Source organism: Natrix helvetica (genome assembly GCF_964273705.1).
Source record: "Natrix helvetica genome assembly, chromosome: Z".
In the NCBI taxonomy this organism is placed as follows: domain Eukaryota; kingdom Metazoa; phylum Chordata; class Lepidosauria; order Squamata; family Natricidae; genus Natrix; species Natrix helvetica.
In genome coordinates this window covers 86,828,919-86,889,866 of record NC_138554.1, presented here as the reverse complement: position 1 = coordinate 86,889,866, position 60,948 = coordinate 86,828,919, and the positions used below count along the sequence as shown (strand labels likewise).

The 60,948-nt window shown below is 38.8% G+C and overlaps 1 protein-coding gene and 1 long non-coding RNA gene across 3 annotated transcripts; both read right to left on the bottom strand.

Moving 5' to 3' along the window:
* Positions 1-1,978: 1,978 nt before the first annotated feature.
* Positions 1,979-51,101, bottom strand: PIK3R4 (phosphoinositide-3-kinase regulatory subunit 4). Of its 2 annotated transcripts, none has more exons than XM_081969816.1 (20): positions 51,001-51,101; positions 49,385-50,147; positions 41,747-41,880; positions 41,045-41,627; positions 39,972-40,106; positions 38,175-38,396; positions 36,287-36,460; positions 35,285-35,430; positions 34,491-34,694; positions 33,470-33,671; positions 32,178-32,377; positions 30,131-30,341; positions 25,534-25,699; positions 17,468-17,632; positions 16,553-16,764; positions 15,208-15,339; positions 14,708-14,808; positions 14,209-14,297; positions 3,851-3,959; positions 1,979-2,607 (listed from the first exon to the last, which is right to left on the bottom strand). In XM_081969816.1, exons 2-20 carry the CDS (start codon positions 50,112-50,114, stop codon positions 2,437-2,439), a joined length of 4,086 nt encoding a protein of 1,361 aa, XP_081825942.1. In that variant the 5' UTR covers positions 50,115-50,147; positions 51,001-51,101; the 3' UTR covers positions 1,979-2,436. The 2 variants fall into 2 exon arrangements, with proteins under 2 accessions (XP_081825942.1, XP_081825943.1); XM_081969817.1 differs by having other exon boundaries at positions 41,099-41,627.
* A 1,447-nt stretch (positions 51,102-52,548) lies between these two features.
* LOC309400978 lies at positions 52,549-54,038 on the bottom strand. Its single transcript, XR_014176740.1, has 2 exons — positions 53,544-54,038; positions 52,549-52,655 (listed from the first exon to the last, which is right to left on the bottom strand). It is a non-coding gene; the product is annotated as an uncharacterized lncRNA (long non-coding RNA).
* Positions 54,039-60,948: the final 6,910 nt, after the last annotated feature.

Sequence of the window (60,948 nt, the reverse complement as noted above, 5' to 3'; positions counted from 1 at the left end):
TCTGCCACCATCTGGGGGGGGGGTCTCAGCTGTTTCAGGCATGACACTGTCAGTGACCGATGGTTCGGTAGAAATGGCAGCCGCCATTTTGAATCGGCAAAAAAGGGCGCGAAATTACAAAGGCAAAATGGCGCTTCGCGCCTTTTTAACAGTCCTTGAGCAGATAGAAACTAGGAGACTCGCTGAGGGGCGCGCTGCCATTTCTCAATGAAATAAACGCTTGAGAGGCTTGGGTCGCTCCGCGGGAGTCCGGAATCGTTGGAATTTAATTCTACCGTGGTTGGCCGCTCTACTGCTAACAGGAGCGGCGGAGCGTTTGCCGAGCCTGGCTGTCAAATAAATGGCACGATAGCAGGGAGCTGACACGAAGCTGATAAGGAAAGCAGCAGCAGCAGCTTCACTTTCAAGCGGTTAGTTTTGCAATCCCCCAGGCAATTCAAGCCTCACTTCTTGTTGCCAACAAAGCCCGATAATTATGCAGTCACTGCTCAATAAGCCTTTATGCCCCCAAGGCACAGATCCACAAGGCTTCTGCTCCTGAAAGGGGCTTAAGCTGCTCAGAACGTTTTCAACAAGGTATTAATTCTTTTACTCATGAACAATATTTCAAATATTAGTCCAGAACAAGGTGATGAAGCATCCTCCTCATTAAGTCCTTTTCGGGAGAGGGGGCGGTCTAGAAATTCGAAGAAAAAAAATAAAAAATAAAAATTGAGGGACTGAGTCGGAACTGGGCTTTGCCTAGTGACAGGGGGCGTGGTTTAAATTAACTGTCAGGCTCAGTCCTCACAATGAGTGGATGAAGGTGAACCCAGTCTGGATGCTACCTCCACCACTATGGAGAAAACCAGAGCTTAGAGTTTGTGATAAAAGGCTCACTAGGAAGAAATGGAAAGGATAAGGCAGGAAAAAAAGTGAAGATTGATAGGAGTGAGGAAGAAGGGAAGCATACACACATATATACAGAAGCACATATATTAATATGAATGACTAGCTAATTGGATATTTAGAAATTATGGAGAATATAAATGAGAGGTATGTATTTTGTTCTTTTACATGATAAACTGTTGCTAATTGAATATTATAATGAAAAGATAAATGTTAAAATATTTGGAATATGGATACATATAGAACTTTTAAGAATATGAATATGTGAGTTGCATATTGCTTGTTATGTTATATAGCAGATTAGCGGAATAGTGTTGGTTATGTAATGGTATACATGTGGTTATTTGTATGAAAATAAAAAAAATAAAAACTTTTAAAAAACACTGAAGAAATACATTTCTGCTCTACCATTCTTCATTCATGCTCACAATGTCTCTGAAGAGTTCATTTATTTGTTTAGAAAACTAAAATTCAAATCTTAAAAGACTATTTTTCAGAAATACACTGGCAGTTGCTTAAAGAAGATATAAACTAAAAGTTCTGCTCCAAAAATTAAAATATTTCTTGATACAAGAGTGCTGTCTTTGAAAAAGTTACACTTATGACTGCAACTCATAAACTGATTGAATTAAATGCCAGGAAGTTGGAAAGCACTTCCTCATGGGTTCATCCCTATATCTGAATAATGTTTAAACATGGCTTTGTGTGATTCTTTTCAATAGATTCACATGGTTAAAATTACTTAAGTGTAACTTCACAGCCAAGGACTGAACCCAGATAGCTTCCAGATCCTTGATATATTAAGAATGCTATAGAGAACATGAGATAGAACGTAAGTGCATATAGAGATTACAACAGTCTGTTCCAAGAGGTCTTTTCATGCAGTCTGCTGTTTTTGTACACAGAGCTTTGGGATGAGGTAGCAAATGTTCTATGTCATTGTAATATTTATATAAAAGAAATAAGGTGCAATGTGCAAAGACGACAACAACCCTGAATAGAATCTAGAACTGAGATTTTCATTCAGATTCTAATACTTGGCTATGGAACAGTATTCATATTAAACTTTATTTTAACTCTGACACAGAAAAGTGATCCGAACGCTTTATTTTCAACATTACGCATACAGAGTTTGAATATATAGAAACAAAAGTGCAATAATTTTGTGTTATCACTCTCTCACCTGGCCTGTAAAAAAGTCAGCTTACATAAATATTGTTGATGCAGGTTAATGCATTTTTTCATGTTTACAAACAATTTCTAAAGTCTTTCAAAGAATAGCATGGTTAGAAATTAAATACAATTTCTTCACTTCAATTTCTTTTGCTTGGCAGTTTGAGAAAATGCTACATAAATCATTGTATGTAAATATAATGGCAGGTTCCAAAAGGGCCACTAGTATTAGTGATCACTGTTGACAAGAGAGCCACTATAGTTACTTTCATGAGCACCACTGTCCCCTGTGCTATAGAAACAATTATTCAAGGAAAACTAATCCTATGCTAATTCTTTATTATAATTATTTACATACATAAATCAGCATAAAATTTACTTCCACACTTTGACAATACCATCTCGCGATGCAGTAACTATAAATCCTTGCGTTGTCTGGAAAGTGGCAACATCTGTGATGATGTCATGGTGCCCAACTGGTAAAGATTCAGGACCCCTTCTAGGGGTTTCGTCCGTAGGTCCCATCCTATGCTTGTTTTGAATTTCCTGATGAAGAGAAAACCATGAAATAGACATTATGTTTTAGCATAAGATTTCTCATGTTAAATCAGTTTGTTAATTCTCTGTTTTAAAACTAGGAAATTTGTTTCCTATCCTGTACCACTAAATGTGTTTATTTGTTATCGATTTGGTGAAACCCTTGGTGCTCTCTGATCTTAGCTTGCTGACAAAAGCAGCCAAGGTTTGTAATGCTTTATGCTAATGCTTTAATGAGATGCTCTATCAAAACATTACAACATTATTTTATTGTAAAGTAACATTTACAATTATTAAATTATTTTTAATTTAATTTAAGGTATTGGTTGTCATCTTTAAAGCCCTTCATGGCCTGGGATCAGATTATTTGAATGACCCTCTTTTTCCAATTAGATTTGTTTGAAGTAACTGAATGGGGAGGCAGGGAATACTGCAGGTGGGACCAAAAGAAGGACCTTCTCCATGGTAGCCCCTTCCCTGTGGAATATCATCTTTGCAAAGATTGTCCCCCACTTTGACACTCTTTTGCAAGGCCCTAAAAATGTGGTTCTGCCAATCAGCCTTGGGGATCCCAGAATGATATGGAGCCATCAAGTGGCTTATTTAGTTATTGGTGCTAGGGGCATGGTGGTTTATTGATTTTTTATTTATTTTTGTTAGGATTTTATACTTGAAAGCCACTCAGAGTCACTGAGTGTGAGTTGGGCAGCCACATACATTTTCTTATATAAATTACTTTATAGCATTTTATAGCCAGCTTTTTCACCACCAATCTGGGATAATATGAATACCTCACCCACCCCTCATTTTTTAATCACAGTAACCTTACTAAGTAGTTAGATTCAAGGAAAGTGGCTGATGCAAAAACACCACTGACTTTCATGAGAAGAGAGGTTTAATGTATAGCTGACAATGTAATATAGGACTTTCTTTGGCCTGCTGAAGTGGCAGTTTAATTTAATCCAAAATCATATTCATATCATGTCATGATATGATATGAATATGATAAATGGATATGATTTCTGTTCAAGGTACTTTCTGATTACAAAAACATGTTTAAATTAAAGACTTTGAAGGCTGAATAAAGCATGCAGTGACTGAGCATGGTGGTTAATGTGAGAATTGGGGATAGTGAGTACTCCATCTGGAAACACCTTTTAAGTTCTATGCTAGAGAAATTAAATGGATCTTACAAATAAATATAGCAATGTGTAGAAATTGGATGAGTTGGACAAAACTATAGCTAATGTACCTGAACAACTTCTGTGCCTTCAATTATCTTTCTATAATAGGATACTGATGGAGAGCTAGAACTTCCAGCAACAATATATGATCTCTCAGGGTAAGCTAAGTCCCAGAATCTGCAATAAACAAACAAACAAACAAAACAAAAACAAAAAGCACCTCAAAAGCAGAAATTTGAATAAGCTATTAAGTTCTGCATCTAGTGTCTACTTATTACCTCGTGTTTAAATGTTACTAGTAATCAAATCCCATTATTTAAAATAATGTAAATCATGAATGATATTTAATCATGCATATATTTCTAAGATCAGCAGTTTGATCCTGTTTACTCAAAAGCAAAATATATGTAGAAAAAAACCAAAAGCAAAATACATATTCAAAAACCAAATAACCAAATAAGGTTGATGCATCATGCTCAATAATTGCATCATGCTCAATAATTATTTCTACCCCTTTCTGAGTCTCTTATTATTACTCAGTTTCACACTTTAATTACCAAAAATATGTAAATCTATGTTTCAAAAGACACATATTGTTTTCTGTTTATTTTCCAAATAGCTTTAAAAAAATTAAACTGATTTTTAAAAATACTGCAAAGAACTAGAGCTATCACTAGCTAAAAACTGGTTAATTAGTGAAGGTATAATCAACTGATAAAAATATGGTTTCTCATGAAAATATTTTTTAAGCCATCAGAGAAATACTGCATTCATATCTGCCATATAACTAATGTTTCCAAAAATAATGATTAAAATTGCCACCATTTTTATCCTTTCATTCCACAATGATCAATGCTCAGTTTTATATATACTGTGTTGCAATATTTTCAGGGAAGGCTCATTTTCAGGGGAGTGCTTATTTTAGCTCATGTGCTCAAAATCCCGATTGGGCTTATTATCCAGGGAGGTCTTATTTTCAGGAAAATAGGGTAACGTGGCATAATTTGGGGAAAAAAAGGAAAAGAAAACTGGAATTGCTCCTAGCCTGATTCCAGAACAGCAATTTAAAGAAGAGTAAAACACAGACAACCAATCTCAGTTGCTGTATAAAATGCATTTGTGTATCCTACAAACACATAGGCAACAACTTGGAAACAGAGAACTTGGAAAACGTAGAAACAATATTTTCACTAGAAAGTAGTTACAAATTAATAGTATGTTTGTCAGTGCATTTGAGAAACACACAATCCATGAAGATTGATAGGATTGTTCATTTAATTCAAATTTTAATCTATGCTTGCACCACTTTTCAGCAATGCCAGACTGAGCAATATTTAATTTGCCAGGCTACCATAATTGTCAATAGATAGTCCATGGAATCTCTCTTTAATCTAGAATTCGCAAAAATAGTTATACTGGATCCATTTAATATTGAAAAGCAACTGCTAAATGCTTCTTATCAGGTATTGTGTTATTACCACCTTACATAAAAAATTTCAAAAATAGAGCTTCCGGTGGCACCATCGGCGTTGGAAGACGCTCCCTAGGGAACGCCAGCCCCGTGATTGAGTAATAAACTGCTAGAACAGCATAAATCAGCTATCTAGTGGTTTGAAAACTCCCCCCTCGGAAAAAGAGGGGGGGTGAGCAGACAGGTGAGGGCAGAGCTCCCCGGGGCCCCCAGGAGTGATCCTGGGTTACGAAAGGTGAGAGCTCCCCAGAAGCCCGACATAGTTCCTCATCCAGGACGCTTCTGCTTTTGCAGAAACGAAACGTCACAACCATCCTTGCTGCCAATGTTTAAATTTATATTTGAAAGATACGCAGGCAGAGCGAAGCAGGAGTGAATATAATTGTAAGTACAAACCTTAATTCCGATGTAACATACTTCCCTCTGTGAAGACAAAAGGACTCAAAGATGGCGATTGAATAATAAAGGGTGTGTCAAAAGTGAAACTTAAAAGGGACAGCATTTGTTAACTGCCTGTTAACGATGTTAAAAGATTCAAGAGTTTAAGATCAAAGAAAACAGTATTGGTTAACAAACCTGGGGGAATAGGTGGACTTTTTGGACTTAATAAACTGGCCACTGAAAAGTTTGTTTGAACATTTCGAAATGGCTTCAAAACAAGCAAAATTAAGCGTTTCCAGACACAAAAATTACAATCTTTATTATCCCCAGCAGAAACAAAAACTCTGACACTTGAGGATCTCCAAAATGCATTAAAGGACCAAGCCATTGTTTTGGAGGAAAAGATTTCAAATGCTTTTAAAGATGTGTCTGATGAAAAGCATGGAATTAAGGACTTAATTCAAACCCGTAATCAACAGATTAGGGAAGACATAGTAGATGCATTTAAAGGCTTACTTGGTTATGTAACATCTCTGGATGAGAAGGTGGAAGAAATTAATCAGTCTAACATTAAGTTGGAGAATAAAGTTGAGGAGGCACAAAGCAAAATTGATAAATCGGAGGCAGAAGTAACAATGATACCATATAGAACAATGGAATTTTTGCCGAAGCTTTCGCTCAATTAACTGGTGAACCAAAGGTGGAGTATGCCTGACAGATCGATAAAATTTACCGTGTTAATTCATGGATTGCCAGACAGAGACAACTACCAAGAGATATTGTAATTTATTTTGTCACCAGGAAAACCAGGAATGAAATACTGAAAGCAACTTACAAAAATAAGTTACAAGTGGCAGGACAAGATGTGGTAGTATTGAAGGAAATCCCCCCCAAAATGTTGAGATCCAGAAAGGATTATGCATTTTTAGTGGATGAATTTAAAAGTCGCAGGATTCAATTTAGATGGGAGGCCCCAGTCGGATTGGTGGTGAATTATCAAGGACAAAGATATCATTTTAACTCAGTTTGGAAAGCAAGAGATTTTTATAACAATGTATTAAAGGCTGGATACCCCCCATCCCCAGGACCTAAAGGAAGCAAAGAAGCAGGCGAGAACAGACAACAAGATATTCAGGTACAAGGGGGAGCTGCTCAAGCTCTAGATTTACCTGAGGAGACAGAGGAAATTATGGAACAAAGACAAACTCGAGCATCCACTAAACGCAAAAAGCAAGAATTAAAGATGCAGCAAACCCAGACAATAATCCAAGAAATTACAAACACGAACACAGAAGCTGTGGGTGGAGCAAGACCGAAGGTGAAATCCCAGCAAGATTTCCAGGCAGCTCTTAGAAAGCTAGAGATGACAATTAAATTTCTAACCTGGAATGTTAATGGTTTAAATTCACCACAAAAAAGGAAAAAAATATTTCACTACTTGAAACAATTTAAAAACGATATAATTTGCTTGCAAGAAACTCATATTAGAATACAGGATCAGAAATACTTGATGAATGCAAGATTGCGATCATACTTTTTGGCATCTGCTCCAGAGAAGAAAAATGGTATAGTTATATACTTAAGAAAAGATTTAAAGGCTGAATTAATCGAAGCAGATGCTCAAGGAAGATATATTGCAACTGAATTGTTAATAGAAGGAAAGAAAATACTCTTAACAGAAGTATATGCTCCCAACCAACAACAAGAAAAATTTTATAAATTGCTTCATACTAAATTAACACAATGGGATTATAGATCGTGTATACTATTGGGTGACTGGAACGGAGTATTGGACACTACCAAAAACAAGAAGAGACTATTGCAAAATACTCAAACGCGAACAAAACTACCTAAATCCTTTTTTGAGTTGATGGATGATATGGAACTGAGAGATATTTGGAGAGAACGGAATGTTAACGAATGGGACTTCACATTTTTCTCTGATAGGCATCAATCCTTTTCCAGAATTGACTTTATATTAATTACAAATGATTTATTTTCTAGGGTGAAGAAGACGAAGATATGCTCGAGAACCCTAACAGATCATAATCCGGTTTGGATGGAATTGGGATATAGAGAGGGATCTAGGAGATCTTGGAGGTTAAATGAAAATTTATTTAGATATGAGAGAAATGTTATAGAATGTAAAAAACTATTGAAAGAATATTTTGCTTTTAACATGCATAAGGGGACATCGATGGAAATCGTTTGGGATGCAAGCAAAGCTTACATGAGAGCTGTCTTCATAAATTTGAATAATTTATATAGGCGTAGGCAGGGGGAAAAACAAAGGGAATTAGAAGAAGAAATAAAAAAGAAAGAGCAGGTGTTAATATCTAATCCAGACGACAAGAAGTCCCTTTTTGGGAGAGGGGGCGGTTTAGAAATGTGAATAAATAATAAAATAATAATAAGATAAGAGAAGCAATTACTTTACTGCGAGGACAGTTCAATATGTTGATGTCAGACCAAGTAGCCAGAAATCTGATATATGCTAAACATAATACTTTTTGTAATGCAAATAAACCAGGTAGATGGCTAGCATACATGTTAAGGAAAAAACAAAAATCTCGTACTATAGAGAAAGTAGAATACAAAGGTAAAGAAGTTTATCAACAGGATATGATTAAGAAGGCTTTCTCAGAATACTATACTAGATTGTACGCTGGTGATAAGATACAAGGTTTAGATTTAGATAGATATTTGGAGAAAGAGAAAATACCTATAGTTACAGATGAGCAAAGGGAAAGATTGAATCAACTTGTAACTACAGAGGAAATTCTCCTGGCAATTAAGCAATTAAAAATTGGGAAGGCCCCAGGTACAGATGGATTGACAGCGGTTTATTATAAAAAGTTACAATTAGAAATGGTAGATCCTCTGAAGGAATTATTTAACAAAATTCAAATGGAAGGAAGAGTACCGCCATCTTGGAGAACAGCCTTTATTTCCCTAATTCCAAAAGATGATCAGGATCACACCCAGCCAAAAAACTATAGACCTATTTCATTACTTAATACGGATTATAAATTTTTTGCTAAAATATTAGCAAATAGGTTGATGTCAATTATACAACAAACGATGATCAATCCGGTTTTATACAGGGGAGACAAATGAAAAGTAATGTAAGACAAATTGTTAACATATTGGAATATCTGGGGAAGAACAACCAAGTCCCCGCAGCGCTTTTATTCTTAGACGCGGAGAAAGCATTTGATCGAGTGAATTGGCAATTTCTAATAAAAATAATACAAAACTTGCATTTTGGAGAGTATTTTACACAATCTATCAAGGCAATATACCAGAAACAAACAGCACAAATTATAGTTAACGGTAGTTTAACAGAATCCTTCAAAATTGAAAAAGGAACAAAACGGGTGTCCCGTCTCCATTATTGTTTATCTTAACCTTGAAGTTATTGTTGAATAGAATACGTGGGTCAGATGACCTACAGGGAATTAAGATTAGACATTATGAATATAGACTACGAGCATTCGTGGATGACTTGGTTGTAACTTTAACCCAACCCAGGAAATCAGCTAGAGGTTTAATGAACATAATTAATCAATATGGTCAAGTATCTGGGTTCAAGATAAATCTAGGAAAAACAAAGATGATAGTTAAAAATATGACCACAAATCAAAAAGAAGAACTACAGAGAGCAACAGGATGCGAGATAGTAGAAAAGGTTAAATATTTAGGAGTCTACTTTACAACCTCAAATGGGAAATTATATAAGTATAATTATGAACCATTATGGCATAAAATACAGTTAGAGATGAATAAATGGAAAAAAATACAATTGTCATTGTTGGGAAGGATAGCAGCAGTAAAAATGAATGTTTTGCCTAAGTTTCTATTTCTCTTTCAAAATATACCAATACTTAAAAAAGATGCAAATTTGGAAGAATGGCAGAAAGGTATTAATAACTTTGTCTGGGCGGGGAAGAAATCAAGAGTAAAACTTAAAATAATGCAAGATATAAGGGAAAGAGGAGGTTTGAAAATGTCCAATTTAAAATTATACTATGAAGCAGTAGTTTTATCAACAATTACTGATTGGATTAATCTAACAGAGGATAGAATACTGAATATTGAGGGATATGATTTGGTGTATGGTTGGCACGCTTATTTAATATATGATAAAAAGGTGGACAAGATTTTTAAAAGTCATATATTAAGGAATGCCCTATTGCGTGTCTGGAAAAAAATATCAATATAGGTTAAATGATAAGATACCTATGTGGGTAGTACCCAGACACGCCATAGAGAATATGAGTATAGAACAAAAACAGGATGTAATTACATATAGAGAACTTCTTAATATAGAGAGAGGTGTATTACAGTTAAAGCCTTTGAACGTATTAAGAGAGGAAAGGGTAATTCAAACCTGGTTCCAGTATGGACAGTTACAAGCTAGATAGAAAAAAGATCAGACAATTGGTATCACGCAAAATGAGGATAGTTTGGTAAAACAAATTAGGGACCAGAGTCAAATACATGTAAAAAGGTTGTACAATATACTGATAGAAATAGATTCTGAAACAGAGTTAGTTAAAGACTGTATGATAAAATGGGCACAAAATTTCGAAGAGCCAATAATGATGGAAACATGGGAAAAGATTTGGGTAAGAAATGTAAAATTTACGCAAGCTCAGAATTTGAGAGACTTCCGGTTCCGGCAGCTGACGGCGACGGGCAAGCTTTGCTCGCCCCGCGCTTTCCCGGTGGGCTCCCCACTCCTTGGGGGGCACAGGACGCCCTGTAGAGGCTCCTGCCGGAGGAGCGGCACCGCGGGGGATCCCCTGGATCGGCGGCGGCCGGGGGGACCCCCGCTTTGCTCTAGGCATCGGGGAGTATGATGGGGGACGCTCCGGAGTCTTCGCTGCGAGGCTGACGGAAAGAAAAAGACGAGCTGAAGGACGCAGCTGCAGTGCGGTGAGGCGACAACTCCCCCCTATCCCTTTCATCAACTTAGAAAAATTACCAGCAGTTTAAACTTGAATTTCGGCTTGGCTGGAGAAGCGCGACTAGAGGGAGGGGGATTTCCCCCCCCCTCGGACTGGCGGCTAGAAACAATTCTGCTCTCAGCCCCAAGGGAAGGAGGAGGGGGGAGAGCCAACTAAGGATGCCACGCTCTAATAATGGTGAATTTTCTGAACTTAAAGCTATAATGGAAGGATGATCTGAAAAGTTATTGGGAACTTTGAAAACTTTATTATGCCTCTAAACCCGAAGCTGGCAGGGCAAGATGGCACACTTCCGTTGTCTTCATGAGCTTTGAAATTTGACTCCACCTTTGAAACTTCAGGCTTCCGGTCTTTGTCTCCGTGCTACTCAGACAAATCTCTTGTTGATTGCTACCCTTTGATCTCCCTGGAGTGGAAAACTTTACTCTGCTGCCAGGCTGATTAGAAAAATCCTCTTCTGCCTGGACCTTCTGTCTCCTGGACTCTCCTGGCTGTTTCACCTTTCTGACTGATCACTCCCTGTACTGACTGATTCTCTTATTCTACAAACAATGCCTCCTAAAAAACCACCTCCTGGAAAGCCTGGCTTTGCTGCCTCTGCCCTGACATCTGCAACGTCTAGTCCCAGTACACAATCAACGATAACAGCTTTAATGCAACCTAAATCTACAGAGACTGACTTTCAACAAATGTTTCAACAACTTTTACAGGGACAAGAGGAAATCAAAAAACAACTGAAAGAGATGAAAGAAGAAATCAAAGAGAACCAGGCCCAAATTAATAAAAACTCACAGAGACTGGATCTTTTGGAGGGTGGGACGGCTGAGATGAGGGAGGGGATGGAGGTGATGCAGAAGGGAAACAAAGATCTTGATACCCAGCAGATGAAAACAGAATTTGAGAGAATGTCCTTTTATCTTGGATTTCACAATGTGGTGGAAGCAGATGATGAAGACATAAGGGACATTATGACAAGTATTTTGGCTGAATACATCCACAGAGAGAAACAACAGATGGGGTGGGAAATAGACCTGGTCTATAGAGTTAACTCAGCGTATGCTAGAACACATAATGTCTGGATGGGAGGCAACAGACTTAAGCTCAACCCCTCCAAGACGGAGTGGCTGTGGCTACCGGCCCCCCGGTTCAACCAGTGGATTCCATCGCTGGCCATTGGGGGGCGAGCAACTGGCGCCCCCGTGGAGCGGGCGCGCAATTTGGGCGTCCTCCTAGATGCCCGGCTGTCGATGGATGACCATGTGGCAGCTGTGGCGAGGGGGGCGTTCCACCAGGTTCGCCTGGTGCGCCAATTGCGCCCCCTATTGGACCGGGACGCCCTTCGCACAGTCACTCATGCGCTGGTGACATCCCGTCTGGACTACTGCAACGCTCTCTACATGGGGCTCCCCTTGAGATGCACCCAAAGACTACAGCTGGTCCAGAATGCGGCCGCGCGGGCAATTATGGGGAGTACTAGATACTCCCATGTAACACCTTTCCTGCGCGAGCTGCACTGGCTCCCTGTGGTCTATCGGGTGCGTTTCAAGGTGTTGATTACCATCTTTAAAGCGCTCCATGGCACAGGACCTAGTTACCTGCGGGATCGCATCCTACCCCATACATCCCTGCGACCAATTCGCTCTCACAGAGGGACTCCTCTGGGTGCCGTCCACTAAGCAGTGCCAGCGGGCGACGCCCAGAAGAAGGGCCTTCTCTGTGATGGGCCCAGCCCTCTGGAACGACCTCCCCCCCGACATTAGGACTACCACTGATCTCCGCTCCTTCCGCAAGAAACTCAAGACCCACCTGTTCCAACTAGCTGGCCTGGCTTAACTACAACTCTATTCTCTAATCCTCCTGGCAATTTTTAAATTTTAGGGTAGTTTTTTAAGGTTATTTTAATCCTATTATTATTGTATTATTTTATGGAATGTAATATTGTTGTTATGAGTTTTTATACCTCCTCCATGCAACATGTAATATATATCGTTGATTGTACGCCGCCCCAAGTCCCTTCGAGGAGAGGGAGCGGCTTATAAATCTAATAAAATAAATAAATAAATAAATAAATAAATACCCAGGGAGGTACATATTAAATTTCTCAGAAAAAGTACAAGAGATGAGATTCTGAGTGCACAAAGGGGGCAAGAATTGAAATATCAGGACAGGCATATAACCATTCTAAAACAGATCCCCAAGAAAGTAAGGGAAAAAAGAAAAAGTTACTCGCAGTTAGCGAAGAAACTATACCAGAAGGGGGTGTGGTTTAGATGGCAGATGCCTGAAGGTATGTTAGTATTCTGGGAGGACACAAGAGTTAGAATTAATACACCCATAGAGGCACAGGCCTTTATGGACAAAAACAAAACACTCTTAGAAAAACCAGATGACCCTACACCAGATACACAGGAGACGGGAGGAGACGGAGCTCTGCCAGCGGGGGGAGATGGGGTGACATTGAGAAAACTCAGATCACAAAAATGAACAAGAAAACCTACTTGACATAAGTTGACCGAATTTATTAATTGAATTTACATGCTGACTATATGTAACTATTTAATAAGAATTTTTTTTGCAAATGTATACCTTGAGTATGGAGGGAGGGGACACCTACCGCACATTGCAACCGTCAAAATTTGTATCTACCCACTACCTTTTTCCTTGTAAATTTTTTTTAAAAACCAATAAAACGTTGTTTAAAAAAAAAAGAATTTGAGAGAGAATTTTTATATGTTGTATAGATGGCATTTAGATCCCAAAAAATTATCTTGTATGTATCCGAATTTACAACCTAAATGTTGGAGATGTGATTGTGCTGATTCTACATATTACCATATATGGTGAACTTGCAAAAAAGTCAAAGCATTTTGGATAAAAATATGGTGGGTTATTCAAAATATACTTTAAAAAAGGATAAAGTTCACACACACCCCAGTTGTTTTTGTTAGGTATAATTACAGACTGTACAGTTATAGAGACTAATTTGATTTTGAACTTAACAACGGCAGCAAGATTGTTGGTGGCGCAAGAGGGAAGAATTGCCTACTATTCAAGAATTGACGCTAAAGGTAGTAAATCTAGCAGAGATGGCCAAAATTACAGCATATTTGAAGGACCATTCGGATGAGAAATATAAGTTGGAATGGAGAAGATGGATTGACTATATTCAAAATAAATATAGGACTAGAAAATTTCAATTAGCTTATGAGTGAAGGCACAAAGAACGTTACAATTTACCTAAACTTAGCTTAACAAAAGGGGAATTAAAGCACAAGAGGAGGTAGGATGTTAAAATCAGTTAGCTTATGTTAGTGTATGATTGTTAAATGTTTATACCCTGTATTTTGCTCTGGGAGGTTGGTGGGAGGGAGGGTCGGAGGGTGGGAAGGGGAAGGGGTAATATTTGTAAAATTTATTAAAACCTTTAATAAAAAAATGCAAAATACTTGTGACAAAGATTCAGAGATGTAGAATGGCTTAAAATGTTGCTTCATATTGGATGAAATTTCTCTGCATTTTGTAAGATAGTAAGTAAAATCTGTGTAAAATTTTTAAGTTTCCTCTGCAATTTATGCATTTATCTTATCTTTAATTAATAATTTACCTTATCTTCATGTCTGAACCAGCAGTCAATAATATAGGATTTCCATCTGCTGGACTACAGTATATTCCATGAACACTATGAGATGAAGGCTAATGGACAGAAACATATATATTAAACATATAGACCTTGGGGTTAAAACATTTAAAGAAAGGTTTTCAAATTAGTTTAAATAGCATTGCATGATTAACTCATTACACTTGAAAACACCCATTTGCAGCAGCATATAATGAAATGTGTTAATTAAAATCATATTTTAGATTTAATTATTTAACATTTTTAACAATGCATTAGCAGCATTGAAAAACAGTTTCTCCAAATGAGTTCAAATCGTCTTGTGTAAAAGAGAGGCACCTTAGGATAATGTACAGCAACTCAATGAAATAAAAGGTGTATGTGTTTTGTATGCTTCTCCATTGTTAAAAGCATTAGTATTGATTTAGCTCTTTTAAAACCAGGAATATACATTATGAAATGTTTTGCCCCAAATTCAGAAGCAAACCTGTAATTCTGAAAGAGGAGGAGCACTGCTAGCCCACAATGTGAAGCGTCGATCACCTGTTTCCATATCCCACATGGAGACTTCATTATTGCCTTGAACAGCTATATTAATAATAACAAATAGCAGTTATAACATGACAGCATGGCCTGATTGCACACTGACATTTTTGGTTTCTTCCTACATTATACTGTTGCCACTTATAGACCTTTAGTGAGCCACTATGCCTTCTATTAATCCTCTTTTCTTATTATCCCAGATTCAAAGATAATTTTTGCCACTTACTTGAATTCCAACCAGTCTCATCTCAAACAAATGCTCTCCGTATAAACCCATGACCTATCATCCTCAGCAATTTGTCTATGTTGTTATATTGCAATGTAGTGTAGTGTAGTGTTATGTTATTATGCTATGTTATGCTATGCTATGCTATGCTATTCCAGTTACTTAAAGTAATTATAAAATTTGAAAGCATTTGGATGTTTAAAGAAGATTAACTATACCTGCAATCACCCATGACTGGGAAAGGGGATGCATAAGTAGCCGTCTGATCCGTGCTCTAGAAGGATGGGAATGGCTGGAAATTGGTAACTGGAATCTCATATCCCAACATGCCATGGTCCCACTGCTTGTACCTTGCAAAGAAAAATATATGCAGGTCAATAACATAATGCATTTTAAGCAATGTCTTCCAAGCTCTAGCACTGGTGTCCATATGATGTTTAAAGACACACTTTCTTTTTATTATTTATTTATAGCTGTTTATGTCATTTGCAAAGAAAATTAAACTATGATTAATCCTCAACTTACAATCACAATATGGATAGAAATTTCAGCCATTAATCATGGTGGTTGTGGCAGGAAAAAATGTTCCATGTTCCTGGAAGCAATCCTTGATAATACTGATAGCAAAATGAGGTAAAGATCATATAAACCCAGGATTATATAGACCAATATCACTTATTAATCAGGACGCTAAGATTTTTACAGCAATATTGGCAAATAGACTGAATATATTTATAGAGAATTATATTAAATATAATTATATTTATAACAAATATCTATATTTATTGAGAATTATATTAAACATGACCAATATGGATTTATAAGAGGCCGACAAATGTCAAGATATAGTAATAAACATAGGTTATTAGATAAAGAATCAAAAATTAAAGGCAGGTATATTAGCATTAGATGTACTTAAGGACTTTGATTGGCCTACATTAAAGATATTAATAGAGAAGTTAGGTTTTGGTAAAAAAAAAAATAGAAATGGGATAAACAACTATATTCAGAAAATAAAGTGAATATACCCATCAATGATGGTGTTACAGAGACAGTAACCTTAAGCCAGGGAACGAGATACGGTTTCCCTGTATCCCCAGTTCTATTTGCATTATTGATGGAAGTTTTAGCAAATGCAATTAGGGGAGATTCATTGATTGAAGGGATTGGAGTACATAAGAAAACTAAAATAAATTTATTTGCAGATAATACATTATTAACATTTCAAAATCCCGTAATTTCTATAGAGAGGATATATTTATATCTGAATGAATTTGGGAAATATAGTGGATTACAAATAAACTGGGAAAAATCAGAAATGATGTTATATAACATAGTAAAGAAGAAATGGAGATATTGAAAGGGAAATATAAATTAAAAATAGTACGTAGTTGGCCAATAGTACATAGTTGGCCAATAGTACATATTGGCCAATTTAGAACCAGTCTAAATTGGCCAATATGTAGGGATTATCATCTGCACTCAGCATATGTGGTAAAGGGCAATTTTATTTACACATTAATAAATAATAAAATGATTTCATTAAAAGGAAACAACACTTACCAATGCAGAGCCAGCACTGATGTATATCAACAGCAAATGAGGTTATAAGTCCCAAGCGTAAATCATGTTTTAATGTCCAGGCATTATTACAGGACCTCAGATCCCATCCTACTAAGGAACCATTCACAGTGGCATATGCCAGCACAGACTGGGCTCCTGAATTGAAATGATGCATGTCTACCACACAGCCATCATCTTTTTGATCTAAAAACCTAGATAAAATAAAAAGAGCTAGACATTATTTATTGAAATGTATCATGGCTTACACCATTGAAAAATATTTCCTACAGCTTTTATTTATACAGATAGTCCTTGATCCATGACTATAATGAAGCCTTTCCATTAGAGTCACAAATGGTGATGACTGTTAAGCAAGACAATATTTCTTAGTGACTTCCACATCCTATTTTCTCTAATGCAGTTGTTAAATATATATGTGCATCTTTAAGTGGAGCACAGGGTACATCGGGGATGAGGGAGGCCTAGCGCTGGGCCAAGCCTGCCTGCTTTGGGCTTCCCAAGGCCTCCTCGCATGTCCTGAGACACCCCATACTGCTTTCCGTTCTTTGAGGTTCCCATAGCCTTTGAGTCTGCTTTGTCTGCCCAACCAGGTCCCTGCATGCCTTTTCTCTTCCCACCAGGTCTCAGCAGGCCTTTCCCTTGAAAAATTCTATTATACTTAACCCTATATCCCCTCAAAGTCCTATTGTAGTTTTCCCCAATCTAGATATCCTCCTGAAAATGTTAGCTCCACAGCTCTTGCTGAGTAGTAAAATCCACAAATCTGTTCTACAACATCAGAGTGAATCATGGTAGCCGGTCTTGTATCCTTACTAACTTCATATTTGCAAGGAGTAAGCATAGCAGATAATCAATATGAAACAGATGAAAACTGTACATAAACACTACACATACCTGTTTTGTATTGGATGAATCTTAGGTGATTTGGGGAGTTTTGAAGCTTCAATCCCAAAAAGTTGGATGGACCCGTTATCTGAAGCTATAGCCAAATAGTGAGAACCCTGGCAAAAAGTAAGCGTTGTCACACGTCCCCCAATCCGAGAATATGTTAAAATTGATCTATTATAAGTCATAGGAAAAAAATCCAAAATTACAATGAAATTCTTCATGGTCCATGCTACATGCTACACAGATAAAGTAAAAACATGGTCAGCTACATACATTTATTATGATGTCTGGCATAAAATTCTGGGAATATGCCCTTCTGTGAGGATAATGAGGCTCGGTGTTAAGAGATTATTATTTCCCTCACAAAGCTGTTACTCCCAGAATTTCTAGGTAAAAACCCCAACAAATTGGAATATGTGTCTAATTTGTGTATGCACAATAGTTCTTTGACAGAGAAAAGAGCAATCCTGCGTAGAAAAAAAAGGATTAATGGGTTTTAATTTTTTATTGATTGAAGAGAGAGGCATGTAAAATAAAAAGATAATTGCTTATATTAAATCAGAGCAATGGGCAACATCATTACTATCCACAATTGAATTCTATTTCCTGCTGTAATGGTTGGTGCTGCTTTAAGATAAAAACTGACTTCAAAGGTTTTAAACTAAATTTACATGCGCCTGCTGAAAAAAAAAATAGCATATTTTACATACCTTTGCAGTACTTCTCACAAACATTGAGCTAGTTATGACAGCTTAGAAAAGAACATTCCCCCTCAGTAGGAAGAACCTTTTGGACAAGTTCTTTAATACTGAGCCTTTCAATTGTTTTCAATCAAAGAAAATAACACTAGCTCTATTCAGGTATTACAAAACCTAAAACGCTCAATGTGAAAAAGCAATAGTAAGAAGCCCTGCTCCCTATAATATTGTGTATGTGTTGTTTAAAGATAGGTATCTGTATGCACAGCCTAAATCCGTGATGGCGAACCTATGGCAGGTGTGCAACAGGTTGCACGCAGAGCCGTCACTGCAGGCTGTCACCCCAGCCCAGCTCCATCATGCATGTGTGTGCACCTCCCGCTGGTCAGCTGGTCTTCATGTCTCTGCTGTGCATGCGCAGGGGGAGGTGTGCATACGAGGAGGGGGCTCGCATTGCATTTTGGGGATTCACATGCGTGCATGCATCCCTCGCGCCCCATTTGGGCCTGGAAGGCCTCCTGCATTAACTTGGAAGTCAAAACGGGGCGTGTGGATGCCGCGCGAGACCCAACCCCTCCCCTTGTGCCCAGTTTTGGGCCTAGAATGCCTCCTGCACCAACCTGGAAGCCAATAATGGGTGAGGGGAACATCTGCAGGGGATGGGGCACATGCATGGGGGGATGTATGCACAGGGGGCATTCACATTGCATTTTAGGGTTGCGCGCATGCTTTGGGCACTCGGCACCAAAAAGGTTAGCCATCACTGCCCTATATGTTTGCACTGAGCTCTCTATGAAATCATCTGTGAATTGATTTCCCCATCAGTTTGAAATCTCATGAGAGCCAATATATGTGCAACTGTAATCATAAAGGTCTCCTCAGTCCTTTATAAGCATTCAAGATATAGGGAAAAAGCCATCCTTAAATGATATTCAAGTAGTTCTCGACATGACTGTAATTGAGCATGGAATTATGATTGTTAAATTATGCTGGTTTGTAAGTGGATCTTGGCAGTGGTGAGATTTTCTTTACTACCAGTTCTGTTGGCGTGACTTAGTGGGAGTGATTTGGTGGTCATGTGACTGGGTGGGTGTGACCAATCTGACATCACTCATGTTAAGGGGCACTGTGCCCAACCCCTCTCCTCCCAGTCACTCCTTGTCAACCCTGTCCTCAATGTATCTATAGTTCTGTAAAAATGTTATTCACCTTTTTTCAACTTTATTATCTGCATCTACTCACCTGCTTTGTCCAAGACCTGTGATAGGCAGGTCACAAAACAGGCTTTTGAGGGGTTGCCATAAAGAAAGGGGGGGGGAATATATTTTCTAAAGAAGCAAAAGTCAAAACAAGAAGCAATAGATGGAAACTGAACAAAGAGAGAAGCAACCTAAAACTAAGGAGAAACTTCCTGACAGTGAGAACAATTAACCAGTGGAACTGCTTGTCTCCATGAATTTCTGGGTGCTCAATCACTGGACGTTTTAAAGAAAAGACTGGATAGCCATTTCTCTGAAATGGTATAGAGTCCCCCACAAAGTCCCCTCTAAGTGTTATTCTGTTATTCTGACACCTTTTCCAGGCTGAGAGATTTTGGCATCCTCAGTTTTCCTGCCTGAGCAGGGGTTGGACTAGAAGACCTCCAAAGTCCCTTTCAACTCGGTTATTCCATTATTCCTGAGCTAAATAGCTAAAACCCTCATTGGGGCACTATCTCTTTTGCTCCCTCTGGATTAAAGGTTAAAGCTAAAGAGCTGCCTCTAGACATTCACTTTAATAAGATTTTTAAAAACCTGCAGTTGAAAGTTCTTCATCTCTCCTTACCCTGAAGACCCAATTTCAGTTGGAATTTAATCCCAAGGTGATTGACCTTTTGGCATTTCTCTTGACACGTCTCCAAAATGCACCCCCAAGAAGCCACATCTCTCCCTCCTTCCTTCCCTCCCTCCCTCCCTCTCTCTCTCTCTCACACACACACAAACAGATGTTGGATTGGATATCTCTCTTCCACCCTCCTTCCCTACCTCCCACTCTGCTTTAGGCTCAGAAAGTCTGCCAGTGCTGCTCCTCATTTGGCAATGCTAAAGGAGAATTAGGGGCTAGAGACAGTTGACATTCTCATCTCTGCTACAGGTAAGGCTGTCAGAAAGACTTTTTGGAGGCATGCAATGCCTTCTCCTCAGCCTCTCAGCACTAATGAGAGATGCTGCCAGGATAGGCAAAGCCAGAAGTTCGGACCGGTTCGGTAGTGGTATGCTGGACTGGGTCGCAGAACCGGCAACAACCCAGGATAGCCATGCCCCTGTACCGGTTCCCTGGACACTGCCACCACCAACTTTTTTTGGAGTTCTGCGCATGCGCAGAACAATTTTCACTGAACTGCACATGCACGCATCCAGCGCATGTGCAAAGCATGCACACGAGCAAACCAGCAGTAATACTGGCTAGAACCCACCCCTGGCAAAGCCTCTCATTTTATACAAACCATCTGCTGCCGGTGGAAATTGCACTCATGGGTTGCATGGGTGGGTCCTTCCAGGGCATGGAAGTTCTGCTGCTAGCCTGGCAACCCGGCTCAAGCCACGGGTTTTTTTTAAAAAAAATATTTTTCCTACATATTTTTCCGCTGCCTGCATAACCAGGGGGAAACTCTCCACCCCACAATAACCAATGGCTTGAAAGTGGCTCTCTGCCGCCACCACCCATTCCTCTGCTGCCTTCCCCATACACCTCACCCTATTGTAAATGTGATGTGCCATTTGGGTGGGAAATGCCTGGAACGCAGTAAATCCACTCACCTCCTGCTGGCAGGCTGGCTAATGGGTTGAGAGGAGAGGCAGAGAAGCTGGAGGGGAGCCCACCACAGCCCTCTAAAAGAAGGGAGCTGAGGGAAAGTGCTTATGCTATAGCATTCTGCGGATGCCCTCGCTTGCCTCTTTGCCTGTCTTCCATCCTCTTGCGGTCTCCTCAGTGCTTGCTCGTGCTCCCCCTCCCCAGTCTAGCATGATTGTAGGTGGAGCCACATTGCCTTTTGCAAGCCCGCTGTCAGTGAAGTTGGGTGCTGGTGAGGACTGACTTTTTGCATAGCTTTATCCAGCTGTCAGGGGAGGGGAGAAATGGCTTCCTCCCCTGGCCCTTATCCGTTCCCCCGCTCCCGACTAATTTCTCCTGCACAAGCAAGCCAGAGCCACTTCCCTCCAGCCTTTGCCAAAAGCCTCACGCCACACCTGGAGGCTGAAGTTTGAATTTCTTCCCCCCTCCGAACCACGTATACCTTGGCAATAGGACTGTTTCTCTCCGCCCTCTTTTCCAGCTGCTGGATCAGGGGGATGAATTTGCAGCTAGGAATCTCAAAGCCGAGAATGAGCATTTATGCTATAACCAGCCTCTGTCACAGAGCAAATATGAACACATCTCATGACTGTCTCCTCGCAGAAGGTCTCGGTGCTGTGAGATGTATGCGTGTTTGCTCTGTGCGTACATTTGAGGCCGAGAAGGAGATGATGACTTGGCCAAACTTTTCCTGCCTCCCTTCACAGCGAAGCTGCTCAGAAGACAGCTGCGACAGCCTGTACCTTTTTGATCCCTCCTCCCCCCTGCCACCTGGCTTCAGCTTTCAGAGCGACCGGAACCAGGAGAGTCGAGCTCTTTTCGTTTGGCAGAGGGGGCCCTGCTTAGCTCCCTTTGCACAGGGCCAGTTGGCGGGCAGAATCAAAGTACCTTAAAGGGACAGGCTGACATAGCTGCCCTCCAAGCAGCTTCACTGCAAAGAGAAGCAGGAAAAGTTTGGCCAAGTCATCTCCTCCTTCTCGGCCTTAAACTTACATACAGAACAAACATGCACACATCTCATGACGCCTGGACCTTCTGTGAGACTCCTGGGCAGCGCAGTTTCAGTACCTTTCCTGGTGGCAGCAGCAACTTTGTTAAAAACTGCCGGAGGCAGGCAGGTGGGCAAGGGGCGCGGGCTCCACCTTCTGCCAGCCTCACGCTCCTGGCAGCGTCCAGCCAGCCAGCCATGCCTGCCTTCCCCCTACGGTAGCCCATGTGGATCCCGGACAGCACAGGAAGCACCAGAATGCTCAGGAAGTAGTGGGAAACAGCGCTGGTGAAGGGAAGTCCATGCACAGCTGGACATGCATGGCGACAGGAGAAGGCATGGTGCGATGGGGCTGTTTTGTCCCCCCTTACCTTGTGCCAGCTGTTCCATTACCCATTTCGCCATTGCAGTACACCCCACAGAGCTTTCCTCGCCCATCACCACCCAGATGCCCTCACTTCTCCCAAGCATTTATTTGCCTACCTGATGTCCAGCTCCGTCACATTTCTTGCCATTGTGTGCAGGGAAATGAAAGTTTGTGTGGGGCTAAAAAAATTTTCACTCAATCAATTCCAACTTTGCAAGATTTGTTTCTTTCACAAGAAGTTGGAATTGATTGGTTGAATTTTTTTTAGCTCCACAAACTTTAGTTTCCCTGCACACAATGGCGAGAAATGTGATGGAGCTGGACATCAGGTAGGCAAATAAATGCTTGGGGAATTTGGGGAAAACGAGGGCATCTGGGCAGTGGTGGGTGGGGAACACTCTTCTGCCCACAAAGAAAAGAAGAGAAGAGAAGAGAAGAGATGGCAGAAGGAGCTTGTCTCGTTCCATGTGCCCCAATGAAAGCCAGCGGCAGCCCAGCTGCTTCCCTTCCCCGCAAAGAAGGCAGGCAAGCATAGCGGGGCCACGGGCTGCATGGAAGGCAGTAGGGAATTCAGGCAAGCAGACCTGGCCATGGGGACCATTGGAAAGGCTAGGGGGAAGACATGGAAGCATGGCAGGGCTGTGTGAAAGGAAGTAGGGAAGGCAGGCAAGTGGGCCTGGCCACAGTGATTGCCAGGAAGGCCGCAAGGAAGGCAGGCAAACATGGTGGGGCTGTGTGGAGTAGGAAAGGCAATTAAGTGGGCATGGGCATGGGGACTGTGGGGAAGGCCACAAGGAAGGCAGGCAAGCATGGCAGGGCTGTGTGGAGTAGGGAAGGAGGTAAGTGGGCCTAGGCATGGGGAAGGTCGTGGGTAAGGCAGGCAAGCATAGCAGGGCAGCGGGAAAGGATGTAGAGGAAGCAGGCAGGGCGGGGAGCTAGCTAGGCCACAACTCGCAGGCTTACTTACCCAGGCAAGCAGATAAGGGCCGCTCAGTTGGGCTGCAGCAGACACCTCGTGGGAAGGCAGGCAAGCCACAGAGACTGAGTGGTCAACACAAACGAGGAGCTGCATAGTGTGCTATGCCGGGGAGGCACGATGAGGAGTGACTAGGCGGGATGGGGCGACCAGGTGGGGTGAGTGGGCGGGCGGTGGGGCAAACAGCGAACGGGGTGAACAGCGACCAGGAGGGCATGGGTGGACCCAGCTAGAGATGGTATTTGCTGGTTTTCCAGACTGCTCAAAATTTCTACTACCAGTTCGCCTGAACTGGTCCGAACTGGCTAAATGCCACCTCTGGGCTTGTGATCAACCTGATTTTATGACATTTTTTGTAGAGGTCATTAAGCAACGTGGCTGTTAAATAAATGAGGCAGTTAAGTAAAATAATTGTTCTCAGTGGAATATATATTTTTTTGCCAGAAATTGGAAACAAATGTTGGCTCCCATCAAAAAAACCTCATAAATTGTGATGATGTGACCAAAGAGTGCCCCAAATAGCAGTATATGTAGGCTGGTTGCCAAGTGCCCAAAATGCATTCATATGACAGGCATCACAACTTGGAATCTGGGGCTTAAGCACCTTTTGGGATGTTCCTTGTAACTTAGAATGGTTTTTAAGCTACTAGTCTTTAAGCGAACACTACCTGTAATGATATGGTACTTGTGGCCAGAGGGGATTCAGAGGTGAATCCATTTTTTTTTTTTTTTGCAGAAACTCCATTCTAATGACATCTGTATCTTCACTATTAATGTAAGCTTTAAGAACAGGAATGTTCCAAAAAGCATCAGAGCACTGAGGCAGGCATTATTGTAGTTGGAACGAACAGAAGCACTAATATTAGCGTTTATTATATTATTAGGCTCACTATTCTTTCATACTTATTTATAATTATTGTATATTTTCATTGTACAGTGGGACCTTGAGTCATGAACGGTTCAGACCACCACCAAATCAGTTTCCGACCAAAAAATTCACAATTTATTTGACTTTGGTCACGAACACATATTTGGGTGGCAATCAAATGCGGCTATAGTTGATTTCTCCTTCTGCGCCATAGAGAAAGTCCTGATCTGCTGAACAAACCTGTCTGCCATTCCACATGTTAAAGTTACCGTTTAATCTCGTTCTCGCTGATTTCTAGCTTGTTTTGTTAAGTAACTTTTTCTCCAGCCAGGCAGCCTCTCCCTCCCTCTTCTACCTCCCTGGGAGACCCACGTGACACGACAGAGGCCTCAATCTCAGCTTTTTTGTTACTGTTGTTTTGCGCACGTGGCAAGGGTTGGGAATAGAGCCAAGTAAGCTCTGCAGTTGGGAATTCCAATAGCTTGGAAGCCAGGATCTCCTCCTGCCTACCCTCCTCTCAGTCTTCCAGGAGCTGCAAAGAGTGGCAGCCCTCTGCCTCAGAAGGCCAGTGACAGAAAGGCCCTGGCGCTCAGCTTTGAAGCATGGAAGGAGGGCGTATATTGGGTCATTTCTTCTTGCCGGGGCTTCCTTGCAGAGAGGAATGCAGGAGGAGCACTGCAGAAGCCAGCCAGCCCAGTCCAAGTCCTCCTGCCCAGGTTGTGGGAGAGCCAGGTCCCTAAGAAGGCTGAGAGGAAGGCAGGAGGAGCTAACAGTGTTATTAAAGGATTTTAAGGAGTTCTATGGCATTATTAACTATTTTTGTGCTTTAAAATCTTTTTTAAAAAATTTAGAAATAGTTCATAGGGGTCTGGAATGGATTGATCGTATTTACATACAATCCAATGTGAAAATTAGATTCGGATTACAACCAAACCAAGGTTGTGTAACGAATTGTGGTTGTAACCTGAAGTCCCATTGTATTACTATATTTCCTTGTTTGTAAGCCACTTAGAATTAAACTGAAGGGGCATAAAGTCTTCATAAATAAACCAGTATTTAAATTTTTATCTCTATGATTAAGTAATTATCTATAATGCAGAAAACTGTAACACCTCAAATTGATCCAATGAAGCAGGACTATGTATGGTATCATATTAAAAAATTAAAATGCTTTAGTCTCACATACAAAAATAGACATAGTTTTCTCAAATATTGTAAGCATGCTTCTCCTTCATGATCCCCAACTACATTTTCTATTCATTTTTCTATGCTTTTTAATTTCATAAACTATATGGTAGATTCCCCTTAGAATTAAATCTGCATCTCTAAATATTATAAATTACCTAGTGGTTGTTGTTTTGCCTTCCATTTTATGACTGTCCCAAATTTTCACTGTTCCATCATTTGAGCACGTAGCAAAAATTGAATGTTCATCAGAGACTCTAATACGATTCACTGCAGACTTGTGTTCATGCAGATGTGCAACCAGAAGCCCTTTGGGATGCCAACCTAAAGCCAGAGTACAATGTATTTTTCATTTATTCAATAAAAGTATGAAGGATTCTTGCTTACTTGCTTTTCCCCGATTTCATGAAGGCATTATAAAACACACAACTAGGTAGATAATATAAAATGCAAATATTAGTAAGCATACACATAGCTGTGTATTACTTAATCCCGTCTCTCTGACACTGAAACATATTAGGCAGAGATTTACCATAATCACCAACACATATAGTTCTTATAAACAAATACTGAAATAATATAGACAGTGAAATTATTGATAAGGTCACAAGACAAATCTATTTCTTTTACTTTCTTTTTCCCTTTCCCCATTCCATTTAATCTAAACATGGCAATACATCAAAATACCATGAAGAACTGCAACAATTTTAAGTACATAAAGTAACTGGATGAGGGAGGTATTCTGTGTCAAAATAGAATATTTCTATATTGCGTGTGGAGTTTTTGATTTAGAATTAGACTAAAATTTTCTGCAGCTCTAATAGGATAATGTAATGCAGCAGGACTTCATTCAACTGGAAACTATTTACTCAGAATTCCTTGTTTATGTCATAAATGGTGGATCTTTATAGTGGTGGGAGAAAGTTGTGAACTCTTTAGAATACTCACAACCCTACAATATAGGTAATCCTTAGTTACTAACTACCCCAGAACCAACTCTTCTCAGCTATGATGATGATGAAAAATAGTTCTGCAATCAATGCCTACAAGTTGTCTTGTGCCTGACTCATCGTGGACAGATACCTCAATATTCTCCTGTAAAATTTCCAGGTACAATCAAAACTCTTGTTATCCCATAAAGAATGTGAGCCATCTGAGTCCTGAGACTACAAACCAACCACAGTCCGTTATGTTTCTACTACCACTTAATGGTTGCGATGAAGTTCTTTTTGTGTAATTCATTATTATTCTCAAATAACATTTTTATTAAAGCCAGAAAATACTGTTGTAGTGGCTTAACAAATCATCTAGGGCAGCGATGGCGAACCTTTTTTGGCTCGCGTGCCACAAATGGGGGGAGCGCAGGGGGGGTCGTGTGTGAGCGTGCCGCACCCATAATGCAACGCGCGACACCCCCCAGTGCGCATGCATGCACAACGCGCAACCACCACCCCATTTTACATGCTTTTTTCGCCCTCCCCAGGCTCCCTGGAGGCCCTCCGGAGGGTCTCCGGGAGGGCGGGAGAGGCTCTTTTCGCCCTCCCCAGGCTCCTATAAAGCCTCTGGAGCCTGGGGAGGGAGAAAAATGGCTTTTAAAAAGGTGAACTCAGCTGGCCAGCGCGCGTATGCACGCTGGCCAGCTAACAAGGCAGGGCCTCGTGTGCTCTGACAAATGGCTCCACGTGCCACTTGTGGCACACGTGCCATGGGTTCGCCATCACTGATCTAGGGGATCTATGGGAAACTTGAAACAACAGCATATAATTTCTCAAGAATGAGAATACTTCCTGTATTCTCCCATGCCCAATAGCCTTAGGGCAGATTCACAGATATTGATATGAAAGACCTGCAAACACTTTTTCATAGACCTGACTTCCTTTGCAACCTTCTGAAGACTGCATATCTCGTCTTTGGAATATTTTTTGTTGGATAACCATTAGAAAGAGTAATAATGATACTGCACTTTCTTTTCTTGTACACTTTCTGTCCTTCGGTAAATTGGTAAAGGCCCAAGTCTGCAGCAAAAGTTTTAATGCCTTTCCTAGTTGTAGGAGCATTTGAATTTGTTTTTCCTCAACACCCAGTGTTATCTCTTAACTTCACTTCTACAACCCTATATTATGAAGTGCAGACTCTCATGGTAGCAATCAATACATCTATTTTAATACAGCCAAATTCCTAAGTCATGATTGTTATCTCAATAAGTGAAACATCTGAATTTAACACACGGTCTTGAAAGTTGAATAACTTACGGGCTTCATATAATTTTTTTAACAAAGTAGTGAAGACATGATGCAGTATATTCTTGAGAATGTTGTTTGCTTAAGTAGAATAATCTTAGTAGGGCTCATTATGTCACTGTACATCAAATACTGCAGGACATGGATAGTTCTACAGAATTCACAAACATTCTCTCACCACTGTAGGTCCATACACTTCCTGTATTCTGTAATTTTCTTCTAGAGGTTTTCAAACTTGCAAAGCTATTCTCATTCTCAACAGAAAGAACATTTTATAAACTCCTCACTTTCTCCTTCCTCCATTAGTATTAATGACAAAGTTCTTAGAAACATAAATTTCATGTTGACTATGTAGCACCTATAGAGGACAAACTATAGCAATTTTATCTTGTCAAAAATGATTCTATGCAGAACAGCTCCTGCACCAACAAAAGCAGTTACACATTTTAAAACTAGCTTGAAATAAGAATTATAAATTTCTGATACATGTCACTTTTGAACTTTTCTAATAATATATGAAATAATTAAAATAATTATTTTATAATTAAAATAATTTGCTCAATAATGTTACAATTTATGCTGGGTATCTTTAATTTTCTAAGACCATTCACACTTTGCATATGGTTTCTTCTTGGAATATCAGAAGTTTCATATGGATTAATATGAGCTTAAAATACTATATATCATAGTGATGACAAACCGTCACGTGGAAACATCACACGCACACAAGCTTATCGGGACCACGCTCCGGAAAAACCGAACTACTGGGTTCTAGCACATATGCGCGCCCAGTGATCAGCTAGCCGGTGCACATGTGCAGGCTGGTTTCAGCACTGCCACACGCGCGAAGGGATCACACTCGGAAAAAGCCGAAGGTACGCATGCGCACCTGACAACCAGCTGGTTGGTGTGCATGCACACACTGGTTTTCAGCACTGCCATGCATGTGAAGGACAGCTGATTGTAAGACTATTTCTATAAATACTTTTTAATACAAGGAACATTGTTAATATTCATTTAACTAGTTGGAAATGGCAATTAAGAAAATGTTATGTCACCCAGAACTTCGGTTCTTTATAGCTGACAATCATTTTCATAATTTTTTGAGATTATATTATAGATTATTTTAATCTTATAATATATTTTGAAGTTTTCTTATGATAAAATGGCAGACACTTTTAAGCCAATGTTCTTATGTAGAAAATGTATTAATTCAAAAATATCCACATAAGCATAAATGTCAGTTGTAATTATCAGGAAATCAGTAATCTGCTATACACCTTTTGATACTTAATATATTAAGATTAGATAATATATAGGGGTAACTACTATTGCCATGTTTCCCAAAAAATAAGACCTAACCAAAAAATATGCCCCAGCTTGATTTTAGTGTGCTCCTAATATAAGCCCTACCCAAAAAATATATCTGTTAAGATCATCAGCTGTGTGTGTGTGTGTGTGTGTGTGTGTGTGACCAGCACAGAAGTTGGCTGCAGCCCGTGCAACGCAGGTGAGTTGATTACCCTTCCAAGCAGCAGGCAGAGGCAGAGGCAGAGGGAGGTAGGCAATCTGGATGTCCTGCAGGAAAGCCAAAAGTTGATGGGCTGGAGTGGGCAGCCAGCTGCGGGAGGTTCGTCTCTGTGGGTTGACACCAGTAGCAGATGGAAGCAGAGGCACAGAGGGAAGGCAGATGATCAAGGTGCACCATGCAGATTGCAGGCAAGCCAAGCGATGGTGGGACATAGTGGGCAACTGGCTGCGGAAGGCTCATCTTTGTGTCTCTAAGGTTGCCTGCAACCCATGCAGCATGTCTGGATCACTTGTCTTCCCTCCCGTGCCTCTGCCCCCATCTGCTGCTTGGACAGGTAATCAATTCACCTGCTCTGCACGGGCTGTGCAACCCCAGAGTGACCTGATCAAGGGGCCAGAAGGTGGTGGCTGCTGCTAAACAGTCTCAGATCCTATGTGCTCGCCACTTGTGAGCGCTGGGGTGGGATGCCCAGTCAGTCTGATTACTGATATTGTGTTTCCCCCCCCAAAAAATAAGCCCTAATGCTTATTTTGGAGCCAAAAAATATAAGGCCGGGTCTTATTTTCGGGAAAACATAGTACATTATAAAACATATCCTTGTTCAAAAAATTCAGATCCTGGTCTAAAAAGAAAGGAAAAGGTATCTGAGAACAGGACTTGAGAAATATGGACATGAGAAATATGAAACTATGGCTATTATTTTAACCCAGAAGCAACTACCTAACTTGATGTATTAAAGACTGGTGGATGAGATTAGATAGTCTGAGAATCTCATATCTTCTAGATAAGTGCTTATTACATTCACACAACATCAGTTACATGTAGAACAAGCAAGTGGCATTTTATCACTTTAGACTTTATTGGAAAGAACATAAGAAGTGGAATTTCTCTTTTTCAAAATCCGCTGCTATCTCAGCAGGACTAAAATCCCATGTTATGTTACCTTCATAGCTTTTCTAATGTTTAAGAGTACACTGGTATTACCTGGGGGTGGTGGTTTTGTCTCCCATTCTGCATTCTCCATCATCTGTTTTGCTATTCTTTCTGCATTGCATTGTTCACGCTTCTGCTGTATTAACTGTTGAAGTTCAGTTTTACAAGTAGTAATGCGCAGTTGGTATGTAGAGGGGGAAACTACACTGCTTATAACTTGTATAGTTGGTTTTCTGACTTGGATAGTTTGTCCATCTACTGCCTGAAAGCCATACATAAATCATATTGGATAATCACATGATATATAGTTAAAAAACAGATAGCTTCTAAGCTTTTGCATTAGAAATCTGCTTACATGATTTTTCATCACATCAATTTGAGTCCATTATTTCTATATAACAGTAAAAAAAATGCACCAAGCTATCTAGGTTCATTATTTACAATGACTGATATGAAGATCCAAGCATAAGCAATCACGAATGAGCATCAAGGATTTTTTTTGTATGAAGTGATTCAATGACATTTAGAAATGCATTTGTTTATGCTCATTGAATAGTAACAAGTTTTCTGAAAAAATATCTATCATCATAGTAACTGAGAAAATGTGCACTCATGTTCACCAAGTAGACAAGGAAAAGTGTTTTATTGGTGAAAGACCTAGGTCTGTGATGGTGAACCTATGGCACAGGTGGCACGTGAACCTATGGCACAGGTGGCACGTGGAGCCATATTTGCCAGCATGCGAGCTGTCAGCTCCAGCGTGTGCTAATTTCCAGGCTTCCGGAGGGCCGGAGAAAAGCGTTTTCTTCCCTCACAGGCTTCAGGAAAGCCTCCGGAGCCTGGGGAGAGCAAAAAACAGGCTCAACGGGCTAACCGGAAGTTTGAAACAAGCTTTTTCTGGCTTCCGGAGGGCCTCCGGTGGGCCAAGGGAGCCTGTTTTCACCCTCCCCAGATTTCAGGAAAGCCTCCAGAGCCTGAGGAGGGCAAAAACTTCCCCCCATATGTGCGGAGGGTATGTTTGTGCATGCATGTACGGGGGTGTGTGTGCACATATGCAGGTAGGTTGGGCGCATTCCATTGTGGGTGTGGGCACGCCTGATAGTGTGTATGCGCACAATTTTGGCACGCCTTTACAAAAAGGTTTGCCATCACTGGCCTAGGTTATATGTTATATATGTGAAATACCTAGGGGTGTGTGTGTGTGTGTGTGTGTGTGTGTGTATACACATACATACATACACACACACACATTATTGGTGAAAGGCTTAGATTATATGTGATGTTATACAACTGCACACTGTATTGTTTTGAAGGATATTGGATCAATGGCTTAGCTCTTCTGTGAAACTCTAAACTACATCAATCAGGGACCCAGGATCTAGATTACTGATCTTGAGATGACACAGGAGAAGCATTACCGTATTTTTCTGAGTAGAAGACATACCTTTTTCCCTCAAAAAAGAGGCTGAAAATCTGGTGCGCCTTAATCACTGAATACATCATTTTTTGTCTCCCAAAACCCCGCCCCTTCACCAAAATGGCCATGCATAGCGTTTAGGAGGCTTTCAGAGTGCTCCTAGGGGCCGGGGATGGCAGAAATGACCAAAAAAATGGTTGTTTTTTGCTCAATGTTGTCCCCCCCCCCCAGTCCCCAGGAGCACTCTATATGCCTCCTAAAATCTATGCATGCCCTTTTTTTGACAAAAAAATGAGCCGTTTTTTTTGCTCGTTTTTGGGCCCTCCCAGGAGCACTCTACAAGCCTCCTAAAGGCTATTCATGCCCTTTTTTTGAAAAAAAAAAACCAGGCCTGTTTTGTGAAAAATGGGCCATATTTGGGAGGTCTGCAGAGTGCAAAAACTTTTTTTAAAATTTGCCTCATCAAAATCTTGGTGTGTCTTATACTCCAAAAAATATAGTATATATTCTTCTAGCAGCTGTTGGTTCTTCAGTTGGAAGCAACCAACTATCTGATTCACAGTTAACCATAATTTGGCATTTACCCTCTTTATCAAAGGTTCTGAGGTACAAAAAGATTCTGACATTAAAATGAATTTTAAGGTTGAAACATAAAATTAATTAAAATATTTCTTCAAATACCTGTGGAGATGATGATAAAGGCACACAAATGCCAGCGGAGGATTCTGATCGAAGAGGTTTTCCAATTTGGATAGCTTCCTGGTCAGAGGTTTGGACATAGCCTTTGCTAAGGGGTTGCTGCATGCTAGAAGGTTCCAAAGAGCCAAACATACTCTTCCATTCTTCATTTACATTTGAATCTTGTTTTACATGTTTTCTAGCTAAAATCAGTAAGTCCCAAAAGAAAGATTACCATGAGACTGAACATGATGTATAGCAAAAAAATCCAGATTGGTTGGAATCATTGCAGAATTAACATATATAGACTCACCCACCCTGATTTATTTTGAACAGATATTATAGGGAAAAAGGCCAGTGCTGGATCAAATAAATAACTGTGAAACATTGATCTTAATCCCCAAAGGTACTCCATGTTTATAAAACAGTTGAACCATATAGACCTCAGACTATTTAATTTGTATTCAAAATGGACTAGCTTAACCATAATGGTATATTACTTGCTACAAAGCCACATATTGTTGGTTTGAAATTTAATTTCATTTCCAACAAGATATTAAAACACCAGTTACGTGCTCAGTGTCCAGAACTGCAAGGGGTGAGGAACCATTCATTATTAAAGATTGCTTTTCACTTAATGAGATACATCTAGAACAAGAACATTACAGGTAGTTCTCGACTTACAACAGTTCATTTAGTGACCATTCAAAGTTACATCATTGAAAAAAGTGACTTATAACCATTTTTCTCAGTTATGACTACTGCAGCACCCAGCTGGTCATGTGATCAAAATTCAGACTAACTCATATTTATGACAGCTGTTGTGTCCTGGGGTCATATGAACACCTTTTGCTATCTTCTGACAAGCAAAGTCAATGGGGAAGCCAGATTCACTTAACAATCATGTTGTTACCTTAACAGCTGCAGTGATTAACTTAACAACTGTGGCAAGAAAAATCATAACATGAGGCAAAACAAAACAAAAATGTTTCATTTAGCAACATAAATTCTTGGCTCAATTATGGTCATAAGTCAAGGACTACCTGTATATGTCAAGGTATAATTATCTTGAAAAGATAAGGTAAGGCAAGTCATGGCAGAGATGCTCATTCAACACAATCCCCCTGGTCCTTTAGGTAGTATTTTCAGAAAATAATAAACATAAATGGTAGGAAAATCCACTTTTGGCAGTCCAATCACGCATGACTAAATCTGAATCCCACCTGCACTAATGACTAATGAAAATTTCCATAAGTTAGTAACAAGTAAGATGAGAACCATGAAACTATACTAACCACGTTTATCATCAGCTTCCTGCTTAGTTTTAATTAGATCAACTTGTCTCCCAATTATTCCCAAAGCTGCCAAGTCGATTACACCTTTTTGGATGCTGTCATGAAGGTGGCTCTGATCCACTACGTTGGCCTTGGCTTTACTGGACTTTAACATGAAGTCTCGTAAGGCAAGCAGCTTGCCTTCTTCTTCCTCAGTCATCCCCTAGTCCCAAAACATAGTGGTGAAATTATCATAAACAGGTGAGAATTCCAAGTTATATATAATATGTAGCAACTAGGATCAATGTGAAGTAATATTAGTGTCTTTTAGAAATCAAGAACAAAATTATATGTTAATAAATCCTTTGCTAAATACAAAAGCAAAGTGAAAAACAAAAATAAGTTGCCGTCTAGTAATCAAAATAATTTAGGACACGGATTGCCTTCCTCAGTCACATAATGTAAATTATTATTTTGGCAATCCAATCTATTCAACGGAACTGTCAAAAAGATTATAACTTCTAAAGCATTATAGGTTTAATAAAATGTTTTTGTTCATTAATATAAACTATTATATTTTATTTATACAATCAGGTCATTTAATACATTTAATATTTCCACATAATTGACACAAGCATTTTCTATCACTTTTAAGAAAACTATCAACCACAAAATTTAAACCAGCAGATTAAACCTTAAACTTAAGAATCTCAATTAATGAAGAGCAATACTTAAATATAAAAACAAATTTCAAGGCAGTCTGGATGTGTTCTTCCCCTACAAGCTAAGTTTATAACCTAGATTTCTTTTTTCCTAAGAGAAATTTATATTATTTAATACAGGTATGATATTTAGAGGTCAGTACTGAATTACTGGGGAAATGATTAGTGGTGTGTCACAAAATAAATTCAAAAAGGATTTTGTGAACAGAATGATGTGCCACCCATTTATCTGAATGTTGCACAGCTACTGCCATGATTTATATCCTTGTGTGACCATAGCTTCTGCCTGGCTTTACTATTATTATACTGGAAATAGTTACTTGAGAAAGTAGCTTCTTTAGCAGTTGTGCAATTGCAGGATCTTCAGGAGGTGGATAGTCAGAAAGGATCCCACTTCTTTTTTTCTGACGAAGCTGTAGTGTTCTGAAAAGGCTTCCTATATCCTTAGACCTTAGAGCATAATCAAATATAGAACGGCTTACAGGTTCCTTGAGAACACTCAGGAGAACAATTTCTTTATCTATCTGCAGTTGACAGAAAACAAGGAAGACATCAAGTTCCATTGGAAACAAAACATAAGGATTTCATTTTTAAAGAAAAAAATCTTCTTTCCACAGAGATCTAGTACAATGGCAGACTTTTGAAAGAGGAAGTTTAAAAATTCACTTCCCATGAAATGGTTTCAAATGCAGCTTTAGATTGACTGTTGGCTTCCATTTCTTTCTTTTACAACACTCTTTCTATTTAAAATGCCATGAAATTGTTACTTCCTTTGTAAATTCTTGTGAATCATAAACAACCATTGATTTCATTTTAAAAAGAGAAAGTGAACAAGTCATTGGCCACATGTGGTCACAATTTTAATTATCATTGAAATTCTTCCATCTCCAAAAAAAATGATTAGTAATACAGAAATGGAGAAATGTATAAGTTGCAACAATAGCTGGTACTACTGCCATTGAAGAAAAGTTTGCAAGATTCATTTCAGCGATACTAGCTATGATCACTCTTTCTGATCTAAACATTTTGACAAAAGAAAAATGTAAAGCAAAGTTTAAGATCTTTTATATAGTGCATTGCTATGAATGATAACAATATGCACTTGGTTTATTACCTGTATTATTGGCTGGGTGATGAAGGAGTGCAAGTAAGGCATTAGTTTGCAATAAACATCAGCAATATTCAAATGCTGAGCTACAACAGTGATAAATCCTACTGCTCCATAACGTATCCAGAGATTAGGATGGCACAAAAAAGGAGCTAAAAAGAAATGTTAATTTTAATTAATTAATAAGATTAGAAACATAGTTCAAATCCTAGAGGAAAAAACCTATACAATTTCTTACACACATGCACATAACAATTCCAGCTCAAAGTACAAATAAATGAATCCAGAGGAAGAAAGTTTCTATTTATTCATCTATTATTCCTTCAAAATTATAATTTATACGTGTGGCAGAATATTCTATTAAGAATTTAATTCCTTGCTGCTTTGTAATATTTCTGATTTTATTCCTAACTGTTCATAATAACATCCACAAACCTATAATTCATTGCAAAAGTCACCACATAATGTTCTACCAGTAGCTAGGTATTTCAGCTGGACTGCTTTCAAGCTAGGAAATAGAAACGATTTTCTGGCTAAACCTACTAATAGTGGATTTTTAGATGCTTCCAGATGGATGGTTTTTAGCACTACCATGAAAAGATATGATGCAGTTTTATGCCTTTTCCTATACTACTGGTAAGTAAAGAAGAAGTAGTAGTAGGATTGTGTAGGAAGGCTTATTTTATGAATGTAAAATGCTATCAATGACTAATCAGAGTTACTTTGAAAGAATTCAATTACATTTGAAAGAGTAGGATAATTTAATAAACTATGTCAACTGATAATTTGATAAAGCTATTTTAATCTAGTAGAATCTTTTCTAACTTGATACCATTTAGATGTGTTCAGATTACAATTGCAAGAATTCCAGCCAAAAACTATGAAGGTTGTATATTCTGGGAACCACTTGGATGATATTAAATTAGAGAGAATGACTATATACCAGTGATTAAATTACATGTCATACAAAGATTTTTGAAATAGGAGGGGGAGAGGGAGCTGACTTACCAATATCACATACAAACTCATATATATGAGGTTTCTGCAGAAGCCCTAATTGGCACATACAGGTAAGGGCATTGAGAGCTTTATATATTACAAATTCTTCAACATCACTTAGTCCTTGCTGAAGTAAAGGCTTTAGAATGGAAGAGCTTTGCCAGCCAACATAAGCAGCCACACCTGAAATCCAGGTAGATTTAAGAAATACAAATTATAATTCCTAAAAAACTAAATAATTTTATGAACTAAATTCAACATATATTGTAAAGCAACTTGCCTGATTTTGAAAAAGAATAAAACTGAATGTCATTTTGAGACCAGCAGCTCTTTTCTATAGATTTCCCATCTTTTTCAGAATTTGTTGGCACTGTTTTAGTACTTAATGAAAAACATCAGGAATGGGAAGCCCGTGACCATTCACATGTAACTGAGTTTCAATTCTCAGCATCCTTCATAACTGACTGTACTATAAATGTAATTTAGCAAAATCTGGAGGACCATGGCTTCCCTAACTGTGGCATTAACTTTAAGGATAGGATGAAGGACTAATCATTAGTGCTAAATATGCAACCATATGCAACCATTATATATATATATATATATGTTGTAATTGTACTGATAAATAAAGTAACACAAATACATATACATACACACTACATATAGTAGTATACTAATATAGATCTATACTAGTCTCCCTTTATTTATTTATCAGTACAAATACAACACACACACACACACACACACACACACACACACACACATATATATATATATATGATTATCATATGCTGAAGGCAGACAACATGGAATAATTCATAGTCTACATCATTCCTGATAGTCCTCATCTCAAGATCGCTTGTTCAATGACTGTTCAAAATTATAATGACCCTCTGATTTTGGATTTAACTGCTAAATCTTTTTGCAGTAGATAAGATGATGTCAAATTAATTGAGTAATTGGAGCTGTCCAAGTTTATAAATTGTAAGCCTATTTTGCAAGGGGAAGAAACTATTATTGTTGAAATATATTCATCAATATTCAACTGGGGGAACAATTTATGTTTTATTTTTCTTTTATGCACATTTTTTTGTTTTTGTCTTTTGCTTTGTTTTTATTTCCTTTTTTGAATGTATTTTAACTTTGGAAATAAAATAAAAAAAATATTGTAGCTATTAAAGCATCCTTGATGTTGTGTGATCATGTTCCAAGTGCTTGGCTCATGATTATGACACTACAGTAAGCCACAGTCATTTGATTACCATTTGAGACCTTCCCAGCTAGATTCTCAAAAGAAAAGTCAAGGGGGAAGTCAACAAGAAAGGTTGAAAATCACTCTTATAAGTTGCCCCTGTTCTTTTTCTCCCCAGGTGCCTTGGTACAGAGTACCGACATCTTGCAGTACTCCCACCTGAACTCTGTAGCATATCATCATGTCTGCAAGAAATCTCCCCACCCCACCTGTGGCCCTCATCAGCCTTCCTGTGTTCCCTAGTGTCTGCCCATGGTCCTCTCTAGTTGACCCATGGCATATTTCTTTTTGGGATACTCGCCTCTTGCTGCTTAATGATTTAATGACTTATGAGGTTGTGATGTTTTGACAGTCATTGCTAAGTGATATGCTATGTTCTGCTTCATGACTGCATTGCTTAGTGGAGCAATCCCACTTCCAAATATCATTGTAATCTTAGTACTACCTGTACAATATTCAGGGTGCATCTGACTGGTCATCTTGTGAGAGAGCAATTTGTATTTGTTACATAAATACAAATTGATTCACCTGACTTAGGTCTGTAGATGTTCACAGTTTATATATAAAACTGTTTAATTAGTCAGTTAAGAAAACAATTCATCCTATAATATAATGGAAGTATTATTTTTGTTATTAGGTACTTACCCACAATGCTGTCAAAAAATGCTCCCCGTAAATGCCAGTCATTCTTATCATTAAGAAAAGTGATCATATGGGAAAGAAGTACATCATTGGCTTTTTGTCGTCCAAAAAAAACACAAAGACGAGTTATCCCATTCTCCATTAAAGTCTGTTTAACAATATTTTCTGGATCACTTAATAAAGTGACCACTTTTTGCTGAACCATTTCATGCAAGGCCTGAAGCTCTGCAAGAGTAACACAGAAACAGATCAGATAAAATGAAGAATATATGTTCGCTATCATTCAACGCAATATATTTTTATTCAGTAATCTTTTCTTCTATCTTTGCTGAATTGTTAACATTTATGAAAATGTAATGAATTATGTATTTTAGCAAATTATGGGATGACATTATGAGTGACAAATGCAACGTACTAGGTTATAAGATAAAAAGTGTAGTAGAGTCAGGCCTGCAACCCACCTTTCTTAAAACTGTATCATGTGATATCATGTGATAAATCAAAGAGGGAACAGAACTTCAAAGCTAAGGGGAAATTTGAATATGAATTGATGTAGCATTCTCTCACACATTTTGAACTTGAGCTATAGGAATACTTTATAACATTTGGCTATCAGAACAGAAAGATCAAGTCACTTTATTATTTTGCTCACAGCACATGGTCTACATGAGCTGCAACATACACAGTTCCTACACTGCCATCACCTTAAAACAATGTAATTACAGAAGAGATAGGAAACTTCTAAAAGTTGGGCACTTCAGCTTTTCAACCTTTAGAGGGTCTCAGAAAAACATGTTATAACATGATGATGTTATTGGTTGGGACATAGTTAAAATTTATCAGCTTATTTTGGGGCATTCTAAGAATGGGAATTGAAAATGAGAGATCTCTGGGAAGCAACCCTTTACACTATCTGGAAATCATAAAAAAGGGCCCAAAATCATACCCTGGAATTAAAGGAGTCAGTCTCCAAAGAATCCCTAGGATATCAGGTTAGGAAAGATAGAATAATAGTTGTTTAAAAAGAACATGAGTAGCAAGAGAGGAGGGTAAATTATCCTCCAACTAATGAAGTAACTTCCATTCAATTCAGAACTCCTTCCAAGTTAGCACTCGTGCCTTATCTTGCATCAGATAATAATTATCAGTTATGTAGGCTTACAGTTTAAAGGGCTGTATTTAAAGTCTAAGCTGTTGCTCAAGTTGGAACTAGTGTAATAGTGCTTGGAACACAGAATCTCAGTTTGATCAAAATCTCCAGTAGCACACTTCAATATTAAAATAATTGCATATTAATTCCTTTTACATATATGCATTATAAGGTGACATGCAGAAAGTCTTGCTTGTGTATATAAATCCATACTGTACATGAGATCCATACAGAATTTGAAAATGCTAAGCAGAAGATTGAACTTAAGATATGGTATTTATTTTCTGAGATAAACTGTGATTTAACAAAAGAACATTAAGATGTATTCCTACTGAGTGGATTATTAATTATACTACCTCACCATTCCTTTCTTTTAATTAAATGCTGTAGATTATGGAAAAATAGCATAATTTCCAAAAAAGGGAATTCTTGGTATCTTTTTGTAATCAGAAATGTTCTGCCAGATATAGTGGAACTGCAACTTCCATAATTCCTAGCTGGCATATCTTGAAAATTTTAGGATGGGAAAGGTTATATTCAAAAAGCATGAAAAACAGAAATCATTTCCTGTAGATATTTATCTAGAAATGTCATTAGGTTCATTATATACATCACACTTTAAAGGTAAGTCAGTCTAAGAAATATATTACCAGTATCATAATTTTCACTAGGATGTGTAGGATCATCTATTTCTTCACTGTTTGGTTCATTTTCCATGTTCAGAGTTTTCAATTGCACTAGGTCCAAAAATCTCAGAGCCGTTTCAGCCAACAATGCTATGTTCTCTGCAAAGATTAAAAGGAAAGTGTCACAGAATAAATATATGGAACTATATTAATCTTCGTCATAGAAGTCTAAAATAACTTTAATTTCATTCTCTCTCCCTCTCTCTCTCTCTCTCTCTCTCTCTCTCTCTGTACACATACATACATATTTGCAAAAATACTTCTCTCTAAATTTATATAATTGGGCTCGTTCACCTAAAAACTCAGTTATTGGAAAACTGAAGGATGAACCAAGCATTTTTTTTCAATCCTGCAAACATGACAATATATATTTCAGGAAAAAGTTGGTAATGCACTGAATATGGACACCAAAGTTTCCATAGGTAATTTTAATTATCCTCCCCGACTCCTCTAGGCTACAAGAAAAAGAGTAATTTGTAGTATAGTTATTATTAAATGCCTCTTCCTCCCAGATAAGCATTCTTAAGGAATACTAATAGAAATACCATAAGCTTTTTTTTTTTTATAAAAAAATTAGTTGGTAATGGAAATATATGTCTCATTGGGCTATATAGTAGCAGAGAGCCTTCTTATACAAACCGTATTGGGTAAATAGGGCTTGAGACTAGACACAACCACTATGTGGGAGTTGTATGACTCCAAACATATCTTTGAGAGACATTTTGTGTGAGAGCCTGGAACGTTATCTTAAAGTTTTAGCACATCCACCAACTTGATTATATAGAAATACCTATATAAAATTGTATTGAATATTACATAAAATCAAGAAATTCTTGCTATAAAAGATGTATCCAAATATAAATTTTAATTTTTAATAACTTAATGTCTGATATAAAGAAATAAAATTCAGTACCTAAGTTACACTTACATATAATTAGCTGCCATCTTTGTTATTTTACAGGAAAAACAAATAACAGATGAACAAATGAGTCCTAATAATTTTTCATCTTATCACCCAGCACACACTCACTTCTTACCAGCATAAGCTAATCTGACAATAGTTGCTTCATCTTGGGCCAGGTGAGCAATACCTGGCAAGATGTACTCTGGATAAATATTGGTATCATTCCGTGGAACTTCTTTAACTAAAGTCAGAACTTTAGTGAGTGTCCTAACAGCTTCTGCCCTTACTCTGGGCACAGAGTCACTGCTGAAATGTAAGAGATAAGGGGTGATACGATCCAGTAGGATTTCTACACTTAACTTAGGTGTCAACTGAAGAATCAACTCCAAGGCAGCCAATTTTGAATCACAGTATTTCAAGGTCTGCAGGCACGAAGTTATTACCGAAACCAAGATGACTAATCCATTTTCCTTTGTAGCTCCCTCAGCCTTTTCTGTTTGATCATGCCCACAGAGATTGTGGATTATATTGTCGAGGTCTTTACGGATAACAAGGATGCGCTCATCAGCAGATACAAAGGTTTCCTTGGCAAATTGTGCCATATATGGCTGAAGGAAAGTGTAGAATATTTCAGGAAATGCATTGTTACGTTGTTGTTTCAAGTAATCTTCTGCTGCTAAACGCTTTTCGGGCTCACACTGGATCATTTGAATAACCTTCAAGGGAGGGGGGGGAAGACAAGATAGCAGAATAAAGGGGGAGGATTCAGAAAGAATGATGTTAAATAAGTAGAAAAACTTAAGTAAGCAACCATAAAGGGAATAGAATTATTTACCAATTCTCTAATACTTTGATCTTCAATTTTACTCAAGACCTGTTCAGGGGAAAAGAGACCATTTCTATATGCCAGAAGCTGTGACAAATCAAAGAGAGGTACACCTTCTGTAAACAGCTCGGCTATTACACAACCTGGGGAGGAAAAGAAAATAAAGACTAGACAATTATGAATTATTTATTTATACTTAATATTTCTAAAGTGCATTTATTGGCTTCCATCATAACTGAATCAGTTATGTTTTCTAAGTACTAGATCTAGTATATCTACAATATGCTATTAATACTCTTTAACCCTATAAATACAGATTTTTTAAATTTTTAATTCCAAGCTTATCTAAAATCACCTGCTTTGGAAATCTTTGCTCTAGATTGCTAGTAAAAATATCACATACCTGGCTGTTGTTTAACATTAAAAAAGCATTCCATATTTGCATGTCAAGATCCTGATTATATGAAAAACCCCATATGTTCTATTAATTTGTGTTCATGTGTTAAAAATATGAGAGAGCTCTCAAAGCACGCTTATGCCTTCATATATACATCATAGCTACAATGAGGTCATATTGATCTATCCATCATGTGGATTCACATTTCTCTGAGACCGCGTAAACAACAAAAAGATCTGCCTCCTTAATACATTCTCATGCGTTTAATAGCCTAATTATACATTATTAGTTTGCATCTTGCAGCTAGCAAAGAGGAAGCAATGAGGTTTATAGAAGATTAAACGGAATAAAGAATTCAGTTTCCACTAATCCTAAAGCAACATGGCCAATGGCAAGAGAGATAATGGAATGTTGTCCAAAATACCTAGAAGCTATCAAGGTGACTGCCTCTTTTGTAACTTTTAAAAGAAACAGAAACCCTACCTGGTTGAAGTGAGAGAAAAAAATATTAGTCATATTGGGATTTTTTTCTGCTATCCTAAGAAATCCAGAAAAGATCACCAGAACAACCAACAAAATTGATTCTCTTTCAACAGCTATTATTGACTCAAAACAAAGTACAAGCTGTAGATTTGGCTTTTCAACTTGATAGACAGGTACAGGCAGCCTTTAATAATAGATTTCTCAATAGCTGGTTGCAGCTAGATCATTTAAAAACATTTGGAAACTCACTTTAAAGCAAGATTGGACCCTGAATACATGGGCCATATATGTAACATTCAGAAGTGTTGTTATTAAACATCAGAAGTACAATGATCAAATATTTGTCATTTTGCTTAATTAAAAACTGATACACTACACTTCCAATCCTGTTTCAATTATTCTTGGAGCATCATTCTGACAAACTCTATAGATATAACTCTCTTTAAAAACATCATACTCCTGCGTTAAAATAATTGCCAACACCTGCTTTAACTGATGATATCAGGAGCATAGATGAATCAATCTCCTTTACTGGATATACTTTTCACTTCAACTGAAAAAAGAATTCATAACATAAAGATAATGTTTTTACATCTTTTTATTTGATGTAGGATTTTGCAACTAAAAACAGTGGTTACTTTAAGTATACGTAAGCAAAAAAAGTGCAACAAGCAATGTAAAAAGCTCCTTAGCATTTTGTGATGCCACACTGAAGCTTGACAGTTGCAAACTAATTCATAAAGATAAACAACCTGCACAAAGCTATCTAATTTAAAATCAGATGAAAATTGAATACTAGAAAAATATCCTTTAAATGTTCTGTTTCATTATTATGGTATTCTCTGTCATCTGAATGATTTATAAGTTTATTTCTCATCTAGTTAGTTAGAAGATCAATCTTCCACATTATAAGATTGAAATCCACGTAGAGACAATTAATCTTCGTACGTACGTACGTACGTACGTATATATATGGTAAGCATAAAAGCTATACTGGGTAGGGCTCTCCAATCCGCCACCTAGGGACGTGCTCTTTGGAGGTTCCAGGCTCCCTCTAAGAAAGAAGCCTAACTGCCTGTTTGGTGGAAGGCAGGATTAGGAATGGGGATGGGGGAGGAAGCCTAATGGCCTCTTTGGTAGAAGAAAGGCAGGATTAGGAATGGGAGGGGAGCCTAACTGCCTGTTTGGTGGAAGAAAGGCAGGATGCTATAAAGGTGGGTTAGAGCCTTCAATCCTGCAATCCTGGAATATGCTGAAGGCTCGAAATCGCATGTTTTTGCAAACCGTTTGAAAATATGTCTCTCCCCCCCACCTTCTGAAGATCACAGACTGAAAACAGGATAAGAGACAAAATCCTCTCTCCCGCATGCCTTCAATCCTGCAATCCTGGATAATGTGAAGGCTTGGAATGTGGCGTTTTTCAAACCTCTTGAAAATGGGGAGGGGGGATTTTATTTCTTATCCTGTTCTCAGTCTATGCTGACCTTTAGAACAAGGGGAGAGTGATATCTCCCTCCCCATTTTCAAGCCATTTGCAAAAACGCCCCATTTCGAGCCTTCAATGTGAATATGCAGGTGGGAAGCGACCTCCTATAGACATTAAAATCCATACACTTGGGACATTGGAAGAAGTCCTGCAAGAAGACGCTGCTGCCGAAGTGCGGGAAATATCCCTCTCTAACCTGCAGATCGTCCTTTCAAAGAGGAATTTCACCAGGACAAAGAGGTGGCTGAAGGCGGCGTTTGTGTTGCCTTCATCCTGGTGAAACTCCTCTTTGAAAGGACGATCTGCAGGTGTGTGTGGGGGGGGGAGATTTCTTGTACTTCGGCAGCAGCGTCTTCTCGCATGGCTTCTTCCAATGTCCCAGGTGTATTGATTTCCATGCCTTCTTTTCCTGTTCCATGGACGGAATTGTTAGCTGTGACTGTCACCGTTAGGCAAGGAGGGCATGAGGCATTTGGGTTGTGTTGCTTGGCCTCCGGCTTCTTTTGCAGCCGCAATTGGCTGCAAAAGCGACCGGCGTTTGCTGGAGGCAGAGGCCTGAACGGCACCCGCGAATCAGCTGTTTTGTGAACAGAGCAGCCCAGCTGATCCGATTAAGGGGCCAAGAAGCCCTGAGATGACCAGGGAAGGGAAGGGCTGCCCCCTGTTCTGGCTAAACCCACCCCTTCACTAGGGCTTATTATCGGGGGAGGGTTTATATTTTTGCCTATCGCAAAAAATCTGGCATGGCCTTAGTTTCAGGACATGTCATATTTTCAGGGAAACACGGTACACTATATATTTCCCAGGAAAGTCTTGTTAATGGCGACGAAACCTAACAATGGCTCTAAGTACAGGAACTCCTTAAATGGGGCAAGGGTGCTAAGAATCTCCGGGTCTGCTAGAAGCATGATAAACCCAAAACTACAAATTGGAACCTGGAACCTGAGAAGCCTATATGAATCTGGGAAAACACACAACACCATCCAAGAAATGTTCAAATACAGTATCTCTATACTGGGAGGGAGTGAAATATGCTGGCCTGAAAATGGAACATGTAGAATAGGAGATTATACTATCTACTACTCTGTTGAAAATAGTAAACATTATCAAAATGGAGAAGCTATAATAGTAAACAATCTTGTAAATAAATGTATCAAGTCCTTTATTTCTGTATCTGATAGAGTGATGATGATCCAAATAAATAGTACTCCAGTAAATATGAATGTTACACAAGTTTACACTCCCACAGCTGACAATGAGGAGGATTTAGAGAAGTTCTATGAAGCAGTGTATTGAAAAACCCAAAAAAAGGAATGATATCACAATACTCATGGGGGACTTCAATGCAAACTCATGGATGAAAGATGCTCTTATAAAAATAAAAAACAAAGAAAAATACAATGAATTGCAGAAAACAATTAGAAGAAAAATTTGACTGGCAAAAGAAAAGTGGTTTGAGAAAAGATGCAAAGAAATAGAAGAGACAGAACATATTCATGATGATTTCAACTTACACAAAAAAGTGAAAGAAGCAGCAGGTGTCTACAAAAAGAAAACCAACAACTTAGTTGACAAGGAGGAGAAAAATCATCTTGGATGAGATGAAAAACTAAAAAGATGGAAGGAATATATTGAAGAACTTTTTGAGGACACTAGGGATGATATAGATATAGGAAGGATAACAATTGGTCCAAACAACACTAGGAAGGAGGTTGAATATGCAATAAAAATAGCAAAAACAAGAAAAGCCACAGGACCTGATGATATCCCTGTAAAATTTTTAAAATTGCTGGAAGACAATGGGAACAAATTTTTACTGCAGCTCTTCAATCAAATATATGAAACAGGAAAGATACCAAATGATTGGCTACAGCAGTGATTCCCAAAGTGTGCGCTGCGGCTCCCTGGGGAGCCGCGCTATCGTCATAAGGGCGCCGCGAAATATTCAATTAATACCTGCGCCGGGCGCCCGCTTCCCTCCCTCCTCTCGTGCTTTGGAGGGAAGCTTCTGCAAAAGCCCGGGCATGACAAGTCTCCCAGGCTGAAATTTGCCGAGCTGTACGCACGCGCCTGTTTTCCACGGTGTGGAGCAGCGGCGAGATTCTGGGCGGCGAGCGATGATTCCGGGGGGCATCAGTGGGGGGGGCAGGGTCCCCCTCGCGTTCCTTATCTTCCCGGATGGCCCCTGGAATCATCGCTCGCCGCGCAGAATCTCGCCGCTGCTCCACGCCGTGGAAAACAGGCGCGTGCGCACAGCTCGGCAAATTAAAGCCTGGGAGATTTGTTGCCACTCGCCTTTGCAGAAGCTTCCCTTCGAAGCGTTCCGAGGGAGGGCTGTAAACTTCCCTCCGAAGTCTTGGGAAGTTCTGAGGAGCCCCCCAAGGCAAAACGCCGCTGCCAGGTAGCTAAAAGTACGTCTCTGATTCGTCTCTGTCAGTCTCTCTCTGATTCCCTCTCTCACTCCCTCTCTCTGTTCCTCTCTCTGTCTGTCTGTCTCACTCACACACACACACACACTGTGGTGACCACAGTGTGTGTGTGTGTGAATGAGACAGACAGACAGAGAGAGGAACAGAGAGAGGGAGTGAGGGAGGGAATCAGAGAGAGACTGACAGACAGACACACACACACACACACACACAGAGAGGGGGGGAGGGAGGGAGAGAAAGATAGACAGACAGAGAGAGAGACACACACAGAGTGAGTGATTAAGTGAATGAGTGAGAGACAGACACACCCACATACACAGAGTGACAGAGAGAGAGGAAGGGAGGGGAGAGAGACAGAGGGAGAGACAGACACACACACACACACACACAGAGTGACAGAGATGGGGGAAGGAGGAGAGAGAGACAGAGATACAGAGAGAGAGAGAGAGACAGATAGACACCCAGAGAAAATGACAGAGGGAGACAGAGAGGGAGGGAGGGAGAGAGAGACAAAGAGCCAGAGAGAGAGAGAGAAAGAAAAAGAAAAAAAGAAAGAAAGTGGGAGAGAGAGATGAAAGAAAGAAAAACAACATATGACCACAATTGAGCCCAAAATTTTGGTTGCTAAGCAAGAGCGGCTCTCCAAATAAATTTCAATCATGGTTTTGGCGAGATTTGGCTCAGTTGAAAAAAAAGGTTGCCCACCACTGGGCTAGTGTGGTGGTTAAGTTACTTTTCAAAAGCTATTTTTCTGATCCAAGATTTGAGAAGTTGTGCAGCGAACAACAAGCCCATCCATCCCATTAATAATTTTAAATCATTAAACGATGTTCAATAAATTGTGAATTTAAAGCTCGTGTTTAATTTATTTTTCAATTAACCTAACCTTAACGAACTAAAAAGTAGATTTCCAAATCCTTAAAAAGTCAAAAATTAAAAAAAATCGGATGTACCTATTAAGGGAGCCGCGGAAAAAATCCGAAGTGTTATGGGAGCCGCAAACCGAAAAAGATTGGGAACCTCTGGGCTACAGTCAACCTTTGTGACAATCCCCCCCCCCCAAAAAAAAAATGCAAAGAAGTGTACCGAATACAGAACAATAAGCTTAACTTGTCATGCCCTGAAAATATTCCTGAGAATAATTCACACAGGAATATACAACAAAATTTAGGAGTGTCTAAGTAACACACAATTTGGTTTCAGAAACAATCTTGGTACACAAGATGCCCTATTCAGCATTCAAGTTCTTGTACAGTGCTGTAAGAATGTCAATCATAGTGTTTACATGTGCTTCATCGATTTTGAAAAAGCATTTGATAAAATAAGACACAGCAAACTATTACAAGTCCTGAAACAGTTGGGACTAGATGACAAAAACATCCAAATCATAAATAATCTATATTGGCATCAGGTAGCAAATGTGAAACTAGGCCAAAAATACTCAGATGATGCAGAAATACGAAGAGGGGTCAGACAGGGCTGTATTCTGTCTCCGCTGTTGTTAATATCTACTCCGAGTCAATTTTCAACAGAGCACTGGAAAACATTGATGCTGTCCTTAAAAGTAAATGGTGTTTAGATCAACAATTTAAGATATGCTGATGATACAGTTCGTAACATGGCAAGAGCATGGCGAGACTCTGTCATCAACAGTCTCAGAAATATCTGAAAAATATGGCTTGAAGCTTAACACCTCAAAAACACAAAACAGAAAAATTTGATGGAAAAATTAAGGATGTTTATCAAATGAAGAAAGTGGAGTGATGACTATGGAAGGGATGCACAGAAATTTTGTAACCAACTGACACACTTTCTATAATTTGTAATGGAAGATGCTTTTATGTTTTTTGTTTTGTCCGTTTGTGTTTGTTCAAAAGTTTTTTAAAAATGTTTTTTTTAAATCAAAATAAAAAGTGGGGATCATGAATTTTACAGGAAACACCCAAAATGTATTATATTAGGGCTCTTTCAAATTTTGAGAAAAAGTTTTCTACAGCCAAGGAACTCTACCACAAAGCAACTACTCTGATAAGCAACTACTAAATGGCACTCAGCAACTTTCAGTGTGTAGCAGGATCTCCCATCATACTGTTAGATATTTATCTCTATAATGATAAAGATATGTTGACGTATATTTTGCCCCATATTTATTTAGAGGTTGACATGTTAGAACACTAACTCAGAACTTGGCCTCAATTGACCGCCAATGGTGTCACTCAAGTCTAATATGTGAACCACCAGTTGCCTTCTCATAACAAGACTGCTGAAGTCTGAATGTCTTGCGAATTCAGGACCAACTATAAAGCAAGCCCCACCTGTAATTGTCAAAAAATATTATGTTTGAATTGCCATTCATTTAAAGATCTTTTTCTATTTTGCCAGTATACAAATATACAGACACTAGTTTTATTCAGCATATTTTACAATTCTACAGAAATATCAAATAAGTTTCCCTGGGATATTATAGTTTCAAAACAGAAATAGCTGCAAACCCATAACTATTTTCCCCCACCCACCCCCCGTGTGTCAAAACTGACTGCAGAATTCTAGAATTTTGCAGAAAGCAAAGCTTGATCTTTCATACTTAACTGCTTTCTATGTGTAGCAGTTTTTAAAACACAGTTATGAACATCCAGATATTCTTCTGTGTATATTTTGAAATAGTGTATCACATTCACCCAAAAAAACAAAGCTAGCTTTATTATTTTCAAGGAAACTTTATGGAAACCAGCTAGGTCAGGGGTTCCCAACCTTTTCTATATCCCGCATCCCTAGAACACTTCTGATATATTCTCGCACCCCTTACAAAAGTTATTAACTTTAACTTTAACCATTTGATCAGTTTGAAATACCTGCAGAAAATATATCCATTGCACGTCTCAATTCGCCTCTGCTGCGTTGATTACTGTTGACTAAATCAACCAAGGGAGTGGAAGGATCTCGTATATTCTCCAATTCTGTGGCAAACATACTGCCATCAACAAAACGCTCTGGAGCAATGTAGCATGTTCTCCTTCTTGAAGTATCAAAGAAGTAATTGAAATCAGCAGGATTGTCTTCAGGGAGGTAGGTTGGTTTAAAGCTTGCAAAATCTGTTAAAAGGACCCAGTTCCAGCTAGTCACCATTACATTTTCAGTTTTGATATCTCCATGCCGGACTCCAGACCTGTGTGCTTGATCTACTGCAGTCAAAATCTGGAAAGCAATCCATCTCTTTTCAATGTTGTTTAGGAATGGCCGGGTACTAATTCGGTCGTAAAGATTATCTCTCACATACTGCCTGAACAACATGGCTGCTTTTTCAGATAATGTGGCTTTCTGAAAAGGGAGACAATTTTGCGCAGAATGCAACCGTATTTTCAGTTCCTCCAACTCCTGCTTGTAACTAGTTAATGGTAAGGTTGGATCCTGAATGGCAAACACCTTGACAACCACTAAGCCTTCTCGATGCTTAGCTCGGGCAACTTTAAAAAAACGAGTGCTGCCCAACCTTTTGTCATATTCAAAATCATGGATGTCTGAGAAATAACTGTCAACAGAAAGTATCTGAGAGGGGGCAATGCCAGCCAGTTGATTCCCCATTGCAACTTCTTCACTTTAATATTACTGTGCCACCTAAAAAAGACAATTACTTTTATCACTTTGGTATAGATATTGTTCTCAACCCAGGATATTTATGCACTCCTCCCATCCAAATTACTGGCATAAATAGTTGCTTGTATTGTTTATAATAAAAAATAAATTTAATATTTTTTCATTTATTTGATTAATTTAACAAAACTTATAACTCTTTAAAACTATTGATTAAATATTTGGATAGGGATTTTTTTTACCCTTCGGAACTCAAGGTAGTCTCTCAGTAGCCACATTTTCCACAAAAAAAAATCCATTTACTTATATTGTTGTGGTCCATTATACTAATTTCTGTCTTTGCAGTTATTCTTTCCTGATATCTACTTATAGACTATAAATCAATGGTTACAAGAGAAGCCCAATTTATTTTGCTACATAAATATTTTTGAATAATGGTAACTATTACAAATTTTCTTAAGGGACTGACTGGTTTATTAAACTTTATCCTTTTTTACAAGAAGCAAACAAAACCATATTGTAATTTATTAAAAACAATTACAACATTAGTAGTAAAACAATGGACAGCTATTTTTATGGGCCAGATTATGTTATTGTCTGGTAAGATATTACAATACATCTATAGCGATTAAAGTTATCAAATTTAAAAGGTGTATTTTTACTAAAGAAAGCTTGTAAACCTAACCTTAAATTGAGGGCTGGTAATAAAGTCACTTTTTCAGTGCTGTCATAACATTGAATGGTTACCAACAGGACAGTCGTTAACAGAGGATTAAGTGTTTATATATTCTCCTTTTCCTGATGTGGTGAAAATATTTCCTAATCTTACAATAGTAACCCTCAAAATTTATCATAGTAGAGATGGAGCAAATATGACCTCATATCAGCTGAATCTAGAGCATCTTGTCTGCCAGTGGCCTTGGGAATATTTGTGCCTTTATATTAAACTGGTGTTACTACTTTTTTGTTGAATTAAAAAGGAAAGGGAAAACAGAAAATAAAATGTTAAATCTACCTTCTCAGACACCTATTCCCCTATCAACATGCTTTGCAAAAAGTAAATTGAAATGAACAAGCAAAATAATCATGCTATGAATTTCAATTTAATTCAATTAAATTTTTACAGATCTAACCCAATGTTTTTTAAACTGCTTCTCTTGTTACATTTAATGTACAATATTTGGGTATATGTTGTAGATACTACACAGAGATACACAAATATATTGCATACATACATACAATTTTTAAAAAATAAAACCATGCAACTTGTAATTATATTTAACTATTATTTCTATGTACAAAATATCCTTTCTGTAATTAAAGGAGCAGTCATATTGACTTTAAATAACAATTTATGAAATAGTTTTATTTATTTACATGTAGTCCGTGACAACCATTCATTTAGTAATCATTTGAAGTTACAATGGCACTGAAAAAAGTGACTTACGACCATTGCAGCCATCCGTGGTTAGCCATACGTGATCAAAATTCAGACACTTGGCAGCTGGTTTATATTTATGATGGTTGTAAATCATAATCCAAGGGTCATGTAATCATCTTTTGTGACCTTCTGACATGCAAAGTATATGGAGAAGCCAGATTCACTTAACAACCATGTTACTAACATAACAAATGTAGGGATTCCCTTAATTAATTTGGCAAGCAGTTATAAAATGGAGCAAAACTCACTTAACTACTGTCTTGCTTAACAACATACATTTTGGGCTCAATTGTAGACATAAGTTAAGAACTTTTTGTGTTACATTTGTATCTTGCCTTTATTTTCTATAACTCAAGGTAGCATATGTATAATTCTTACCTATTTCTTGTGGGATCAAATGATGTAATATAAACAATAAATATTATTGTTAATATAAACCACAGCCAATAACCTTAATAATTGCCACAAAAAGCGTATGCTTACTATAGCTAAGAGACTACGTTCTGTGTCTACTATATGTCTATTATATGTACTGTTTTAGTTTTTCTGACTTTCAGTAACCCAAGTTGCAAGTCCATTCAGTCATTGGTATTTAAAAGGTATAAATAATTTATCCCTATAAAGTGTATAAACAAAGCTGTAAAACTATCTTTCTTCCAAATTTATATTTCTGATCATTTTTTTTTAAAAGTTACTTTATGCTTTAGTTCTTTGTTATACTTTTTTCAGTCATTGTCCCTAATTATATTTATATGCACATATTTTTGCACATTCTTGCTTGCTTAGCAGCTTGCTATATAGTAGGTAAACTTTTAATTTTTTGATGACAAAATCATTTTATATTTGTTAGTTTTAATATTAAAATTCCTTAATATTGTATCTGAATTTATAGCATTACAATGAATTATTTTTATTTTCCACTGATTTTAGAAAACATGTATGCAATTTTAGACAATGTTAGTCGGTGATCATAATAGTATACTTAACTGAGAAAGAAGATTTTCTGAAGCAGTAGCACCAAAATAACTGCTTGTCTCTCCTCCAGTATTATCTTTTGGGTCAGGACTGTAATGTACAACTCTATCCAGCTTCTTTCTGAAATGTATTGTCAAATAGAAACTTAACATCTTACTGCCCATAATAGGTTTCCCATATTAGGTCTTTTCATATGCTGAATTACATTTCTCCAACCTTCATGGACATTCCTCAGGAAGAATGAACAGAAACATATTCTGTACTTTTAAGTTCATATTCTTATAAAGGCACTACACCATTAAGGTATGGAAAGGATGAAACTATAAAGTGGTTTATCTGGATCTGAGTAACAGTTGTAATCCCAGCTGTTTTTGAGGATGATGATGATTAAACAAATCATGATTATACATGTGACAAGTTGAAACTAATTGGCTTGTCAAAGTCAATCTGTTTGCTCTTCTGTTCATTCCTACAAACATTCACTGCCTATCACCGTCTTCCCCACCCTGAAATCAGATGATTCAGATCGTTTTCGTATATCTCTATATCTTGACTTTCCTTCAGAACACAGATCCCTTCCTTTAGTTGTTGTTTGAGGGCAATCCCTTATTGCTGTCAAACAACTTCCTGAGAAAGCTTAATTGAGATCTATCTCTTTCACTGGCTCCTCGATAAGCTTCAGAAGCTAAGGGCAGACTTGATCTTGGCCTTTTCGGATATAGCCTAAGCCTACTCGCTTGTAGGAGGAGTTCAGACAACAAGGGGGGACGCAAGAATCTTCCAAAATTTTCCGAATTAGAGGCATTCTTCCAGAGAAAGAATGTGGAAAGCCCCAAGAGGAGGATATTTTTTTTAATCCATCCAGCCGCCCGATGCCATAGGACTACGAGCCCGTTTGGTCAGGGACGCCCGGTATAATTTGCTGGCTGCCGAAAACACGCCACCGTAAGCCGAATCACCTTCTCTTGCCCATATTTTCAGCCGCCCCTCCTCTCACGACTCACCCTCTTTCTCGCCACAACTGGAGGGGGCCCGACCCGGGCAACATAGGCCCAGAGCGACTTTCGGCTTCTTTGCTTACACGAAACCGGTAAGCATTACACAAAAGGAAGGAGGAGGTGGCATCGTGAGCTCATATCCTGACGAAGCGAGGAGACGTAACCCAGGAGGCTGGCTGGTTGTTTGAAAGCCGACCTCGCCTCCGAGGACTGGGTTAAGAAAGCCTGCGGAGAAGCGGGAATACCTTAGGGAAATAAGATCGGGAGGGGTTGGAAGAGGAGTTACAACCGCAGAGAAACAAGCCGCGTTTTACTCTTACCTGGGTGAGAGGGACGGCTGCGAGCTGTGACTGATTCGCTCTCCTCAAAGGACCTTCCTACCAATTTTGGATTCAATCCTTGGTATGAAAGATGGGTTAATTCATGGATTCATCGTGCTCACTCACCTGTCTTTACACTCAGTGCTTTGTGCCTATTTAGTTCGCTTTTGTCACCTGCTTTCCCCACAACCTATATTTTGGGTCTTTCTCTGCTCAAAGAGGACGAATTTTCACTGCTGGCACCAACTGTGTGGGACTCCAGGTTCCGTACTTAAGTTTATTAATGGAATTTATACTTAAGCCATTTGCACACACTTCAGACAACTAGTAAGGTCCATGCTCAATAACAAAATAATGAACCATATTAACGATACTCTCCAAATACAATTAAGGTAGAATTTAAAATGTAGGGCTAAGGAGTCTTTAATCACAAATAATTTATGAAAGAACTAGGTGTAATGTTTTTCCAAAATGTTAAAAGTGATGGTGAGCGGTGGAAGGGGTCATGCTGAAAAAGCCTCCTTTGAGGAAGCAAGGACCAAAATATTCTTAAATCAATTCTGTAAAGTGGACATATTCTTTTCAGAACAGACAATAAAATGCTAATAATCAGACCAGTTCACTCAGGAATGAGAGAGTTGAAGGCCCACACATATTGAAAGGCCTTCGGGCCTAGAAGGTTGCATTATATAATTTGCAACCATCAAAAGTCATATACTGTAATTACACAAGCATAAATTATTTTCATTTGCAATGTTCATACTTAACTATATATAAGTGAAGCAATATCTGACCACAATATGGTATTTCATGGTTTACCCAGGTTAGTCAGTGAATACACTGACTGCATGTTTGAATCACAAATTTGTCATCCACATTTTAATCTACTATTGTGTAGGAAATGTAGGGAAGAGCTAATGAATTGGTCATGCTAAGCCATAGTATTATTTATAGGTTTTAAAGCTTTTCAAAAGAAGCACTTGAGTGTGTTGATGTAAGTATAGTTTACTTGCAGACAGTCAATTGGAGAAATAAAAGAGTAAAGGCTTATCCATAATAGGTAGAAAGTAAAAGTGTAAAAAAAGAAAAAAGCAAATTATCATTGTAAAGATTTAAAAAAGGGGAAAAAATGTGTGTGTGCATGTGCACGAAAGATACACTTTTATATTCAGGAGAATTTATCACAAATTGCTAATATATACTACATGTTCAATATATACTATGTATTCCTAAACTATAACTATAAACCTGATAAAATTACAATTTTTCATAGTCTTGATTTACTGAGTGTATTGTGTATTTAAGTAATTTCTTCCATGTCTAAGGTACTATTTATTTACTAAATTTATTTGCTGCCTATCTCACTGTGGGGCTATAAATAAAGAAAAAAATGAGTATAACAAAATAAAAGTAAAATAATAGAACAATAAAGTAAACAATAAAAAATAACACAACAAGAATATATCAATGTGATAATAAAAAAAAGTGGACAGATGAAGAATAGATAGTGTTGGAAGAAAAATCTGGTCCAGTTCCAAGCCGGGAGAAAGGCTTGGAAATAAAATGGGGGCTGATTGGAAATAAGAACTCTGTTTATTGATGAGCAGAACCACAGCATGCGGTTTGGGACACCTGATAAAATGGTTGAATGAGTGGATTGATCTGTATAGGTTTCTGTGACTTTGAAGTTTGAACTGTTCTTGGGATTGTGCAATGAAGGGTTTTTTTTTTTTTTGCATCTTTTGCTATTTAAATGATGGTGGGTTAATCCTAATATGTCCTAAAAGCTCATGACTTGTCCTTCTTAATCACATCATCTAGAGCTGAAGGTGTTTTGTTTGTGAATAGATTGGCCTGGATTTCTTAATGGGCCCAAAATATCCATCTCTAAAGACTTTAAGCATCCGCTGGTGGCTGTTTTACTATGCAGGAAACCAGGGCTGCTTTCTCCCTTTAAGAGCATGTTTCTCCATTTCTCTTTTGGGGAAATATATTCTGCCTCTTAATATTCCCCAAAATATTTCATTCTCCAGGAGGGGGAAGGATTTCTGCAAGAGCAAGCTGGGGGAGGTGGAGTCTGCCATCAATCCAGCAGCCATCTTCAGTGTGGAACTCCCTCAGTGTGGAATTCCCCCAACAGCTGAGTCAGGTCTTCAGGCTCTTCTGAAAAGATAGGAGGATGTAGACAGATCTTACCTTAAAATGTAAGGTGTTCCAAAACGTGATACTGCAAGAGAGAAAGCTCTTCTTCTGGATCCCGAAAGTTGGAATTGCCATATATTAATGAAAAACCATCTATTGATAAGTGTGCTGTCTTCTGATTTCTTTTTAAATTCCAAATAATCCACAAATGTATGATATAATTTAAAGCTAGCTAATTATTTAATGTTCTAACAGGTTTCATGCACACAAACTAGCCCAGAAAACTGAAATAAAAAATCAACAAGAAGAATTTATAGTTAAAGCCTCACTCTCACTTGGGTGAGAGTGACCAGGCTATACTAGAATTCAACATAATGCAAACATAAGCAATAGAACGTAATGACACCAGAGTCTTAGATTTTAAAGGAACTGATTTTAATAAATTCAGAGACAACTTGGGAAAGATTCCTTAGATGAAAATCCTAAAGGAGAAAACAACTCAAGGATCTTGGGAAGCTCTGAAAATATGATTATAAAAGCCCAGACCAGCACAATACTAATAAGAAAGAAAAACAAGACTTCCTGCAATGATGTCATGCTGCAGGGGTGTGAACGGACGAATGTCATAATATAAATGACATAATATAAATTATGTGAATAATTAGCAGAACATTCTTAAATGCTAGCATGTATTTTTTAAATGATTTTAAAAAATTAGTAAAAATACTACTGGGGTTTGGATCATGGATTTTGAAAATTAGTGAATTGTGAATAGTTTGTTATTACTTTGAATTTCTTTTATTCTCAGCTGTTACTTTTTTTCTTTATATATTCTGGGCATATTTGGGGTTTTTTAACAGTTTATATTTAAAATCTATTTAAACTCTATTTGCTATTCAGTCGTATTAGGAAGTGTTGAAAGAAATATCCTTCTGGGTTCGGCTCCAAGTGGGGAAAAAGACACTGGAGACATGGAGGCTGCTTGGAAAGATGGTTTTAATGGTGGACAGGAGCACATGGCCTGAGTCCTGAACAGAAAAGGTGATCACATGCTTCAATGTTGAGAAGAAGAAGAGAAGGAAGGTCAGAGATGCTGAGTCCCTGGTTTTATGCCCTCTCTGGCCTTTGATCTTGAGCTTGTCTTCTGATTGGTTGTTAGACTCCCATGGGACCATGCAGGGGCAACTCTCGCATTTTGAATGCAGGTTTGGTTGAGTTCTCAGATGCCATGTGGCGAGTTGGGTAAAGGGCCAATATTATCATGCCTTAATCCCATCAGTTGGAGGGGATAACTCTTTATTATGTAAAGTGAACTAGCTCAGGCTTTAATGGCTCATTGACAAAGGGAGATGGGCAGGAAGCTGCACGCAGCTATTCTTTTTTTTATATATATAACAAAGTTTTATTGGTTTTTTTAGTATTTTGCAAAGGAAAAAGGTAGGGGAAAGGTTACAAATTTTGGCAACTGCAGTGCGGTAGGTGCGCCCCCCCTCCATATTCATAGTATACATTTGCACATAATTCATTATTAAGTAGTAACATAATAACATATAGTCAGCATATAAATTCAGTTGATAATTTCGATCAGTTTATGTCAGGTGGATTTTCTTACTCATTTTTGTGATCTGAGCTTTCTCGGTGTTGCCCCATCTCCCCCCGCCGACAGGGCTCCGGGCCCTCCCTTGTCCTGTGTATCTGGTGAAGGATCATCAGGTTTTTCTAGGAGTAGTTTGTTTTTTTCCATAAAGGCCTGTGCCTCTATGGGTGTATTAATTCTAACTCTTGTCTCCTCCCAGAATATTAACATACCTTCAGGCATCAACCATCTAAACACACCCCCTTCTGGTATAATTTATTCGCTAATTGCGAATAACTTTTTCTTTTTTCTCTCACTTTCTTGGGGATCTGTTTCAGAATGGTTATCTCCTTATCTTTGTATGTCAGGGCTTGCCCCCTTTGTGCGCTCAGAATTTCATCTCTTGTGCTTTTTCTGAGGAATTTAATGTGTACCTCCCTGGGAACATTGTGTGTTCTAGCATAAGCTGAGTTCACTCTATAAACGAGGTCTATTTCCCACCCCATCTGTTCCTCTCTTTCTGGATGTAGTCAGCCAAAATGTTTGTCATGATGTCCCTTATATTTTCATCATCTGTCTCTATCACATTTTGAAATCTAAGATAAAAAGACATTCTCTCAAACTCTATTTTCATCTGCTGGGTGTCAAGTTCTTTGTTTCCCTTCTGCATCCCTTCCATCCCCTCCCTCATCTCGGCCGCCCCACCCTCCAAAAGGTCCAATCTCTGTGAGTTCTTATTAATTTTGGCCTGGTTCTCTTTAATTTCTTCTTTCATCTCCTGCAGTTGTTTCTTTATTTCCTCTTGTCCCTGTAAAAGTTGCTGAAACATTTGTTGAAACTCCATCTCCGTAGATTTAGGTTGCATCAAAGCTGTTATTGTTGATTGTGTACTAGGACTGGAGGTTGCAGATGTCGGGGCAGAGGCAGCAAAGCCAGGCTTTCCAGGAGGTGGTTTTTTAGGTGGCATTCTTTGTACAATAAAAAGTTCAGTCAGTATAGAGAATGGTCAGTCAGAAAGGCAAGACAGCCAGGAGAGTCCGGGAGACAGAAGGTCCAGGCAGAAGAGAGTTTTTGTTTCCACTAGCCCTGGCAATAGAGCAAAATTTCCACTCCAGGGAGTTCAAAGGACAGCAATCCACAAGAGATTTGTCTGAGTAGCACGGAGACAAAGACCGGAAGCCTGAAGTTTTAAAGGTGGAGTCAGATTTCACATTTCATAAAGACAACGTAAGTGTGCCATCTTGCCCTGCCAGCGTCGGGTTTAGAGGCAAAAAATAAAGTTTTCAAAGTTCAATGTTCCCAAAGTTTCCAGATCATCATTGTTTTAAGGTTTAAATTCGAAAATTCACTTAGTAGGGGCGTGACATCATTGGTTGGCTCTCCCCCTCCTCCTCCTTCCCCTCGGGCTAAGAGCTAAATCGTTTCCCGCCGGCTGTCCAAGGGAGGGGGGAAATCCCCCTCCCTCCAGCCGCGCCTCTCCAATTCAAGCCGAAAGTTAAGTTTAAACAGCTGACTTTCTTGTTAAGATTGTTAAAGTTGTTAAAGGGAATGGAGGAAGTTCACGCCTCACCGCACCGCAGCCGCATCCTTCTAGTCTCTTTTTCTCCGATCAGCCTCACAGCGAAGACGCCGGAGCGTCTCCCCTTCGTGCTCCCCGGTGCCTGGAGCGAAGCGGGGGGGCCCGCCGGCCGCCGCCGATCCAGGGATTCCCCCGTGGTGCCGCCCCTCCGGCAGGACGCCTCTACGGGTGTCCTGTGCCCCCCAAGGAGTGGGAAGCCCACCGGGGATCCGCGGGGCGGGCAACGCTTGCCCGTCGCCGTCAGCCGCCGGAACCGGAAGTGCAGCACGCAGCTATTCTGTCTTTTAAAACATGTTTCTTCCTTTTCACATCCAGAGAAATATTCTGCCTTTTCAATATTTCCTAGGATATTTCATTTTTCTGGGAGAGGGCTGGGTGATAATTTCTTACAATCCCTCCTTTTTTTTTTTTCAAAACGTGAATGGAATGCACATGTTCTTGAGAAAAGATCAAAATTGGTTAGATCAGGGAGACTTAATTTTTCCGACTAAAAGGCATTGAGAGAGACAGCAAAGGATCCCTTCAATGGCTCCCAGAGAGCTTTCAACCATGAAGGTCTGGCAACCAGGGCACAATTTCTGGGAAGAAATTTACTGTATCCAATTTTCCATGCCAATTAATATCAGATATCACTTTCTGTGAGCTTCCAGACAGATTTCAAGCAAGCAGAAATCCCATTCACAGCTATGGTTTTGCCTTTAAGTTACGGGTGCCCATTTCGAAGGGATGGTTCTTGAACCTGCCCTAGCTCTTATTCAGGACTCAGGTTTTGAAGATCCTTTTTGCTCCTCTTCAAGTGGGGGAATTGCCTGAGGGGAATTGATCCTCACCCGTGGGATTAAAAGGGAGATATCACTGCTTAGGCTTTTTTTTTTTTTTTTTGTCAGGGAAAAAATCAACCTAGGAGAAGCTTTGTGTGGAGGAGATAGTTTCAATCTAATTCTGAATGGGGTCTGTGTGTGTGTGTGTGTGTGTGTGTGTGTGCGTGTGTGCGTGCGTGCATAGCTGCTTCTACAATACAGAAAATACAGACGTTTTGGACAAAATTTCCCTCCCACTAGATAGAAATCTAAGGTGTTCAGAACTTGCTGTGCTAGCCATTCTCAAATACAATTCTTACATGAATACATTAAACTGATTATAATATAAATGAGACAAGAAAAAAAACCTTACAATGAATTTCTGTGAAGAAAGCAAAGAAAGAAAACTTTACAATCAATTTCCACCCTCCCCCGTAGTCTTTACAGCTGTCTTCTGGGAATTGAAGAGTTTTTTGGTCTTTACTTCATCTCAGGGTCCTTTTTCATGTCTGCCGGATGGCATTAGGTTTGGCTTGCTGGTAAGAGTGGTCAGTCAATCTTGGTAGTCTGTCCTAGGCTTGGCTAAGTTTTTTCATCATGTCAGGTTTTATCAGGAGGCAATCACCAGCAGCAAATTCGAGAGTTCTGGTTTGAGCTAGCAGTCCTTTGTTTGTGAGGTGAAGAAGAAGAGGAGAGGCCAAGAATACAGTTCTTTACAGATGTATCTTTAGTCTCATGTTGTGGAATTTCCCCCATTCTGTCCAAGTGTGGAAATCCAAACATTATTTCAGAAGGCAGATGATGTAAATCTCATGGAACATGATATTCCCACTGCCTCTATGATTGAAACACTTTTGCAATGATGAGTAAATTTCCAAAAGGGACAACAACATTTGTTGCAAACAAACAAACAAATAAAATATCATAGGGTAGAGCACTCATAAGCATTTAAAAATGCACTCAGGCATAAAAGAGGGAGGGGAGAAGAACAGCT

Bases quoted from the DNA above. Each gene is read 5' to 3' on its own strand.
- PIK3R4 (XM_081969816.1), bottom strand. From the start codon at position 50,114: ATGGGGAATCAACTGGCTGGCATTGCCCCCTCTCAGATACTTTCTGTT. The intron at 41,628-41,746 runs GTAAATAATTCT...CCTCCCTTGAAG, and splicing joins ATCAAAGTATTAGAGAATTG to GTTATTCAAATGATCCAGTG. The intron at 40,107-41,044 runs GTAAGAAGTGAG...TAATCTTTGCAG, and splicing joins TGTCAGATTAGCTTATGCTG to AGAACATAGCATTGTTGGCT.